General features: G+C 40.0%; 4 protein-coding genes and 1 long non-coding RNA gene across 6 annotated transcripts; 2 read left to right on the forward strand and 3 right to left on the reverse strand.

Moving 5' to 3' along the window:
• Positions 1-3152: 3152 nt before the first annotated feature.
• On the reverse strand, positions 3153-3689 carry LOC121990479 (MAPK kinase substrate protein At1g80180-like). Its single transcript, XM_042544605.1, has one exon. The coding sequence runs from the start codon at positions 3624-3626 to the stop codon at positions 3309-3311; it is 318 nt and encodes a 105-aa protein (XP_042400539.1). The 5' UTR covers positions 3627-3689; the 3' UTR covers positions 3153-3308.
• Positions 3690-12200: 8511 nt separating this feature from the next.
• LOC121988494 lies at positions 12201-24406 on the forward strand. 2 transcript variants are annotated; one of them, XM_042541950.1, is made up of 8 exons: positions 12201-12436; positions 20962-21123; positions 21206-21246; positions 21824-21887; positions 22097-22285; positions 23444-23515; positions 23646-23806; positions 23889-24406. In XM_042541950.1, exons 2-8 carry the CDS (start codon positions 20968-20970, stop codon positions 24004-24006), a joined length of 801 nt encoding a protein of 266 aa, XP_042397884.1. In that variant the 5' UTR covers positions 12201-12436; positions 20962-20967; the 3' UTR covers positions 24007-24406. The 2 variants fall into 2 exon arrangements, with proteins under 2 accessions (XP_042397884.1, XP_042397883.1); XM_042541949.1 differs by having other exon boundaries at positions 12202-12436; positions 20958-21123.
• Positions 24407-24674: 268 nt separating this feature from the next.
• LOC121988496 (probable 1-deoxy-D-xylulose-5-phosphate synthase, chloroplastic) lies at positions 24675-33108 on the reverse strand. The gene is made up of 11 exons (XM_042541951.1): positions 32950-33108; positions 32142-32320; positions 30043-30162; positions 29791-29955; positions 29538-29688; positions 28269-28537; positions 27616-27871; positions 27123-27430; positions 25924-26202; positions 25435-25719; positions 24675-25216 (listed from the first exon to the last, which is right to left on the reverse strand). Exons 2-11 carry the CDS (start codon positions 32295-32297, stop codon positions 25067-25069), a joined length of 2139 nt encoding a protein of 712 aa, XP_042397885.1. The 5' UTR covers positions 32298-32320; positions 32950-33108; the 3' UTR covers positions 24675-25066.
• A 1048-nt stretch (positions 33109-34156) lies between these two features.
• LOC121988497 (heat shock 70 kDa protein 14-like) lies at positions 34157-39803 on the reverse strand. The gene is made up of 9 exons (XM_042541952.1): positions 39661-39803; positions 38218-39413; positions 37855-38082; positions 37542-37637; positions 35408-35602; positions 35188-35334; positions 34958-35107; positions 34689-34819; positions 34157-34582 (listed from the first exon to the last, which is right to left on the reverse strand). The coding sequence occupies exons 2-9, from the start codon at positions 39385-39387 to the stop codon at positions 34402-34404; spliced, it is 2298 nt and encodes a 765-aa protein (XP_042397886.1). The 5' UTR covers positions 39388-39413; positions 39661-39803; the 3' UTR covers positions 34157-34401.
• Positions 39804-47279: 7476 nt separating this feature from the next.
• LOC121988499 lies at positions 47280-48635 on the forward strand. Its single transcript, XR_006114036.1, has 2 exons — positions 47280-48124; positions 48221-48635. It is a non-coding gene; the product is annotated as an uncharacterized LOC121988499 (long non-coding RNA).
• The last annotated feature ends 23027 nt before the right edge of the window (positions 48636-71662 follow it).

The raw sequence follows: 71662 nt of genomic DNA on the forward strand, positions 1-71662 counted from the left end.
GGACTCCAAATCATGAAATTTAGGGTGTTACAACTATAAACTCTAAACAATTTGAACTAAATTTCATGGCAACTGAAAGCTGCACGTGCTCACAAACAAAGAGGAACTACTTCATCATGTATATCTGCTCGTGCACATCTACAGCAAAGGAAATTACACAGGCTCAACTAATAGCTAATGGGAAACTACTCATGCTCACAAACAGCAAAGCAAGGAGGAACTACTTCATCATGTATTAGGAACTAATAGCAGAAGATAACTACATATCAAACCTAAACAATTCCTCCTTTATATCCTTAATGAAACTCACGGCAGATCATCAAGTACTTTGCTCCCTATATCATACTTTGGAAAAAAAACAAGAAGAATCAACTTCCAAAAGCTACTCCTACCGCAGGTAAGAAGCACTTACTTATTCTTGCAGTTCTTGGACTTACAACCAAAGGGGAGCTTCTAGGGTTCCGGAGATGTGCTTCATCAACGATCTCTTTGTATCTACTTGCTCTTCTCGACGAGGGGATCACGAAGGTATGAAGACCTTACGGAGAAAGGTGCTCGCCGGCCGCTGGAGATGAAGCTAGGGCTTCGTTTTGTTTTCGCTCGGGCAGAAACGCCGCGCGCGAGAGAGAAGGGAGGGGAAGAAATTAGGTCACGGCAATAATCCCCTTCTCCTCTTAACTTATCCTTTTATAACTCCTAATATTTCTGTTATCTAACTATCCTTTAAATTATTTCGCTATCTTTTCTAAACAGCTCGGCCCGCTTGGGTTCTTGGTCAGCCGGATTCACTTAAGGTTCAGGTCGGAGGTCGCGGGTTCGAATCTCGGCCGAATCCCTTTTATTCCTATTTATTTTCTGTTTATTAACTATTACTTAAATAAATTTCACTCTTCCTTTAATCAGCAACGCCTGCTTGGGCATTTGGTCAGCCGAGACAACTTAAGGCTTTGCTTAACCGGAAGTCTCCGATTCGAACCTCGGCTTAATTTCTTTTTTTTTTTTTGCAACTTGTTTCTTTTGGTAAAAATACCAAACGAATTCCAAAAAATACATAAAAATACTCTAAAAATTTCTAGAATATTTCTAAAGCATTTCTAAATATTTTTTAAGTGTTATTAGGACTCGGAATGAGGAAATTTGGGTCGTTACAGGATGACTATCTATTCATCCCCTCTAGTTGATATCAGGTCCCAACAATAATAGGCAAAATTGTCAAAAGTATACTAAATACTATAAAAATAAAAATTATTAAAAATAATAAAATAAATATTTAGAGTTCCGATCTGAAATTTAATTTAATGGTTACAATTCCATCCGATAATAAGGTGGCGTTTGGTTCTCTCCTAGGAATCGGAATGGGAATGAGTATCATAGTATTATGGAATGAGAATATGTATGAGCTTAGGTATCATTCCTAAAAATAATGTTTGGTTAGTTAAATATTTTCAATCGAAATGAACTTAAATTTCCTTTTTTACCCTTAGAGGAAAATAAGAGAAAAAATTAGATGGAAGATAAAGTTGAATGTGAGAGAAACATATGATGAGAGAAAAAGTGTAATGGGAAAAAATGAAGAGAGGGAAAGTGTGATGAGAGAAAATGAGGAGAGAGAGCGTGATAGGAGAGATTGAGAAGAGAAAAAGTATGATGAGAGAGAAAGAGTGATGGGAAAAAATAAAACGAGAGAAAATGTGATGAGAGAAAATGAGAGATTGAGAAGAGAAAGTATGATGAGAAAATGTGATGAGAGAAAAAGTGTAATGGGAAAAATGAAGAGAGAGAAAGTGTGATGAGAGAAAATAAGGAGAGAGAGAGTGTGATGGAAGAGAATGAAGAGAGAGAAAGTGTGATAAGGGAAAATATGGAGAGAGAGAGTATGGTAAGAGAGATTGAGGCGAGAGAAAGTATGATGAAAAAATGAGGAGAGAATGAAGAGAGAGAAAATAATGAGAGAGTGTGTGTGTGATGAGAGAGAATACAGAGAGAAAATAGTAGATAATGTGTGATATATGAAAGAGAATGAGGAGAGAGTGTGTGATGGAAGAGAATAAAGAGAGAGAAAGTGTGATGAGATAAAATATGGAGAGAGAGTATGGTAAGAGAGATTGAAAAGAGAGAAAGAATGATGAGAGAGAAAGTATGATGACAAAATGAGGAGAGAATGAAGAGAGAAAATATGAGAGAGAATACAAAGAGAAAATGGTAGAGAATGTGTGATAAGAGAGAATAAGGAGAGAGAAAGTATGTTGAGAGAGAAAATGTGATGATATAATGAGAGAGAAAGTATGATGTTAGAGAACAAGGAGAGAGTGTGAAATGAAAGAAAAATTGAACAAATATACTAAGAGTATTTTCGTCTAAAACTTAATTTTTATTCCTATTCCATCAAAACCTAATGGAGGGGTGAGTTTCATCCATACCCAAATTTTTGAATTTCATTCTAAAATCTTGATTTCATTCTCATCAACCAAACACAAGATTTGGGAATGAATCCATTCCCTCATTCCCAAACTTCTAAATCAAACGCCACCTAAATCTAAATAGCTAAATGAACTTCATTTTAAACAAAACATCATCTTATTCTCATATCCAAATATAACTTTTTAAAATTTAGAAGATCGGTTTAGATCGAACCTTTTAAATATTGCTCCCTTTTTACTAATAACAAGGGATTGAATCCACTAAGGATTTATGCCTTCTTTTATGTTTACATGAGTCATGACAAATAGCAACTGTGTTCTTTAACCTATTATCATCATCCTCACAAAGTCATCATTATTTAATGTGCATTCTTTTTAAAAAAATATTTAAAATAAATCTTCATCATTGTCCGTATTGTTATCCTTTGATTTTTTTATGAAAATAATTAGATCACTTTGCAGGTGGATTACATTCATTATAAAAAGGACAAGTGCTTGTCAAGATTTGAATGATTAAATGATTACATTTTCACAAATATTTTATCTTCCTCTTAATTTAACTTTTTCTCACAATTTTTTTTTATAAAACTTAGCTGCTACCAATTTCTATCAAGAAAGAGAATAAAAGTTATTAATTTAATGACTGTTAAAAAAAATTGATAAATTTTCTCTGTGAAATGAAAAATAAAATTAAAGTTTATAAAAAAAATAGGAGAAAAAAAAGAAAGAAGGTTCCAGTTCCACACAGTTACACTTTGCACATTGATCCAACGAAAACTGAAAACAAGAACATCGACAAAAAGAAACCCCGAGAAACTGTGACTTTAATTCATTTGCCCCCCGAATTTTATACATATTTACGGAAAGCACTCACTCTTCTGCCCCGATTCAGCGCCGCCTCGGCTTCGATCGGTGGTGGCGCCTCGCCTTGCCGAAGATGCCGCAGAGCCCGCCGCAGTGGGCGTCCGGAGACGGCGGATCCGCGGCCGCCGGCACCGCGTTGGCGCGGAAAGCCTGCCTGCCTCCGTCTCCGCCGTTGCCGCCGCGGCGGCGATCGGTGGTGGGTCCGACCGTCCGCGAGCGCCTCAGCTCCCCTCCTGCATCTTCGTCTGCGTCGGGGTCCGTGGAAAGGAACCGCTCGTCCCACACCAGCCCCGACGAGCCCGATCGCCGGAAGGTTGTGGCAGATCTCTGCAGCTCCGCCATCTTTTTCTCCTTCCTTTCTCTCCTCTCTTTCTTTCCTGTTATGACTTTTTTGGCGAGGACTCGCAGAAGAAGAGGATGAATCAAGTAGTGACGCGTCTTATCCTAATGAAAGCGACAGCTGACGACGACATTTTTAGAGGCGTAAAAATTCCTGTTCGATGATGTCCTAATTTGGCATCTTATTAATTTTAATTTTTTTTTTAAAACCCCACTGAAATATTATTATCGTCGAAACACTGGATGCTAACGAATGTGAGCCATTACTTTCAAATGGTGCTGGTTACCGTGGATGAAACTTGAAAGGACATTTTGAATTAATGAAATTATGGAGGGTTTTTTGAAAAGGCAACTAGAGTGAGTCCAGGCCCCAGGGTATTTCAAAAATTTCCTCTAATAATTTCTCACTGTTTATTCTTAATATAACAATAAATAATACCAACTCGATAGAAAATATATTATACATTAATTAAAATATAATAGAGTTATTAGTTCCACAAATTTCATTAAAAGAAATATTAAAATAGATTTTAAAAGCGGCAAGTGAGTTAAACAATTGCCGAAATTTACCAAAGAATTAGGGTGAAAGAATTAACTATATTGAATTAAACTGATAAAACAAACTATTTAGGTAGAATTATCTTTATTCAATTGGAAGAAAAAACATCGCCATTTTACAAAAAAAAAAAAAGGGCAATTGGAAAAAAGTCAATTGTGAGGATTAATTAGTGAGAAAAGGTCAAATTGCACATGGTTTTGCTTAATTTATATGTTACTTAAATTTATGCAGTAGATTTTGCGTGGACGATTTGAAGTCTTTTTAATGCAGTAGGCAAGTAGTCATCAACATTGTTTTATTATTGCCAGAAGTGCTATTTACGGCTATTAATTCTGGTATGATCAATTTGATCTGAATTGTTCTCTCAACCATTATAATAAATTAAGATGAATTCATAGAGGATGATTTATCAGTCCATCATCATTAACTGTTAAATAAAAAAAATATCCATTAATTTTCAATCCTTAAATATCCAAAAAATTTAATTTCATTGATTATCTCGTTATGATACTACAGTGATATATCATATTGTCATCTAAGTACATATGATTTGATCTTCAGTTATGATATATTTATAGAAATTTTTTTTTCAAATGAGGAGTACAACCAAAGGAAACTTGACTTCTGAACTAATCGTCATGTGTACTTACCGATTTATTCTAATAACTGATGAAAAATTTTTATAGGATCAAATTAGTCATCCTAAAACTAAAAATAGTTAATGAGATTAACTAGATTAAATATCTAAGAAATTGAAAAAGCCTTTCCTACATTATTTGGGATTGGGTCAGTATAGTTAATGAGATTAATTGAATTTAAATATATAGGGAATTGAAAAGGCTCCTCTCTACTATTTGGTATCGAGTTAGTGTAACTGAATTTAAATATCTAAGAAATTGAAAACGCCTCCCCTGCACAATTTTCTCGGCGCAACATGAATCCTTTAAGTCTATCATAAATAATAATCACACATTCATAACAAATTATTATGAGCAGAAATAAGCTCAGTTTTAGTAATGCTTGTTTATTATAAAAAAATACTTAAAATAAATAAACTTAATACTGCTAAACTCAATTATATATATAAAATTTACGATAATTTACCGTACCATATAATGAAACTTCACAAGTACCCTATTTTATAATTTATTAAAGGACACATTTTTTTTTAAAAAAAGAATCCTTAGGCCTATTTCAATCTCAAATCAAAAAAAAAATATATATATATTTTTTACTTGAAATGAACCAAACTAAAGGAAAAAAATATTAGTTATTTCATCGAGTACTTTTATCTTCTTTAAAATTTCAGATTTGTATCAAACAAATAGCACTGTATTTCTAATAACCTATCGAGTTGATCCATTTTTTTTCTTTTCTTTCACATTGAAGGTAGCGGTTTAGAGGTTTAGGAATAAGGGAATAAATTCATTTCCAAATTTTATGTTTGGTTGATAGGAATGAAATCAAGAGTTTGGAATGAAACCTAAAAATTTGGATATGGAAGAAATTCACCCTCTCCCTTGGGTTTTGATAGAATAAGAATGTGAATTAAGTTTTGGACAAAAATACTCTTAGTATATTTGTTCAATTTTTCTTTCATTTCACACTCTCTCTTTCCTAGTTATCTTTCATCATATTTTCTCTCTCCTTATTCTATCATCACACTTTCTCTCTCAACATACTTTCTCTCTTCTCATTCTCTCTCATCACACATTCTTTACCATTTTCTCTCTATATTTTCTCTCATTGCACACTCTCTCTCCGTATTTTCTCTATCTTCATTCTTTTCCATTACACTTTCTCTCCCATTACACACTCTCTCCTCATTTTTTCATCATACTTTCTTTCTCCTCAATCTCTCTTATAATTCTCTCTTCATTTTCTCTCATCACACTTTCTCTCTCTTCATTCTCTCACATCATACGCTCTCTCCTCATTTTCTCTAATCACACTTTCTCTATCCTCAATCTCTCATTTTCTCTCATCACACTTTCTCTCTCTTCATTTTTCCCATCACTCTTTCTCTTTCCTCAATCTTTCATTTTCTCTCATCATACTTTCTCTCTCTTATTTTTTTCCCATCACTCTTTCTCTCTCATCATATTTTTCTCTTCTCAATCTCTCCTATCATACACTCTCCCATCATTTTCTCTCATCATACTTTCTCTCTCTTCATTTTTTTCTCATCACACTTTCTCTCTTATCATTCTCTTTCATCATATGTTTATCTCACATTTAACTTTCCCTCCTATCTAATTTTTTTTTTCTTATTTTTCTCCAAGGGTAAAAAAGGAAATTTAGGCTCATTCCGATTGAAAATATTCAACTAACCAAACATCATTTTTAAGAATGATACCCAAGCTCATACCCATTCTCATTCCATAATACTATTGTTCCTGTCTGGAATATGAGAAGACGAACCTGTCGGTATGACGTGTCTGGAAGGTTGACCACATCCTCTTGACCCGGTGGTGAGCTGTCCTCTACGTTGACCGGATCGTCAGAGGTCCTCCTCCGGTCAACTATACCTGCATCCAGCGACCGGGTTCCCTCGGTCTCTGGTACCTCGGTGCTCGAGGCGAATCCCACAAATGTATGAGTACCCAGATAATAATAGAATAGTAATAAAATAAACAGATACCGAGTACGTACCCTGGCCCAGGGGGGCGCCCTCGGATGGATGGATGATCTAGTCGTGGTGCTGATCGAGTCATCGTGCGGCAGCATGTGCTCTGATGCGGCAGGGGTCCAAGGAGACGGCTCGCAGGTCGGCAATGGTAACAACACCTCGGCGGGAATATCACAATGGCTCATAGGCCGGCGTACAGCGCGCAAGCCAGATAGTGCAGATGACTCACAAACATGGTAATGGTGTGACGAATGAAATACCACGGCCCGATGGCCGGACATAGTCTCGGCGCAATGGCCGGAAGAAGCAAACTGAGTCCGCCGGATGGCGGCTGTCCCGTGGGGCGACGGAGGAGGCTATCCGGAGGCGTCTGCAGCGGCACTCGCAGCCACTATAGGCTGCGGTGGGTGTCGGAAGGAGCGAGGGCAGCGGCTATCGCTGGAGGCGACACCCCCTGCAGGCGTCGGCGGCAGCGATGGGAAGCTCCGGTGGCTGCTGGTAGAAGTGTCAATGCCCCCTGGAGCGCCGGCAGTGGTATCCATAGCCGCCGGAGGCGGCGTGAGGCAGTAGTGATGGCTGCCCGGGGGCGGCGGCGCGTGCTGGTGGCAACGTCGCTCACTGGCGGCCACGGGAATCGGCAGCTGTAGTCGCCGGAGGCGGAAGTAGCGCCTGTCGGAGGCGGCGGCGCGTTCTGGTGGCAACGGCGCTCGCTGACGGCGGCAGTGGTGGCGCTCCTCGTCGCCGTCCACCGGGTCTGTTGGGTGATGCCGTGAGGAGAAAGGAGGGTGGTGGTCGGAATCGCCAGGAGGAGAGGAAGGCAGTGGTGGCCGGCGCCGGCGAGAAGCGAGAAGGGGAGAAAATGCTTCTGTCCTTGCTCCGTTTGGCGGCGACGGCTCTCTCCCACGAACCCAGCCCCCCTTCCCCAATGAACCGTGATCACCCTTTAAAGCCAAAACCTAATTTGATTCCAAATGTCTAAAATGCCCTCCACTTTCCTCCTAATTCCTTCTCTGCCCCTTTCATATCCGGATCAACTATGATACGCATTCCCATTCAGATTCCTAGGAGAGAACCAAACGCCACATGAGTTTTGATCAAAATGATTAATGATACATAAAGTGTGCAAATTTGTTCTAAATTTAAATCATTATACTCTTGATGGTCCTCCAAATTTATGTTCTTATAAATTTAGGGTCATTCATGCTGCAGTGCCGTGACAATGAACTCCAACAATTTTCTAACACCGATAGTTTGAGTCACAATTACGGTGCACTGTAGGATGATTTATGTTAATTATATAATTTATCAAAATTATTTGTTTATAGTTTTGAGGACAATTTAGTCTTTTACCTTTTTTAGTTTTGGGTTTAGATATAGTCTTTTACCTTTTCAATTTAGAGTTTAGATTTTTTCTTATAATTAACTATATAAAGGTCTTGTACTCTTTATTTCTCAATCAATTTTGGATTTAATAATATAGTTAATTTTTCCTTCTCTTAATTTCTACATAGTATCAAAGTCAGGTTTTCCTCTCTGGCCTAATTTTTTTTTCTACCGTCCCCTATTATTGCTTTCTGTTGTTGCTGCCATCTCCTACTGCTGCTATTGATTTTGGTGTCGTCATCTATTTTCTGTCTTACTCCTGCTGATTTCAGCGTCGACGCTCTGTCCTACCGATTTCAGCGTTGACATTCTTTTCTGCCGATTTCGACGCCAACATTATTTTCTGTCGATTTTGGCATCAACGTCCTACGTTGCCAATTTCGGCATCGGCGTTCTTTTCTGCCAATTTCGGTGTTAACGCCCTATGTTGCCAATTTCAGCACTGACACCCTTTTCTACTGATTTCAGCACCGACATCAGTTTTTGTGGATATACACATGTGTATCATTACAGTTTGTTATTCTGAGAATTATTCATTCTGTCATCATGCCTGGTCATGCAGATGCTTCATAAAAATCTGATTTTGCTTACTCTTGTTATTCTCATTCTTTTGCTTCATTTGTTGCATCTATTCATTGTCTTTCTAGAGCCTGTATCCTATAGAGAAGCTGTTTGTAACTTTTTTGGCAGAGTACTATGACTGAAGAACTAATTGCTTTACATCAGAGTCATACATAGAATTTGGTCCCATTGCTACCAGGAAAACATGCCATTGATTCTCATTGGGTATATAAGATTAAAACTAAATTTGATGGATCTATCGAACGATACAAAGTTTGTCTTGTTTCTATAAGTTATTCTCAGAAGTATGACATGAATTATGAGGAAACATTTGCTCCTGTTGCAAAAATGATATTGTTTGTACTCTGATTGATGTTGCTTTTGTTTGTCGATGGAGAATATCTCAAATGGATGTCAAGAATGTATTTCTAAATTGTGATCTTCATGAAGAAGTTTATATGACACCTCCTCCTAGTATTTCACACCAACCTGGTGAAGTTTGCAGGCTTCGTAAAATACTTTATGGTCTCAAACAAGTACCTCGTATTTGGTTTGAGAAGTCCTATACGGTAATTACTTAGTTTGATTTTCATCCTAGCAATCATGATTCAGCATTGTTTGTCAGATATATGAGTGTAGGTCGTATTCTTTTATCATTATATGTTGACGACATGATTATTACTGGTGATGATTCTGATGGAATTGCTTCCTTGAAGTCTGAGTTGACTCATTGCTTTGCTATGAAAAACTTGGGTATACTACGCTACTTTTTGGGCATTGAGGTTGCTTATTTCCCGAAAGGTTATCTTTTATCTCAGTCAAAGTATATATCTGATCTGTTTGAGCGTGCTCATCTTATTGATAATAGAGTTGTTGATACTTCTATTGAGACTAATGCCCGATATTCTCCATCTAATGACTCACCTTTGCCGGATCCTAGTTTGTACAAAACTATTATTGGAAGCTTAGTTTATCTCACCGTGACTCGTCCAGATATTGCGTATGCTATTCATATGGTTAGTCAATTTGTCGCTGCACTAACTACAGTTCATTGGACTGCTATTCTTCGTATTCTCAGGTATCTTCGGGACACTCAATTTCAAAACCTTTTATTTCCTTCTACTTCATCTCTTGAGCTACGTGTATACTCTGATGCGGATTCGGCTGGTGATCCTACGGATCGCAAATTTACCACTAACTTCTACATTTTTCTTGATGATCCCTCATTTCTTAAAAGAGTAAAAAGCAAGATATTATTTCTAGATCTTCCACAGAAGCTGAGTATTATGTCACGACCTCAACTACTTGTGAGATAGTTTGGTTGCGTTGGTTGCTTGGGGATATGGATATCTCTCTTCATCAAGCTACTCCGTTATATTGTGATAATTAGAATGTTATTCAAATTACGTGCAATTCAGTTTTTTATGAGTGGACGAAATATACTGAAATTGATTGTCACATTACTCGCCACCATCTTCAGATTGGTACCATCACATTGCCTTTTGTTCCTTTAAAGTTACAGATTGCTGATATGTTTACCAAGACTCATTCCACTTCGCGCTTCCCATTTTTATCTGACAAACTCTCAATGCTTCTGGTTGTAGCATCGTGAGTTTGAGAGAGGATGTTAAATTATATAGTTTATATTATATAATCTATTAAAATTATTTATTTATAGGCTTGAGGATAATTTAGTCTTTTACCTTTTCAATTTTAAATTTAGATATAATCTTTTATCTTTTCAGTTTAGGATTTAGATTTTTTTTCTTATAATTAACTATATAAAGACATTATACTCTTTATTTCTCAATCAATTTTGAATTCTATAATATGATTAATTTTTCTTTCTCTTAATTTCTATAATTTCTTCCCATAAAATGAAAATAATGAAAATCTAGAACGTTGACCGCTGAATGCCAAACACAGTTACTTTAACATTATAGTTATCAAATTCACTTAAAAAATAATCACTATAGTCTTCATTGGACTCTTGATTTTGAACATATAAAAAATTTAAATTAAAATTATTTTAATTAAAAATAATTAAATTAAAAGCTTTAGCATTATAAAAAAATATTTTAATTAAATTTTTTTATAATGATTTTAATGAAAATTAACAGTTTTAGCATTATAATAGTTTTGAATATATTTATTATAATAATATTGAAAATGTATTTGATTAAGTTTAAAAAATAATTAAATTGAAAAGAATATTTTTATATAATAATATTTTATATGTACTATTTTTATTTTACATTATTACAAAGTTAATTAAAATCACTATAATAATATTAAACAATATTTTAAAAAATAAAAATAGAATAAAGTGCTATTTGGATATTTTTAAAAAACTAAAGTTGCTCGAGCATAGTTAAGCTTTACTAGGGGTGAGGAGTTACTCCGCTAAATCGATCAACCCATTTATATCAATCCGAATCGAATCAAAAAAAAAATCCGTCAGATATAAGGCCGGATGTAGGGGTTCTAATATTGTATTATCCGATCTAGTAGGACTGAATAATTTTTTATCCCAATAATCGAACCAACCCGATCCACGATCACCCTTACTTGTAGCAAATACCGTCAATAAGTTACTACACGCACGTTATAGTAGTTACTGTCGATAAGTTATACATGTTGTAACAGTTACTAGTGATTAGTTGCTATGTAATGAATAATGTCTATTATCATTTTAAAATATTTTATTTTTTTGTTATTTTTTATTTATATTTTATATTTCATTGGATATAGGATCGGATATCCAAATAACTGACAATCGTCATATATCTGATACATAATAACCATCGAATATAGGACCGGATATAAATCTTGATATTATATTATCCGATCTAGTAGATCCTAATAATCGAACTAACATGATCCACGATCACCCCTAAGCCTCTGTTTGGATAGGGTGAGGTAAGGTTCATTAATGGAAGGGGATGGAAGGGGAAGGGAGGGAAAGGAAAGGAAAGTAATATATTTATCTTACCCTTGTTTGGAAGGGAGGGAAAGTTTATGTGAGAGGAAAGGGATGGAATGAAGGTTAAATATACAAATTTACAAAAATATCCTCTTATTTTTTTAATAAATCTGCATGTGAAAAAATAAATAAGGATATAATTGTAATAATTTCTCCTTACCCTTCCTTACACCCCAATTTGGGGTGTAAGGAATTTCGCTTATTCCCGACCATGCAAGAGGAGGCTTTACCCTTCTCTTCCCTTCCCCTTCATAGCTCACTCTCTCTCAAACAAGGGTAAAAATTTATTTTACCCATGTTTATCTTTTCCTCCCCTTTACTCACCTCCTCCCAAACAGAGGGTAAGCTTTACTCCTTAGATCGCACTTTTCAGGTCGGGCTCCGAAGCACTAACGGGTCGGACCGTGACCAAATAATAACGGATCGAATATTCTGGAAAATAAAGGCTTTACTCGGCCGGCCGCGGTGTTTCAACTCCACTTCCATCTTCTTCTTCTTCGAACCACCGCCGCCTCCGGCTCCGCTCCTCCGTAGCGGCTTAAATCCGCACCGAAAATTTTCCGTTCTCTTGGACAGCTCCACAAACGGCCCCGAATGGACTATCCTCTTTGTTGATCTACAGGCGGGTAATCTTATAGGAGTGCTCCTTCCGCAACGCCAGTTCCGATCTCCTCCTCCTCCTCTTTCGTGTATCTGAGGTGGGTTGATCTGAAATCCCTTGATTTCTTCTAGATTCATACTATACTTGATTTCTTGCTTTTCCGAATGTGGATGGAATTGTTTTAGTTATAGGTTTATATAATTCTCTTCTTGTTGATAGCTTGATGGTGTTTGTGTTTGATGCATGTTTATTTATATTTTTTACTAATAAGACTTGCAAGTTTCAATTTCATGTTCAATATACGCTTGTCGGCCTTATGTAGTTGCGTATTTGGAGCTTTATTGAAATGTACAAAATAAAATTTTATTAAATATAGATATAATTTAGGATAAATATAACTGTCCTTAGAAATAGTTTACATCCACCTCATAGCGAATAACCTTATGGAAACAATATATAAATTTTACAAATTTAACCAATAAATAAATTGTAGAGTGGCATCCCTAGCTCTTCAAAGATTTTATGTGGATAATTGTTAATCTTCTTTAAGAAGGGAGATGCTTGATAGGATAATTCAACATTGTTTTCTTACATTGCTCCTTTACTGTAAGAGATGAGAAAATGGTAAGCTGAACGGTTAGGTCATTGGGGTCTCTTATTTGTGGAGGTAGACTAATTTTTATTGTGGAGTTAGCAAGAAAATGTCAGATGGTTTTGCTTATCCAAGTGCATAATATGCCCCGACTCACAATTGTGTAATCACAATGCAAGCGTAATCTGGTGAACTGTTGCATATTCAAATTGGCCATATGCAAGCTCATGGATGACATAGTCATGTATTTTGTTAAAGGGGGTGTCCTTCAGGAACAAAATTTTAACTAACAAGTTAGTTTACTATTCAGATATCAATGCTTATACAAGGTAATTGATCCTGTCCGAACCAGAAGTCAAAGGACGCTGGGGACGTGGCGCTCCCTGCTGGATCCTCGAGTGCTCCGGCGAACCTGCAACAAAACCGAGCCGGGAGGGGTGTCCCGGCGACGACCCTCCGACGCTCAAGTCAGGCGAGGAATAACAAAGAGGTGGCTTCAGAGATTCAGACCAGCGTACCTCCGGTGAAGAAATGGAGACCTTATATAGACCTCTCGAAGGAGCCTGGGCGCGCCAATCAAAGCAATCACCTGCTTTCGACCATGCCCAGGTATGGGTCTGTCAGAAGGGCATCCATAAGGCCATACCGCTACTGTATCAACCTCTCCATGATGTGACGGCGAGATCCTCCATCGTGCAATCTTGTGTACGGCATAATCATCATGCTTCTACGACATCCCATATCCCGAGCCGAACGAATAGGCCGCTCGGCTAACCTTTGAATCTCGCCTTATCCTCGCCGAACGGACCACCTGCTCGCCCTTCGGTCCCAATGGGCAGACACCCGCCGGCCATTCGGTCCTCCCCCAAGGCGAAACCCAAGCCCATGGTCAGTTATCTCGCCCGCCACCGCCTTAATCGCTGACGCGCCATTACCCGCTTAGTCGCCCTCCATCCGTCCTCAGCCGAGACCCTTGAAGTGGGTCCCCATTCTTACCGCGGATCATTTGCCTTCCTTCAAGTCTAGTCGAAGGAGGCGAGTCCGACCGACCGGACTATGTGTCCGAGCGGGCGGTCGTCGCCTTACCGCCGCTTATAATATCCCTTGAGCCGCTCGCCCTTCGCTTTGTACGGCTCTTCGTTTTTGATGTCTTGGCGCTCAACGTGGATGTTTGCTTGTCTAAATCTTCTCGAAAATCACGCAAACTTTTCATTAAGTCGAAGCACGCGCGGTATGGGCGCATTAATTGCGACCGGTGACAGAGCGCCACGTGGCTCTTCTCGCGTGGCGGTGATGATCCGTACTATGGGACGCCGATTATTTTGAAATGGACGGTTAGATGATGACCTCGCCTCTCGTGACTGCATCCGACGGACGAGGCCGACCAGCCTCGTTCGCATAAAGCCTTTCCTTTCGCATTCTCTGTTTCATCAAGGCGCCGAAAATGGCTGCCTCATTCCGGCTGTCCTAGTTCTTGCCTCTTGGTGGTTTTCGCTCGGTGATTCTCTCCGCTCATCTTCCCTCGCAGCTTCTCCTTCCTTCGTTTGGCCTTTCCTTCGCGTGGAACTCCTTTCGCCCTCGCTTGCGAACTCTTATCCGCCCTCCGCTTCCGAGTTTCTTTCGCTTCCTTCTTTCTTTTCTTGGTACTTTAGTCACGGCGAGCACTTCCGCACCCGCTGATGTTCATGGTCCCTGGTATATGACCATGGAGAGTCGGTTTGATGAAGAGGGCGCTCGGCGTTTCGGACGTACGGGATCCCGGACGACCATGAAATAGTTATGACCCGACCGACCGCCCCATAACCCGCCGATCGGTACCATTTGTTTTTTTCTCGACCAATTCCAGGGCGGCCTTAGATTTCCACCCATCCTTTTGTTTTGGAAGTTTGTAATTATTTTCGCATCCCGCTCGGCCAACTTGTGCCGAATTCCTTTAGGCTGCTGAGCGGGGTGGTCGTCCTCTTCAGGCTGCACAGTATCCCACTCGACCCCTAAATATTCCACTACTTCTTCTACCCCAAACAATCCGAGTTGAGTACTTTTATTTTCCAAAGTAGAATAGGCTTCAAATTTTTTGAGAATATGCCGACCTCCAACAAGCACTGGAATTCTTCTATATACGACTTCCCGAGCGGCCAAGATTCGTAACCAAACGGCATCAGGCCGACTCGAGAAATTCGTATAATCCAAATTTACCTTCACGCGCAAACGGTTGTCGGTCGGTGAACAAAATCGACCTTGCTTCTCAAGGGGTGTTGTACATTTTGGATTATCTCCGTTCGGAATCTCCCCACCGCACGGGTAAGGACTCTTACTCCTTCGCCTTTTTATCTAACCGATTTTAATTTTTCATCAGTGAAGTCGTGGCGCCAAGGCTCATCGATCATCCGAAATCGAAGCCGTGGAAATCGAGGCGGCTACAAAAAGAACTCACGAAGGTGGTCTCATCCCCACCGCCGGCAGACGCAGAGAGGGGGCGCATCCAACAGAAAGTTGCCCAATCCGCCTAACGAGGTCGAGGCGGATCCTGCTTCCTCCGCTCACCGAGCCGGAGTCCCCGTGCCGGATTCACCATCGAAGCTCGGCGGAACGTCAAGAGACTCCACCTTCCGCCACCCAAGAGGGCGAACCACAGCGCCGATCGAGATCGCTTCTCCGGATCGCACGCCGTCGCAGATCGGGACCTCCGGTCTCGCCCATCGCACGACCCTCCGGCTCTCCTCCACGGACTGTCGCCACGACGGTCACAAACTTCAACCATGGGAGTCCTCGCCAAGCGATCGGTGAAGAGGTGCCCGCCACCCGACCATCAAGACTACCCTTCGATTCCCATCGGAGGAATATTTATTGTCTGCCGACCGCCATCAAGCCCGTTCATGAAATAACCTCGACGGGTCCGCTCGCCAAACTTTTCGAGGACGCCCAGATTCGGGTGGCCCTCATGACGCCCAAGCAACTCGGCGATAACCATATGCAGCAAGCCACTCGGTAGGTTCGTTTTTCTTCCTGTGCCGTGCCACTGCTCGGTTCCTGATTTTGTTATTTCTCTTACAGCATTGGGCGGAGCAAATCGCCACTAGCCATCGGCTGGCCGAGTGGAGGACCTCATGGAAAAACTTCAAGTCTCGGGGTCCATCGGCCGAGCGGGAGAAACAAGCCCGTGAGGCCGAACAGAAGAAGGCCGCCGACCGGCTACAGAGGTGGCTCGACTTGAAGGCTCGGTGAAGAAGCGCGACGAAGACGTGAAGCGCCAAGATAAGAAGCGGGCGATCGATATGGACAAATGAAAGTTAAGTCCGAGCCCTAGATCGCGATCTAAGGAGCCGAAGCCCAAATAATCGCCGAACGGATGGGCGCCAATGAACGCACTAAAGCGGAGGTCGACTGAAAGTTCTCCAAGATTCACTTATTGCCTCCCGGGCGCTCCGAAAATATAAGGAGGGAGAGCCGAGTCGCCTAGCGGCTAAGAATACCTCCGCTCGGAGCGGTTCGGCGCAAAATTCGGCAATCTCTCAACTTTCGCCGAGGCGGTCAAGGTCACCATGGCGTACTTGAAGAAGGGGGGGCACCTTCCTGCCGACCGAGCATTTCCTCTTGATCTGGCGGCTATGATTGACGATATCCCGGACGCCTTTTTTAATTTTGAGGACCCGGAGTGAGGCGTCCAAGTACTTTCAGATTTCATCCGCTTTGCGGATGTAAAATTTTGACGCGCCGTTCGCATAATGTTGTTTTCCTTTGCTTGTATTTTGTTTGCCCTTCATTGCCCCTTTTTAGTTTGTTTGGTGCTTATTCGTAGAATCGCTTAAGCTCCACGTGTTTCCCACTGACCGATCGGGTTAATCAATCGACTCGTTTCCTCGAAATCGTTTAGCGCTTGGATATTCTAATTGCAGTATTGCAAACCGACGGCCGATCGGCCTTAATCAATTTAGTACTGCGAACGCTCGTTATTCGGCGTCCTTAGTTCCGTCCAAGAAGTTCGATAGGCGCGGTTCGCGATCTTTAACGACGGAGCTCGCCGGCGCGGATATTTATAGCCTATCGGCGCGGCTCTCGATCTTTAACGACGGAGCTCGTGGCGGCTCTCGATCTTTAACGACGGAGCTCGTCGGCGAGGATATTTATAGCCGCGCGGGCCTCGATCTTTAACGACGGAGCTCGTCGGTATTCCGCGCCGGTACGGCTCTCGATCTTTAACGACGGAGTTCGTCGGCGCGGATATTTATAGCCGGTCGGCTCTCGATCTTTAACGACTGAGCTCGTCGGCGGGCCGGTTGGCGCGGCTCTCGATTTTAACGACGGAGCTCGTCGGCGCGGATATTTATAGGCGGCCTCGATCTTTAACGACGGAGCTCGTCGGCGCAGATATTTATAGCCAGTCGGCGCGGCTCTCGATCTTTAACGACGGAGCTCGTCGACGCGGATATTTATAGCCGGTCGGCGCGGCTCTCGATTTTTAACGACGGAGCTCGTCGGCGCGGCTCTCGATCTTTAACGGCGGAGCTCGTCGGTCTTCCGCTCGGACGTTTATAGACGTCGGATCGTCTCCCGGTTTCCCGGTTGGAGGGTTTATAGACGCCGGCTCGTCTCCCGGTTTCCCGGCCGGAGGGTTTATAGACCCCGGACCGTCTCCCGGTTTCCCGGCCGGAGGGTTTATAGACGCCGGACCGTCTCCCGGTTTCCCGGCCGGAGGGTTTATAGACGCCGGCTCGTCTCCCGGTTTCCCGGCCGGAGGGTTTATAGACGCCGGACCGTCTCCCGGTTTCCCGGCCGGAGGGTTTATAGACGCCGGACCGTCTCCCGGTCTTTAACTGAGCTTGCATATATAAACCTCCCGGCCGAGCGGCTCGGGGGCCTTCGGATAACCAGCTTGGGAATTGAACCTCCCGTATGTGGCCGGCCTCTAAGAGCCTTTCTACTTCCGCTCGAATGATAATATTCTGCTCGGCGCTGAAATCTCTCCTCCTTTGTTATACTGGCCGAGCGTCCGGCCGGACGTGAAGCTTATGTTGGGCTATGCTAGGGGAGACACCAGGCAGCTCATGCGTCGACCAGGCGAAGACGTCATGATTCATCTGGAGGCATTTGACCACTTCTTCTTTCTGTTCGTCCTCCAGGTCGGCGGCAATAAAGGTTGTAGCCTCCGATCGGCTCGGATGGATCTGAACCTCCTCCTTTTCATCATAAATTAAAGCAGGAGGTTTCTCGGTTATGGCGTGTACCTCGATCCGTGGAGCCTTTCGCGCGACGCTGGATTCGGCTCGGACCATTTCCACATAGCATTTCCGAGCGGCTAACTGATCTCCTTGTACTTCACCGATTTTGTCCTCGACCGGGAATTTGATCTTCTGGTAGAACGTTGACACAACAGCTCGGAATTCGCTTAACGCCGGTCGCCCCAGTATCACGTTGTAGGATGAAGGGGAGTCGACCACCACAAAGTTTGTTGTCCTCGTTCTCCGGAGCGGTTCTTCCCCTAAGGAGATAGCTGGTTTGCCCAACCGGCAGAACCTCATCGCTCAGTAAACCCGCAGAGGGGTTGTCATGCGGCACTCGGCTCGATCGATTCAGAGTTGATCAAAGGCCTTCAAGACGATGTCGACCGAGATGCCGGTGTCAATGAAGATACGGTGGATGGTGTAGTTGGCTATCACCGCTGATGATAAGGGCATCATCACGCGGCACCTCAACTCCTCAAGATCCTTGGGCCCAAACCGATCTCGGTCCGCCGCTTCTTGGCCGCAACCCACCTCATGGATTCGTAGCCGCTTGCTTTTCTCGCCTGTGAATCTCCTCCCGGCCCACCGCAATAATATTGATTTCTCCCCGGGAGGTGTTGTTTCTGTTCTCCTCTTCCCGAGCGGACTGCCTAGGTCGCTCATTGGACCTTCGAGAGCGATCTTCATGCCTTGGAGGGAAACGCTGTTCGGGAGATCTTCTATATGTTCGCCGACCGGACTCTTGATGCCGCTGCCGGCGGTCGGGTGAAGGCGATCGACGAGGGCCACCCCGTCGTACGGGATGGGTGATTGAAGGCAGGCCCCGACAGTCGCGGGTGTTGTGGGAGTCAGTATTATGGAAAGAGCAAAACATTGGGGTCCATACCCTCTTTTTCTTCATCTTTGACCGCTCGGCCGCTACCTCTTGGACCACCGGGGACTTCGCATGATGTGCCCGGGATGCCTCAACTCTTGGTCCTCTTGGTCCTCTTGGTGGCTGATGGGTTGGGCCGGACGTTCGGCATGAGTTCCCTTCCGTCGGGCAGCCTCCGCCTCTTCTACATTTATATACTCATTCGTCCGGTGTAGCATGTGGTCGTAGTCTCTGGGCGGTTTGCGAATGAGCGCGCGGAAGAAGTCCCCTTCCGCGAGGCCTTGCGTGAATGCGTTTACCATTGTCTCTGAGGTGGCTATGGGGATGTCCATTAAACCACCGTATATACGCCCGGAGAGATTCTCTTGGTTCTTGTTTGATGGTGAACAGGCTGACGCTTGTCCTTTGATAACGTCGGCTGCTCGCAAAGTGATGAAGGAATGCCGTTCGGAACTCCTAGAAGCTAGTGATAGAGCCGTCCGGCAGCCTCCGAAACCACCTATGTGCAGATTCCGATAGAGTGGTGAGAAATACCCGGCACTTTACGCCATCAGAGTACTGATGCAAGGTGGCGATGCTGTTGAACTTCCCCAAATGATCATCGGGGTCGGTCGTTCCATTGTAAGCTCCGATCGGCGGTGGTGTATAGTATTTTGGTAACGGATCCCGATGTATGGCTTCAGAGAATTGTCGGTGAACCTGCTCGGGTGGTGCGTCCGCTCGGGGAGCTTTGCCCTTCCTATGATCCCGAATGGGAGGCTCATCGGATGAAGATCCTTGCTCCCCGTGGGCGGGCGCGATTTCTGGGGGAGTATTGAAGAGAGCCCGAGGGAACCCTCCTGTTGAAACATATTCCGGGCGGTCTGCTTGCGCCGAGGTTGTTTCGCTCGCCACCAGGCTTTCTCCTTTTCGCCACTATCTTGGCCGCCTCGACTATAGCGTCCAACTCTTCTTGTGAGAGTGCCACGGATGTAGTATTCCACCGCCCATTGCTTCGCCGGATGCAGTGCTCCCAGACGACGCCAAATCGATCCCGTCCAACCGAAGTCAAAGGACGGGACGTGGCGCCTCCTGGATCCTCGAGTGCTCCGAACCTGCAACAAAATCGAGCCGGAAGGGTGTCCCGACGACGGCCCTCCGACGCCAAGTCGCGAGGAATAACAAAGAGGTGGCTTGGATTCGTACCTCCGGTGAAGAAATGGAAACCTTATATAGACCTCTCAAGGAGCCCTGGGCGCCAATCAAAGCAATCACCGCTTTCGACCAGTATGTCAGAAGGGCATCCATAAGGCCATACCGCCATCGTATCAACCTCTCCATGATGTGACGGCAGGATCCTCCATCGTGCGTCATCAGACATGCCTTTGCCGACATCCCATATCCCGAGCCGAACGAATAGGCCGCTCGGCTAACCTTTGTATCCTCGCCCTTATCCTGGCCGAACGGACCACCCGTTCGGCCCTTCGGTCCCAGCCGGGCAGACACCCGCTCGGCCATTCAGTCCTCCCGCCTTGGCGTCGGAAACCCAAGCCCATGGCTGGGTTATCTCTGGCTCCGCTCGGACCTGCTCAACTGCTTGACGCGGCCATTACCCGCTTAGTCAGCCCTCCATCCGTCCTCAGGCTGGGACCCTTCAGGAAGTGGGTCCCCCATTCTTACCGCCGGATCAGTAATATACCTACTAGGTATTGTTACTGTAACCTGTATTATGTATTTCTTAATATTTGCCTTAACAATAGGCTAATGTAATTGCAGTGTATATGTTTTGCTAATTGTTGAAATAGTTTGATGATCTTTTAGCTATTGATAGAATTTCACTATCTTGTGTAATTTTCATGTGTTTTTGTTCATATTTTTAATTGACTACAATTTATTCTGGAAATATTTTGTTTTTGTGTAATATCTGACTATCAAGTATGCTTTCACACAGACAGATAAGGATGTTGAGACAGTTGACATCCCGTTGTTCTACCATCATCACACCTTTAATTTGTCATTCGGCAGAAAAAGTTCACTCACACATTCTTGGCGAAAGACCTTTGCTTATAAATTTCCCATCCCATACATTTTTACGAACTTTCCTTGACCTGCACCAGGTAAATGTTTTCTTGCTACCTTCATTTTTTTTTCAATCATTGTGTTATTGTTAAACAACTTGATTAGTGTTTTCAAATACAGTTTCACAATAAAGATGCCATTGCAAAGGAGAGGGCTAGGCTGTAAGTGAATTCTTTTTATTGTTAGTTTAAATAATGCTGCCTATGAACCATAAAAAGGATAAATTTTTTAAGTGTAAGAGGCCTAAAATTGTTGCTTCTTGTGAATGAAAAAGAGGATATGGATATTTAACTAATGATTTAATAGTACGCATAATATTCTTACATCATTAATTGAATGCAAGAAGCTCTATTGATATATGTATGTTGGTAAAAGAACTGGACTCATGAGTCCACTTGAATTCCTATATGCTTGCAAGGGGTAAGTGAAGTTAGGCACATGGTGTTCAATTTTGTTGCCTTTCAATTCCAAACCACTTCAGACTATCACTAGGTTGAAATCAACCATTTTGCTTTAGTGAGAGCTTACTCAGTTATTCAATTCAACTTGAAAGATTAATGTATTCAATTGCTAAAATGATGAAAGTTAATGTCATATTTGTGTAAAATGTGAAATTTTGTCTTATTAAAAAATTCACCCTAATGTATTTATTTGATGAACTTGATATGCACTCATCCTCTAGACTCTAGGTATTAAATAATTTTACAATATTAAAAGTGACTCCATGTCTTAGTGCAGTTCAGATGAGATAAGCAGAGGATACTTTGCTGACATGTCAGAGATACATAAAAATCATGGCAAGGTAATGACTTCCAATTTGCTTATGATGAATTCTTCTTTCCATTTGAGCTACATTTGAATCTGGTTCTGTCATGTAATGTCTTGGCTTTTAGAAAGGGAAATATTGCATAATAGACTTTGCTTTCTGGCAACAAAGAAATACCAAAATATGCAGTCAGGACATACACAAATGCTAATTTTGATCAGAGAAGATGTTGTGCTTTCTTGCAGATTGCTTTAGCAAATAAAACTATAATACCATCTTTGATTGCTGCTAAGTTTCCCAACCTGGAAATAAACTTCTCAGATGGTAGATGTGAAAAATTACCTAGTAATCCTGAGCAAAGAATAAATGATTCCAGTCAAACAGCACTTCCCTGTGTGACATTGTTATCTCTTTCATTTCGGGCAAGTTCTCAGGTATATGAAATTCTTCACTTTATTTATGTTACCTTTTCATTTCTTCCATTAAACATTGATGACATAGGAAATCTAAGATTACATAATAACTATGACTTTTGCAACATGCTAAAATTGATTTGTGTCAATTGCTGCAATTTGAGTAATTAGGAAATAATCTATGGATTTAAATACCACCCTCACATATTGACAACCAGATTGAATTGAACAACACGGATTCAACAGAAGGTAATATAACTCTACCAGGAGTTCAGGACTTGATCTTGTGCCATATAAATTCTATTGGATAATCACTTTAAAAATTTAATTTGTTAGGGAGTATATACTTGTCAAAATCAAGTTGGATTAACTGGATTTAAACAAGGTCAGTTGGTTATTTTGCCTAAGACACTATGCATGGCTTCATATATCTGATAACAAATTGGTTTTTTGCCTCCTGGGTAAAGTTAGCACTAGTCTCAGCAGGAGAGGATTGTGCAACATGTTGCATGCAAAAGGTAACATTTGTCACATTTATCTTATATATGAATGCCAGACCGTGACTTGAATCATCATCATCATCATTTTCCCTGGCTTTCAAGTTGTGTCTAAGACACTAGTAGGCTGACGTTTTGAAAACCCAGTTGGACTGACCAGTTCAACTAGTTATACTTGGAACCATCAGGAAAAATGGTCCAGTCTAATTAGTGGGAAATATCCAGTCATGGACCAAATGAAAAGCCAGGAACCGAGGTCAAAACACGGACAAACTAGCAGTGTAGCATAAATGAGAGAATATTTTTTTCTTATTGCCAACTTCTAATTTTGAACTAGGCCTTTCATAATTTTTTTTTGAAGTCAACTCTTCTTGACTTCAACATACCCAATGTTTGATTTCATTGATTTATCATATGATGGAGTCATACTTCAAAAATCATTTTCTCTTGCCATGGTTTTCCCATTCTAGATGTTCTAATTGTGAAATATACAATCTACAAGCTAGTCGTTAATGATTTGCTTATCTGGTTAATAAGATATATGGTATTTGAATACTTAATCACTCCCCACCTGTCATTCAAGATTAAGATATATATTCATGATATTTAGTCACATTTTAAGTTGTTGTGTGGAATCATTTAAGGTGAATATAATAATAAAAAATTCAGTTTGTGTTCATAGAAAATGGTTGAATCATGGAGTCTTCCTGTTTTGAATGCTTTTGGTGATGCTGGCACAGTGAAAATATACGAGGTAATCAATCCTTGCCCCAAGTTTCATTGTTCTTCAGGTTTTTATACGAACAGGCAGGAGTATCATAGTTTGTTTCGCATTGACATAATTATCAGGCTTTTCACTTCATTTATTCTTGAATCTTTTCCAGGTATCATTTATAGACTCTTGGTTATTCTCCCTGAGTCCGGTAAAGCGGCTTTTCCTCAAGATTATGCTGAAATCTAGTAATCCACAGAGGCAGATTGCTTACTCGTTTGGTGATCATTACTATTTCAGAAAGAAGCTCCAGATTCTGAATCTTCTCACAGGGTAGCCCAAATCCTCCAACTTATTGTTCTCCCAGAAATATAGAAGTGCAATCTATCATTAAATTTATCTTTGTTGCCTTCAGGTATACCTTCCTTCTTGATAGTTCAGGCTGTATCAGATGGCAAGGTTATGGATACGCTACTGAAGAGGAAATTTCATGGCTTCTATCGTGCATTTCTCTTTTGTTAGACGAGAAATGAGACTCTTCGAGTATCATCCTGAGTCTATTTTTTGATGTCCTTCGGCCTGATTTTGTATGCATACCTTAGAAGTAACGCAAGCGCCAACCAATAACGTGCACTATAACCAGCTCAATACCGTGTTGTTGTTAAGGAGATCCGATAACCTTGATCACAATTATTTATGATAGAGGCGCATTGGCAGTTGAGAAGCCCAGAGTTGTTAAATTTTTTTTGAGACATCCACATTTTGAAAACATTGAAATTTATGAGCGTCAAAAATTGCTGAAAAAAGAGACGATAGATGCTGTGATGAAGTTGAGGCTTTCCGTATTATTTTCTTTAGCAACTCTTTTGCAGACTTGGTGCAAATTTTCCCATTCCATCTTTTGCTAATGTATGTCACAGATATTCGACCTTTTATCTGAAGGGTTTCTTGGCGTGTGTTTTTGAAATTTAGTGAGAATTAGTTTAAGCATGAATACATTCAAGCAATTTGAGTCAAACATAGGGGAATTTTGGTACAACAGAAAAGTTGTTGTTTGATCTTGTGATCACGAGTTATTAGCGAAAGTAAAAAAATTAGGACACTGAATTAATGTTAACAGTTTGAACAAACTCCGTGCAAGTTATCAAGAAGTCCATATCTAGTGTTAGATTTTGTCAAATCTCAACCATTGTAAACTATATGACACGCCAAATGAAGTTCTTAAACACTGCTAATGTGACTGTACAAGAGGTACCATGATAACATACAGATAAGACCTACACGTAAAATATGGCTCCTGTTCCCGGTAGAATGCAGAATGCAGAATGCAGAATGCATTGGCTTTCCATGGTTGCTCATAGCAGTCGACGACTATCAACAGTTTACAATTGTGAACAATTAACCATACGAGCAAACAATGATCGTAGTCACCCATTTCATCATCAAATGCAGATGGCGCCGAAAGAAACAGAGAAACCCGGTATTGATAGTCTGGCAGCCTCTACCAAAATTTGGAGGTTGTGTTGTTGGCATCTTATTAGAACAAATCTCCTCCATTGCATCTGCCCACTTTGCCAGTGTTGAACAACAATTTTAATGCATCAGGCTGAAGGCTTCACGATAACGCCCTAACAGGCTTAATGCTGTTGCTGCAATGTGATGCCCAGTCAATCCAGCGATATCTAGTTGCTCCCTCGGGGATGCATGCTCGATGTAATTATCTGGCAGTAACACAGGTCGCCACTGGTAATCCAAACAAAGATGAACTCAGAGAGATGACTCAGCCAAAAGTTTCAGAAGAAATGAACTCACGAAAATTGAAAACTCTAGATTGGTTCAAATCATGCCTGATTTCATATACTGATAATAGGACGATAACACAACTAACCTCTCATACGGTTGACGATTTAAAGGCAAAATTGCAAAGTGAAAAGTATGGGAAAGATGGGAGAAAACAATACCATTACTCTTCCATCAAGCAAACCATCAAGAGCTAGGAATTGTGATACATGAGTACCAAAGCCGCCAATGGTTCCTTCCTCAACTGTTATCAAAAACTGATGGTCCTGACATAGCTCTCGTATGAGCTCAATGTCGAGTGGCTTGCAAAACCTCGCGCTAGCAACGGTTACCTCAATACCAAGACTAGCAAGCAAAGATTGGGCCTTGATGCAATTCTGAACCATCACACCATAGCCAAGTAGAGCCACATGCTTTCCCTCCACTAGGATTTCTCCCTTCCCAATCTGAAACAAGCAATTCAAAGACCATCAAGACAATGGCAAATAAATATTACAGTTATAGTCTTCACAATTTAATGGTCATCGTCTTCACGGTTTAATAGGTACACCTGTTAGTTGTTTTTCGGATAACCATTGCATTAGATTGACGCCAATAAGAAAAACCTTGAAAACTCTTTGTAGAATTCAAAATAATTTGCCGAAAGGTACCTCAAGGGGAGTTCCATTACGTAATGAACTACCATTTCCGAAAAGGGCTATCCTAGGATACCGGAAGCAAATAGGTCTATCATCGACAAGAACTGCAGTAGCTACCATGTCAACAAGTTCATCTTCATCTGATGGTGCCATTACAATCATATTTGGCAAGCATGCCATGAATGCAATATCAAAAATTCCTGATTGAGTTGGGCCTTCAGATCCAACTAGTCCAGCACTACTGATGGCAAATCTCACAGGAACTTTCTGCAAATCCACATCTTCAACGACCTACAAAAACAACATAATTTTTCACAATTATTTAATTCAAAATTGAAGGAACACATTTAGAGCACTATATTTGAAAAACCATTCCCCCTTGCATGATTCCTAGTATAGTAGTATTTATGGAAAATACACTGCCAGTTCTCAAACAAGAAGCAAAACTAAACATAAATGATTCTTAGTTTGTATCAACTTTTAAGCATGTGATGGTAATTTGGTAAATGGGTTTTATCTTCTTATGCTCAGTAGACATCTGATGAAATAATGAAATGCAATTTGTAAGAACAATTAATTGGAATTTAATATTGCTTGGATTTTACTGTGGTGTATTGCGACTACAATATTCACTCAATAAGCTAAAGTAAAATCTTGTAGACACTATAATTATGATCACATAACCATGGAAGTGAATAAATTTTTGGCCATGAAAGTGAATAGGTTATGTGACTCTTGAGTACCATAGCATTTCCTAATCTCATTATTGTGTAATGTGGCAATACAGTGATGATAACTTTCAACGATATAGTACTTTCCAAGCATCCAAATTCATATACAGATAATATACCAATGGAAAATTATAATTCCAGGGCCCAATGAACAAGAAAATAAAAAACTCTATTTTAAAGAAACAGATAAAACAACCCAAGAAAAAAGGTAGATTAGATGGTCAAAATACTCTGTGCATCGTGAATAATATAATGAGTACTGACTATTGAGTATAACAACAGGGCTCAGGAGCTGGGAGCCCTGGTAATTTAGGTCATGTTAAACGGCTAGGATGGCTCAGTAAATGAAAAACACCTTCAGAAGTTCTCTCCAAACTTATTAAGTTTGGAGAAAAGGCAGTTCAAGAAGAAAGCCCTGAATATATTTAGGTAGCAAGTCTTGTACGGGTAAACATTTAAGGACATTGATAATAATATGACCTGATCATATCCTCTCTGTAAGAATGTTGACGGAATTATGCAGAATGGCTTCATGCCTCCACAAGATAATCCTGCTGAAAAAGTAATAGCATGTTGTTCTGCCATTCCAACATCAAAGAATCTATCTGGAAATCTGGTCTGGAAAAACTTAATAGATGGATCAAGTCCAGTGCCAGCATGGACCACTACAATTGATTTGTCCCTTTCTGCTTCTGCTACTAGAGCTTCCACGAGAACGTCATTGAATGTCCTGAGGCTGCTTTTGATAGACATACAATCTGATACTAGAGAGCATGATTTTGGCGTACCTGTTTGACATCGATGTGACAGAGTACATTGATCACTTAGGAAATCTTCAGTACAGTAAGGTATACATTTCCAATTATGAATGAATATACATAAATGCATACACATTGTTACATCAAATTTGATTAGTGGCGCAGAGACCTTGCTCTGCCACATGCTACAGTAGCCAAGGATTCAATCATCTTACCCTCCTCAGTAGATTCTGAGTCCTTCTCATCCTCTGTGATGACATGTACTAGCACAGGACCAGTTGAATCTAATGATGCCACTTCATTAAGTACACAAACTAGATCATCAATATTGTGCCCGTCAACAGGTCCAATGTAGTAAAGTCCAAGTTCTTCAAAGAGAGTAGCTCCAAGAGGGCCCATCATACCACGTGTGTACTCATCAACTTTGGCTGCCAATTCATGCACTGCTTTACCGATCCGTTTTGTTATTCCCTGATATTGACAAACATGATAAAACACAATGTAATATAGGTAAAATGCAAAGAAGATAATGCATACCAAATAATAGAGCTCTAAAACATGATCACAAATATTGGAATGGTCAACAATCGAGGCAAGACACATGCAGCAGTTAAGAAAGAAAACCATTGAAGCGGTCAAGAATTGAGGCAATAAAACATATGAAAAAAAAACCCATATATCAAAGCAACTTCACCTATTTGAAGTTCTGTCAAGAAAAGTTTAAGGTAAATGAACATTAACATTTCCCAAACAGATTATACAGAACTCAGGTTCTTTCATTCCATATTTCCAATCAGAATTTAGCTAGTATCATTCAATTATCATACTGCTTAGACATAGATGTGTACTGAATTGAGAAAACATGTACCTTTGCTGCTTCTCTGAATCTCCGGAAAGATCTACTAGACTGGAGCTTGCTTAGACTACTAGAGAGAGGATTGATTGCCATTTTTGATCCATCATCAAGCTTAGGATGTAAAGAATGCCTGCTATCATTTAAAATCACTATCATGTTAGAGTCAAGATATCCAGCATTGCTCATTGCCTCATAGACCTGACCAGCCATTGTTGTCAAATTATTTATGATTGCCACAACACGATTCTTCTTTCCTTGAATATCTCTTGCAACAGCCATGCCTGGGCAAAATAAGCACTGTCAGAACAAGTTTCCTTTTTTTTAAATTTTAACCATATATCATGAGTAAAATGCACATTGGAAATGCAAACAAGGATTTTCTACTAAAACAAGGAACAATAAATAAACCTCAATATTCAATATCATTATTTTAAAAAATAATAGATATAAAAAAAAGAGTGACAAAGCTAACAAATTTTCACTTTTTTGCAGCAAACAGTGAACCATCCTACAAATTAAGGCTGATGGGAAGCAGTCATGTAAAGGGACCACCATCAATTGAACTCCAATATGAAGTAAAGCATGCTTTCAATCTAACTACAATTGAGTGTAGAAAATGAGTCAATACTTCTAACCTCCAGACAGATGAAATTAAATTTCTTGTTTTTCAGTTAAATAAATAAGTAGGACTGCATCTCATCTATCATACCTAATCTTTTACAGTTCCACTCACATCATCACAACAATCCAATCTTGATAATTACCTATAAGCGACACACATCAACAATCACTTGTCCCCCCAAAAAAATGACAAATATTTGGCAAATTTATGGTAAAAAAATATATCAAGAAACTCCTAATTTTGCAATTGATCATCATGATAATTATTTAGAATCCGCTATATGAATATTACTTCATTTATCTCTATAAAAGACTATATAATGGGTAACATTCAATAGAGCACTTTTAGCTTAATTTTACAATTGTCAAATCATAAAGTGCACTGTAGGTTATTCAATATGCCCATCTTATTTTGGGACTAAAATGTCCTTTACATATAATACAAGGAATCCTTTTTCGAGAACCACAAAAATACAAGAAAAATAGATAGTGACAGACCAATTCTTCAAAACATGGTATATCAATCTAGCATTGACTACAGAATTAAAGGTGGTATTTATGTAATATTGTCAAGCAATTATCTCCTGGATATCTATTTATCATCTCATGAATTCAAAAGGCCAAAACAAAATATTGAATGAAAAAAAATGAAGAAAGTACCAAGCCCAGCAGATATGCTATTGCATCCATGCCCAGCTCCAAATGCATCATAGTCACTCTCTGCTCGAGAAGTGAAACCAGAGAGACCTTTTCTTTGCTTAAGTGTATGCATAAGAGCCCGCCTCCCTGTCAGAATCTTATGTGCATATGTCTGTATTTGATGGAAAAAAATATTTAAAATAAAGAATCTAGCATGGTAAATAGGGCCTTTGAAATTGGCATCCGTTTTAGTTAACAAGGAAATACAAAGTACCTGTTCACCATCATCCCAGAGTATCTTGTCCATCGGTGCATGAAAAACATGATGTATAGCCACTGTCAACTCCACCACAGAAAGACTTGCCTTATAAGGTTTATGGGCATTTGACATAATGAAAGAAATCTCAGAACGAATTTCACTAGCCAATTGTTTTAGTTCCTGTATCGGGTCACTTATCAACTCTCCCACAGACATTTGCAATTTGCAGCAAAGGTCAAAAAGATAATGATTGTAAAGATAAGATACCTTGCAGGACAGATTCTTCAACTGTATTGGTGTATCAACCATGTCTAAAATAGGAGTTGGATCTTTTTCCCAGAAGAACTCACCGAGGTCTGGTAGTGCAGCTACTTGGCTGCACAAGCTCTGAGAACAAGTAACTTCTCTAGATGAATTACTCAATAGAAGTCAAGAAAAAAAAACTAAACAGAATCTAAACACAATTACTAAGTGAAATAGAAAAAGTGACACAATATAAAGATATGCATTGAATTTAAGTGTTATGGATGTTATCTAGCATCCATTACTAGTGAACCTACAATCATCACAAGTAACAAGAAATGAGCATATGCAGCTCATGGTTTAAAGTGCCGTGCCGAAATGGTCGAAACGGGCGAAACGTCTCGTTCCGCTTGGCGACCGGCACGGGCACGACCCCGACACCAGACCCCACGACAGGTGCGACATATTGCGCCAGCCCATGGTCACAGCAGAGGGGTCGCTCAACCTGCAACAGTAGCGGAGGGATCGCATAAGCCTTCCGTTGCCGCCGTGAAGGCATCGTGCGACCCTGCGGTCGCTGCAGAGGGGTCGCACAGCCAACGTGGTCGCGCCGAAGGAGTCACGCAATCCCCGCGGCCATGGCTGGTCGCGCAACCCCGCGACAACCCAAAAGTCGGGCTCGCGAGTGGTGTCGGATTTCAGATTTTTTTAAATTAAACTTAGGTTAATTATTTTAATCAACTCCTAGCTATGATGGAGATAATCTAAAGAGATTTTATTAAACCCTAATAAAATTATCTAATTAATTTTATATTTCATTTATTTTAATTTAAAAATTATAATAAAATTTTTATTTATTTATTTATTTATCTATTTTCATATCTTTTCCTTTTTAAAAAAGATTATTTTTTAAATAATTATGTTAAATATTTTAGTTTTTAATTAATATATTTTATATTTAAAAATACCGAAACTATATCGGCACGGCACGATACGATACCGAAACCGTATCGTTCCAGTCTAAGACCGAAACCTCGGCACGGGTCGAAATTTTAAACTTTTGCAGCTTAATAAAACTCATTGCTTGTCATTTTGATGAGTAAACTGAGCACTGATACCATGTTCAAATAACTTTACTTTCACTGTTCATTTTTACCCCAAGATAGTGTATAAGTACATTACTTCTTACAAGAGATACCTAAATTAATGCCTACCACTATAAGAGGATAACATAGGAAATTTTCCAATAGTACACTTGCCATAGAATGGCACACTCCTTAGGTTAACTTGGCTTATTTGGTTGACAAATAACAGGAAAATTAGTTGAGAGTATGAAGAGATAGAATGACACACTCCTTAGATGAACTTGCTTATTTGATCAACAAACAACAAGAAAATTATTTGAGGGTATGGAAAGCAAAAGTTCATATATGATATCTAGCATCTGCTAATCTGAGTTCATGCATTCCATCCTCTTGTTCTTTGAGGGAAGATAAATAATTCGTAACTGGCAGCAAAGTGAACAAAGATGGGGACCAAACAGAAGAAAAAGGATGTTTTTGATTTGTAGTTATGAGTTCCCTTTCATTTTCCTATCTTTGGTTGAGCAGTAGACAGCTATTGGAATTCCGGTCTTTCTTATTTTCAGTTCCTTCTCTTCAGTTACTGAAGTAGAAGTTTGAATGCTGAATGTGCATAGGGATTGTCTTAGTTAGCTCTCTTCCCTGCTCATCCTATCTTTTATAATGCACACTGCAAAATTTTTTAAATGCAACTCTAGGGAATATCAGTTCTATCTAATCCCACCCAACATAATATGCGCATGCCTGAAATTTCAACTTTGCATCACATACAAATGTTCATTTTAAATGAGATTATTTTAAATTCATCTACTGGAAAGAAAAAACTAACAAATTGGTTGTGCAATATTATCATATATGCATTTTTTTTCCCTTTGCCTAGATGTAAAGCATGTCGGAATATGGTACTAATTTGCTGAAAAAGTGAAGAAATAAAATTCTAGCCAGTATATGCATTCCAGACAGGCCATATATAAAGATACCTAACAACAGAACTAATACAATACTTTAAGCCGCAGAACATGCATGAAATAGAACCTTAACCTTTTGGGGATATGTAGTAACAGAATTTTGGTTCATAATGAATTCCAATGTGAAAGGTTGCGTAGAGCTGAAGAGGTCAGTTTTTGACTGAAACCTTGATTCGCCATGGAAGAATGACCTATGTCCAAATAGGCACTGACAGGAGGAAGACGCCATTTGACAAACAAAACAAGTAGAATCTGCAACCATGGAATTGAACAGATTAAAACTACTGTTTTTAGGAGAAAAAAAGATTTCCTAACCTAAGACCACGAAAAAAATAATTCAATATAGGCATATAAAAACAATGCAGTCGTTCTCAAAAAAAATGAAAGAGAAAAAAAATCCTAAGCCAAATTAATTTAGGAAAACAAACATTGAGGAGTCAACAATAACAAACATAATTCATAGACATTGAAGCGCCACTTATTGGTTCAACACAGCCAAAACGTGAATAGACTCGAACAATTTACTGAAAAATGAACCATACACTATAAACATCAAATGATGGTAAATGCTCGCTCTCTCAATCAATCCTCGAACTAAGTTCAATGGAAGGATAAAATCCATCAAGCCGGCCCCAAATAATTTGGACGAACAAGGCGAGATGATGACGATGATAATGATTCACTCTATCTGTGAACAGGGCCATCAAATCTGAAATCAAAACCTCTCATAAACCCACCATAAAAGGCTCAAAAACAAAACTTGGGCGCTAAATCTGTCTGAATCAACGACTTACTACGCCGAACCAAAATTAGGACTAAGAAATAAGAATTTAATCACAAGAAATTCGGAGATAAACAAAGCCCTAAAATGGAAGATTTACCTCCTCTATCGGGTGCAAAACCAACAAGTAGAAGAATCTAAGCGAGTAATCACTTCGAAATCACATCGATGAGCACGGAGAAGCAGCGGCAAGGGAACTAGGGAAGAGGCAGGCGACGAAAGAAGGTCCCTGAGAAGCAATAATAAAGCGCAACGAAGACGTGTCAACTTTATGGTGAAAGGAATAGCCGGCTTTATAAAGCACCACCACTCGCCCCCCTCGCAGAAAATTTGACCTTGAGATCTATTTCCTCCGTCGATCGTTGATTGGACGGTCTAGATAGCTCATCGGGCCGGCTCCGGATAGTAAAATGGGGAGGAGAAATCTTTACTTTCCCCCCTGAATTATAATTAAATTACGAGGGCGAAGTCTGTTTAACGGTTCGCTTCATGGCCAATGGAATCTTCGGCTGCGCGACGAGACAAGCCGACCGGCGTCTCGTGTTTGGACCTGTGACGTAACCGGTCTGGTCCGGTCAGGAGATTAAGTTCGACAAATTAATCTTTAAAATATTTGCAAATTGCATGCTAAAGCTAACTTAACCGGACAAATATCGATTTTATTACGCTATTAATCGTTGTTTGATAGAAATGGTGTTTGGATCTGAGTGGACGGAATCCGAGTCGGTTCGTAAATTTGCAGATTCCAAAAAATTAAAAAATAAATAAATAATATGTATTCCACTAATTTTTTTTATTACGTCCTACTCCACTATTTCATATACAATTATCCAATCATCCGTCAATATTATTATTTCCCAATGTGTATACTCCACCATTTCATATATAATTATCTAACCATCCTCCAATATTATTATTTCCACGGCCACAAAACTCTCTAACATAATAATCAAAGATTAATTCTCATAACTAACAACACCAAGAAAATCGTTAAAATAACGGATCAACCTTTTCAATATTATTATTTTCTAACTAAATCTTTCATCTAAATTTTAAATGATCTAAATAATTTTGGAGGAAAAAAAAATAATTCGATGCATAAAATTTCCGTCATATAAGATCTCAGGAAAATATCCATTAGGTAATCTTATCCTACTTGAAAACCCGTCCTACTCCACTGTGCTAAATAGTTTGGGAAAATAGTTGAATAATTGTACTCATCCCTTTGATTATTTGGCTTTTGCACCAAAAAAACAAGGGCAGAAATTTGCAGTGGTTTTAGCAGAGAAAGAATTTCATCCTATTTGTTTAGAGGAAAGCATCTTTCAACTATTTATTTAGATGAAGACTGGACAGGTCACAAATTTAGTGTAGAGTATGGTTGACTACACTGCTAAATTCCAGGAGATGCAAAAAAACTCCCATATACGTTTCTGTGAGATCTCCAGATGCATTGACTTATCATCTCCACTCGATCCTTTTGCTGAATATCGATTACAAGCAAACACTATAAGATGAAAAAGTTGTTTTACGCCTATGGGGAACTGTCTGACTAGTCGGTGTCCATTGGCTCAGCATCCGTGGCCGGAGATACTTGACTGCCCTCATGAGCCATGGACTCCACCGGTCCATCCTCTCCTTGGTTCTGCAACTCGGATGCTTGAGATTGATCACCCGGGGTCTGACCTTTTGGTGAAGCTGGTTGCGGCTTAGTCATTATCGGTTTGCAAAACCTGCCGATAAAAGACCATATGGGAGAGACTAAATTAACATCCGAAACCCAGTCTAATTCAACTTGATGGCAATAAGGTGATGGATGTTTAAATGGTTAGTTTATACTCGTCCAAAGCTTCTGTCTTTCTTTTGATATCGCCAGAGAGGAGAACTGGATTGGCGTATTTGGGCAAGGCATCCTGTTGCTGCTGCTTCTCGCGCAGCCAAGCTTCTGCTTCGCAACACTCACTAACCACCTGCAGAAGAAATAAGAAATTATGCGTTGACATGCCAAGAGAATCTAAAGTAAACTAAATTTCATTGTCCATCAGACAATAATAACCACGAAGCATATACTGGAAAAGAAACACTCAGTAAAGTGACTTAGCAATTACCTTCTGCTTCTCTGCAAGTTCAATGTGGTCCAACTTGGAATCGTTAGACAAAGCTGCGGCTCTGAAACTATTGATGCAATAATCAAGTTGATCGATTGCTGGAGTCCTTTCTGTCCACTCGCTGTACCGCTCCTCAATTGGGGTACCTTGCTGCGCTCAGGACAAACACCGTCAGCTTAACGAATTGTTTAAACACTGAATGACAAGTAGGTTAAATGCAAATATTTTACCTTTCGAAGTTCCTCAAGTTTAGCAACATAAACACCCATAGTTTCGTCTTCACCATCTTCATAAAGCCAATCCTCAACTTCCTGAAGCTTTGCAATAAGCTCATCTTTCTCTGATGTTGTTACAAATGCCTCGTACTTATCGTGAAGCTGAAGTTAATATACTCTTAGAATCACAGTGAAGTTATATCCTACTGTAGTAGAGTAGGATAGAATGAATTACCTTGTTCCGCATGTCATACACATATGCCTCCACAGCATTTTTCCTGTCTTTTGTTTCTTCCATCACTCTATCTTGAAGAGCCATTTCAAACTCCTTTTTGATGGCCTTCTGCAATTCATCAGATGACAGTGCACCATAGACTGTCTCAACGGCAGGAATATTTGTTTTCTTGGCTTTCTTTTTAGAATATTCAACCTGGGATATGAAGTATTAATGAAATTTGAAAAGGCAGAAACACAAAATAAATACTGAATTATGATACTCTGCCATGAAGAGGTTAATTAAGTAAAGCTTAACAATATCACTTTTACGCACAAAACAAGCACAACCTAAGAAAGCATGATTGAAGCGTAGAAATATTTTGTTATTTTGATTTGGAAAGCAAGCATCGAGAACCATTTATTCACATCATAATCTTGTGATTGACCTAGCCAATCAACGATGTAAGGTAATCAAGAATTCACATAAATCAGACAATTGCTTCAGCATACCCAGAGAAAATGGACACCAACAAGTAAAAGAAAAAAAAAATTAAGAAGAGAAATTAATCAGAAATAACTAAAAATGTAACATAAGACCAATTTTTCCAACCTATCAACTTTCTCCAACATTATTGTGACAGTTGTTGTATAGTTTCATGTTTTCTCATATCGGACATGATGGTCATATCTCTAACTCAATCTCAGATGTCCTAAATTAGAACTGGCTACTAAACTCATTCCAACTCAGACCAATCAAGCAACCTACCCATCCATCTCAATTTCCTACTGGGAAGGTAACCCAACATCATTATGCAATTAGAACTAGTTGCCCAAAATTGGTTTGGAGTCACATCAACAAGGTTCACCCTTAACAAAACCACCATTAAGCATGCCCAACTGAAGTGATCCAAAGCCATGATGTAAGAACAAGACTACGCTTGTCCAAGCAACCACTGCTAACAACAACACAATTAAGGTTGCAGCCTATCTGGCATCAAATGCAATGACCAACCAAGATTTAATTGCCCTCTTCCGCCATATAATGGATTACAAATGTGATAATAAATATCAGATCAGCCACTGAGACTAAAAATTGCTAGCCACCCTATTTTGCAATTATAGGAACTTTGATTCCCATATTCTGGTGAACCACTTTTTTTCTCTCCTTAATCATTAAATTATGATCTCATTAGACCATTCATGTCATACCCTTGCTGGTCACCCATCTTCAACCTCAGAGCCACATGACTAGGCCCAACTTTGTGACTGACACAATCCACCATTGACACTTAAAATGTTAAACCCTCCAATAGAGGTGGCAACTTATTTGAGGATCTTGGCTTGTAGCATTTTTTTGTGTGGCAAGGGTTTTGATATGGCATATCGAAAAAAGTGTTATTACCAGCATCCAGACCAAACAGGAAGGTAGCCTGCTTAAGCGCCAAACTAATCACCATATAAATGAGAAATTGAGAATTATCAAACATTTTTTGTCAGTTTCCATGTGTAAGGCCTTTCCTTTGACTCCGATACCCCATTCTCAACCCTACCGGATGTTTTTGCATCCTCCATATTTACATCCGCTTAAGTTTTTGAGGAATCAATTGCTCCGTTGTCAATAACCATTTGTGCGGATTCCATAGGTGGTTCTGCCGAGACTAGGATTTCAACTTCCTCCTCCCATTGTAGATCCAAGATCAATCATGGTAAAGCCCCCAGGTACTCAAGTAATAGACTTGCATCAATGTGCAAGGGTTCGAGTTGCGGCTGCGGCAAATAACCTTTTCACTTAGGGGACCGCTCAATACCTGATTTACCTTCATCTCACTGTGAGGCAGGCGATGAGGGGCGATTGGCATGACCGTTATCATGTTTTTTTACATCAAGATCAATCATGGTAAGGCTCCTAGGGAGTAGCTGAGTTGGTACCAAGTGGTAGACTTGCATCAGTAGGCAAAAGTTTGAGTCGCGGCTGTGGAAAATAACCCTTTTACTTAGAAGGCCACTCAGGAGGTGATTTACCTCCCTTCATCTCACCGTGGGGCCGGCAATGAGGAGCGCTTGGGGTGAGTGTTATCACATTTTTTTCATCAAGATCAATCATGGTAAGGATAAGGTAAACGAAATAATAAAATTTAAATCAATGCACTTACAGTGGCTGAGTCAATTGAAACAATTCCATGCAGATTTAAGCGTACTTTCGCTTTCACCTTAGCACGCTCCCTAGCGCTTAACTGGAATGGCCCAATCTGCAAATAAGGTTTAAAATTGTCGATAGCAGCAAAGCTTTAAAGATCTGCCATAATTGTAGTGGCATTATACAAGGCTAGCAGTATCACATATCCAGGAGAATGAAAAGAATGAAATTAGAAGAATTTTTTAGGACTCTAACTCGAAGTAATAACTGCAGTTGATAATGCAACATTCACTGCATTTTTGTAATATCATGCCAAACAGAATGATTACCGTGACAGTGCTGATCTTTGCAGGAATTTGTGAATCGCCTGCGTCTGCATATACAACATCAACAGAAAATGTACCAGACCGAAAGAATGTAAGAGATTTGACACTAGGAATCGGGTTCCCTTTTGGAAAAACAGCTGTAGAGTGCTGGTTTTCTGTTCCACCACTCCCTGAGTCAGTTGCTGTTTCTTTCCACAATAAGGCTATCGAGAAAGGGAAACTATCATGAACCTGTATAAAATCAAATTTAAGAAGTCTGTAAGTACATATCAACAAAGACAATAACAGTGAGCAGAAAAAAGTTAGTTAGAATTTTAAAAAATGTAACTTCATAAATGAAAATGAAGATGCAAAAAGATTTAGCACCTGAAATTCCCGCACTTTGAACGTGGGACTTAGAATGGCACATTCAAGGGCACAACCACGGGCGACACACTCACTTGCGTTCATGGTACGCCTAGGCTCTTTGCCAAAGAAATCTGTCAAAATCTTGATAATAGCTGGAATACGCGATCCTGATCCAACAACTTCAACAGAATGAATATTCTCCTGACCCAACCTCGCTTCAGCAAGGGCTTTCTCCAAAGGTCCTTTAACCCGCTCCAAGATGGGAAGGCTTATCTGCTCAAACTCTTCTCTCTTCATAAAACCCCTCACGTCCTTTTCATCCATCAGACACTCAATATTCATTGGAGCCTCAGGGTTTGCGCCGAGAACCTTCTTTAGCTTCTCACATGCAGCTCGGAGCCTGATACAGGCCCTGGCATTCTGATACACGTCAATTTTGTATTCATCCTTGAACTTAGCAGCAAAATACTTAAAAATAGCTTCATCAAAATCTCTCCCACCGAGAGACTGATCATAAGAATGAGCCAATATCTTCAGTTGCCCCTTCTTGTAACTAGCAATGCACACCTGCATGCTTGCATGTCCCGCATCAACAAAAGCCACATTAATTTGATCATTCTCCGGCAAGTCTGTCTTATAGATACCATAGGCCAACGCAGTAGCAGTTGTCTCATGGAACAAACGTAGAGGATGCAAGCCAGCTATTGTAGAAGCATCCAACATCGCTCTCCTCTGAAGATCATTGAAGTAGACCGGAATCCCAATGCAACAATCAACGACTGCCGCATTTAGATTCTTCTCTGCAATGCTCTTCAGGTTGGACAGAATCATCGCAAGAACTTGGGTCGGAGTAAATGTCCTCAGTTCACCTAGGTAGTTTGCATGGATCAATAGAGACTCATCTGGTCCTTCAGTTACCTTAAACGGGAAGGACTGGATATCCCTCTGTACCGCAGGATCCGAAAACTTCCGACCTAAAAGACGCTTGATCTGCGAGACCGAATTCTTAGGGTTCATAGTAGACGATGCTGCACCTGCAGTCCCAATAAAACGCTGCTTCTCGCCGAAGCAGACAATGGCAGGGGTCTCACGCTTTGATTCATCATTCAGTACCACATCGATGCCGCGTTGCCTTGCCACCGCAACAATGCAGCTCTCGTTCCCAACGTCAAATCCCACGACGCTCATTTTGGCTGCCAAATATGCTCAGAAATCTGCAATCAAAGAAGCAACTCTCAGTCAGACGGATCCCAAAAGTTCGATGAAGACACATTTATGCTTAAGAAAAATAGATCTTAAACAATAAGGCACTACTCTAATAATCTAGCTTTAGCTCCAATCAAGCAACACGACCTAAAGTTTTGACCTACCAGAGATTGGTCCAACAATCTAACAAAATCACAGAGAAGAGCTAAGTAATTAAGGATTTGTGCACGGAGATAAGCTGGATTTGGATCGTACCAAGAGTAAACCTCGAAGCAGGTGCAAAGTGGCTGCTACGCCTTATTGGATCAAGATTCACCACCTTCTCGTCGTCGCCGGAGCAGATGAATTTTCCCTCGCAATGAAGCGGAGGCGCTTTTTCTAGAACCATCGTCTCCACGACGATTGGCAGTATATGGATCACAGGAAGGCTATGGTTTCCGATTTCTAGCCGTCGATCGAGACACGTCCCTCTTGATCGGCAGTCAGGATTGGCGAGTTAACGAGTCCCCGAGTTTCGCAACGGTCGGCCAAGCACGCCAACACGTGGCGAAGAAGGTGGGACCGGACCGGAGTGTTCGAGAACCGTCACTTTGCTGAATCAGCGCTGCTACTTGTACTCGTTCACGAAGCACCAGCATCTACCTGCTCTCTGACTGGAGACAAGGTAGATGGTTTGGCGTGGCCCATGTGAGAACGGAAGAACTTTTGTTTTAACTTAAACGTGAGCAGTAGGGCTGTAAACAAACCGAGCTGAGCCAAGCCAAGTTTAAAATGAACCAAGCTTTTGAATTGAGTGTTCAAGCTTGGATTGATTTATTTTTTATGAGCTTGAACTTGTTTAAAGCTTGGCTTGAGCTTGGTTCATTTAGATGTTGATCCTGTCCGAATCGCTGAATCAACTGACGCTGGACACGTGGCGCTCTCCTAGTTGCTGACGTAGATCTCCGACCTGTCGTACGGCGCTCCGGCGAACCTGCAAAGAAGTCGCGCCGGGAAGGGGTTCCCGGCGACGACCCTCCGACGCTCAAGTCAGGCAAGTGGACAGCAAAGAAGTGGCTCCGAATATCAGAGAATGCCTACTTTTGGCGAAGTGTGAGGTTCCTTATATAGAGCTGGGAAGGGGCTCACGCACACATGCCAAGGCGAATATGTGTCCTCAGCCCATACCTCTATATGGACTTGTCAGAAAAGCTTACCTGACACCATACTGCTACAGTCCGAGCACATCTTCGATGGGACAGCGGAACCCTCTGTCATAAGATTCTGCGTATGACCTACTCGTCGAACACACCCGCTGTCAGAAGATGTTCCCTTGTCCTTTTCTCCTTTTACTACATGCCGAGCGTCCGGCCGGTCGGCCGCTCCCTCGCGTCAGGCTGGTCGTATGTGCTGGCTCGCCTTAATCTGATTCCCGGTCGTGCGCTCTGTGGATTGTTCGCAGTGTTGCTACTTTATGTCTTCGGCCGAGCGGGCTACCCGCTCGACCATACGACTCTGTTCAACATGAGCGTCGGAACCCCGACTCCCCGCCGGGGTGTCTTTGCTTCCGTTTAGACTTCCACTCTTGTCCGGTCGGAACCCCGGCTACCCGATCGACCCACTCTTGTCCGGTCGACCATTTAACTTTTTGACTTCCACGTGGCGTTAACTCCCAGGAACGAGGGTCCCCTGTTCTTACCGCCGGATCACTTGACTTCCACGTGACGTTGACTCCTAGGAACGAGGGCCCCCTGTTCTTACCGCCGAATCACTTGCTTCCCCTTCAAGTCTAGTCGAAGGAGGCGATTAGTCAGACTGACTGGACCATCAGTTGAGCCGAGCGGAAACTCCATCCGCTCGGAAGCAAAGGGGGCAGCTAAAACGCCAGTCAACGCCAACATTTCCCAGCATCTCTTCGAAGTTTCCGCCAATCTCCATCATTAAGGTCGAGCACGCGCTCATTAAATGCTTTCCAGTGGCTGAATGCCACGTGGCGGTGCTGCCGTCATTGTACGGCGACGGCGTGGTATTCTGACGGGATCGAGGCAGTTCGAAATGAACGGTGCGATGCGTGCTCCGATTCTCGCGACTTGGATCCAACGGTGGAGGCCGCTCGGACTCCACCCTATAAAGCCTTCTCTTCTTTCCTTCGCCTCACTTTTGCTGTCGCATGCCTCCCGCTTCTACCTTCTCAGCGCTCCGGCGATCTAGCTCCTTTGTGCTCCGACGATCCCCGGCGTTTTTCCTTTGATCCTCATTCTTCTCTGTAAGGCTCTTTCCATGCTCTTTCTTTGGTTCTCGTGGTTCTTGTGCGTATTTCGTGTTTCTTTCGCGAGTTTTGATTCTCGGGACACTGTTCCATTGCCATCTTCTTCCGTCTATCCTCTTTCATTTTCTTTTGATTTCGTCCGTTCAGACAATGACCCATTCCTCTCAACCCGATGAACAAACCCTCGGGCCATGGTATACTACCATGGAGTCGTGCTTCGATCGGCGCGAAGTCGATCTTTTGATAGATAATTTTGAGATTCCTTCCGACCTCGAACTTATCTTACCCACTCCCTCCGCTCGGCCACACAAACCGCCGCGCGGAGCCTTTTGTGTTTTCCGCGACCAGTTTACAGCCGGTCTGCGATTTCCAATCCATCCCTTCTTTGTAGAAGTTTGCAACTTTTTCGGCATTCCGCTCAGAAGCCTAGTCCCCAATACCTTCCGCCTCCTATGCGGCGTTGTCGTCCTATTCAAGATCCATAACATTCCCCTCCGACCGGAGGTCTTCTATTACTTCTATTACCCTAAACAGTCCGAGCCGGGCACTTACATGTTTCAGGCTCGGCCCGGCTTAGTTTTCTTCAATAAACTTCCTTCTTCCAATAAGCATTGGAAAGAATTCTACTTCTATATTCACCTTCCCGGGCGGGCTACCTTCCGAACCCAATGGCAGGTCGGCAATCCTCTCTCCCCAGAAATCAAAAGATTCAAGACCCGGTCGGATTATCTTCACGCCGCCAACATGCTTGCCGGTCTGCGGGTTGACATCAACAAATTCCTTCCAGAAGGGGTTATGTACATATTCGGTATGAGTCCGATCAGAACACCCCTCCCGAGCGGTTTCGGTAAGAATTTTACTTGTACACTTGCCTTGCTTGCTAACTGATTTTTTCCTCTTTCCTTTGCAGTGAATATTGTCATGGAGTCGGTGATGACTGGTATTCTAAAGAGGAAAGCAGCGGCGCTCGAAGCCGCGGCGACCAAAGAAATGGAGACGCTCGGCATTGAGCCGATCGGCTCGCATGAAGGGGAGAGCGGGACTCATGAAGAGTCGGTCGCTCAGGCCTCTCAACAGAATGTGGCAAGAGGAGCCACCCCCAGTGGAGGACCAACTGTCCAAGAGGAAGGCTCCGCTCGGGAGGAAGAGCAACCTCGACAAAAGAGGCGCCGAGTGGAGACTCCCCTCTGATCGGCTACGTCCGCGGTCCAGCCATCCGAGCGGGTCACTGCAACCGCTCGCGGCAAGGCTCCGCAGGTCGAGGCGATTTCGTCCGATCGGACACCATCGCATTTGGACGCGTCAGCGGACCCTCTTGAGGCTGTTCCGGTCAGCGTCCTTCCGCCTGCTTCTCGCCGAGTCCAGCGTTCAACAATTTTATCCCAATTTTCGGCGCCGGCCTCCGATCCCCTTCTATCCTCCGCTCGGACGACCCCCGATCACGGCCGCACTGTTAGGGTCACCCTGCATCTCCCCACCGAGGAGATTTTACCTGAGTCCGAGCGGCCCACTGCGCCTGAGCACACGATCACCCTGAAGGGGCCCCTAGCAGAGATGTGGGCCGACGCTCGGGCGCGCGTTGCGATGATCGCCCTTCGCAATTTGGCCAACAGCCACATGCAAGAGGCCACGGGGGTAAGTTAGAAAACGAAGTTTTTTATGCATCCTTTCCGATCGGCCACTAACAATTTCTTTTTTCTTTTTTGTCAGAGATGGGTGGAGGAGATAGCTGTCTCCAACCGCCTGGCGCTGGTGGACGAAGAATTGAGGCTACTGAAGGCTGCAGGCGGTCCGTCCGGCTCCCAAGGCCCTTCATACACCGATCTGCAGAAGGAGCTGAAGAAAGCCCAAGACTTGTTGGCGGCCGAGCAGAAGAAGACAGCCGATCAGGCTCATACCATGGCCGAGCTCGAGTGTGTGAATAAATCTCTAGATCGCAAGATAAGCCTGGCGACTGAGCGGAAGAACACGGCTATCTCCGATCTGGAGAAAAAGAATGTCGAGGCTCGGGGCTTGGAGCAGAAAGTTACAGAGTTGATGGACCAACTGGCCAATGAGAAGGTTGCCCGAACGGATGAGGTGGCGAAGCTCGAGGCTGCTTTACAAGAACACCAGGCAGCAGCCGATGCTTCCCGAGCGGCCCTTAAAGAATATCAAGACGTCGAGCCAAGCCGGGTCGCCGCTCTGAGACAAAATTACATCCGTTCGGCCGAATTTTCGGAGAAGGTTAGTGAGCGGATGTACACGACCTTTGAACTTGCCATGACTGCGATGACAGAATATTTGAAGTCCCAAGGGCAACTTCCTGAATCGACCGTCATCCCGGATAAGGACCAGGCGACCCTTCTCAACAACATCCCGACGACTCTTTATGATTATTTAGAATAGAAGCTTAAATGTAATATGGCCGATCGGCCAAAGACTATCCTTTTTTTTGTAATTTGGCCGCTCGACTTTAGTTTCTTTAATATAATATCCTTTTGCTTGCTTTGTCCTTTTGCTAGTCAATATGTGTGTTATCCGTTCGCCTCTTATCACACCCCTCTTGTGTTAGAAAGGGATGTTAACGAAGTATTTTGCGTAACTTTTCCGCTCGGCTGAATATGTCCTGCTTCGACAGAAGAGGTTGTTCGCTGGATGTTGATGAAGTACCTTTGGGTACTAGGCCGAACGGAACGTACAGGCGGTCGAACGGTATTAACGGCACGTACCTTTGGGTACTTGTTCACTAAGTCCTCTTTATTGCCTTCGTCCGGCCGGAGGGTTTATAGACACCGATTCGTCTCTCGATTTTTAACGTCGGAGTTCGACGGTCTTCCGCTCGGAGGATTTATAGTCGCCGGCTCGACTCAATTTTTAACGTCGGAGCTCGACGGTCTTCCGCTCGGAGGATTTATAGTCGCCGGCTCGACTCTCGATTTTTAATGTCGGAGCTCGACGGTCTTCCGCTCGGAGGATTTATAGTCGTTGGCTCGACTCTCGATTTTTAACGTCGGAGCTCGACGGTCTTCCGCTCGGAGGATTTATAGTCGCTGGCTCGACTCTCGATTTTTAACGTCGGAGCTCGACGGTCTTCCGCTCGGCAGGGGTTAACCGCTCTATTGAAACTTCTTTTCTTCGGGCCGCCTGGGCTTCCTCCACATTGATGTATTCGTTGGCCCGGTGCAACATATGATCGTAGTCTCGGGGCGCCTTCAGAATGATCGATCGGAAGAAGTCACCGTCCACGAGGCCTTGCGTGAACGCGTTCATCATCGTTTCTGAGGTGGCTGTTGAAATATCCATGGCCACTCGGTTGAACCGTTGGATGTACGCTCTGAGCAGCTCTCTGGGCTCTTGCTTGATGGCGAACAGGCTGACACTTGTCTTCTGATAACGCCGACTGCTTGCAAAGTGGTGGAGGAAGGCCGTGCGGAAGTCTTTGAAACTTGTGATGGATCCGTCCGGCAACCTCCAAAACCACCGTTGAACCGATCCCGAGAGGGTGGTAAGGAAAACCCGACACTTCACTCCATCTGTGTATTGATGAAGGGTAGCGGTGTTGTCGAACTTATCCAAATGATCGTCCGGGTCGGTGGTTCCGTTGTATTCACCGATCGCCGGGGGCACATAGTGCTTTGGCAGAGGGTCTCGCAGAATGGCCTCCGAGAATTGCCAATTGATCCGCTTGGGAGAAGTGTCCGCTCGGGAGAAGCGTCCGCTCAGGGGGCCTTGCCTTTTCTGTTGTCTCGTATTGGCACTTCGTCTGATGAAGATCCTCAATCCCGATTAGCTGCTGTGGCTTCCGAAGGCGTGCGGAATAGGGCCCAATGAAATGGAACTGTGGACTGAGGTGCTTCTGCTCGGCCCCTGATACTGAAGTCGCTTGCTGCTCAATCCGCTCGGCTTGCGACTTCTGCCTCTGTTGTTCCACAAGCTTAGCTGCTCTTGTCTTGACCAGAGCGTCGAGCTCTTCTGTGGAGAGCATCACCGAGTGCGGTCGTCCAGCTTCGTCCATTGCTTCTGATCGGATGCAGGAGCGTTCCCACATACGGCGCCAAATTGATCCTGTCCGAATCACTGAATCAACGGACGCTGGGCACGTGGCGCTCTCCTGGTTACTGACGTAGATCTTCGACCGGTCGTACGACGCCAAATTGATCCTGTCCGAATCGCTGAATCAACGGACGCTGGGCACGTGGAGCTCTCTTGGTTGCTGACGTAGATCTCCGACCGGTCGTACGGCGCTCCGGCGAACCTGCAAAGAAGTCGGGCCAGGAAGGGGTTCCCGGCGATGACCCTCCGACGCTCAAGTCAGGCAAGTGGACAGCAAAGAAGTGGCTCCGAATATCAGAGAATGCCTACCTTCGGCGAAGTGTGAGGCTCCTTATATAGAGCTGGGAAGGGGCTCACGCACACATGCCAAGGCGAATACGTGTCCTCAGCCCATACCTCTGTATGGACTTGTCAGAAAAGCTTACCTGACACCATACTGCTACAGTCCGAGCACATCTTCGATGGGACAGCGGAACCCTCTGTCATAAGATTCTGCGTATGGCCTACTCGTCGAACACACCCGCTGTCAGAAGATGTTCCCTTGTCCTTTTCTCCTTTTACTACATGCCGAGCGTCCAGCCGGTCGGCCGCTCCCTCGCGTCAGGCTGGTCGTATGTGCTGGCTCGCCTTAATCTGATTCCCGGTCGTGCGCTCTGTGGATTGTTCGCAGTGTTGCTACTTTATGTCTTCGACCGAGCGGGCTACCCGCTCGGCCATACGACTCTGTTCAACATGAGCGTCGGAACCCCGGCTCCCCGCCGGGGTGTCTTTGCTTCCGTTTAGACTTCCACTCTTGTCCGGTCGGAACCCCGGCTACCCGATCGACCCACTCTTGTCCGGTCGGCCATTTAACCTTTTGACTTCCACGTGGCCTTGACTCCCAAGAACGAGGGTCCCCTGGTCTTACCGCCGGATCACTTGACTTCCACGTGGCGTTGACTCCCAGGAACGAGGGTCCCCTGTTCTTACCGCCGGATCAGATGTTATCAAGCTCTCAATTCAAGCTTGGCTTGAACTTGGTTCATTTAGATGTTATCAAGCTCTCAATTTAAGTTTGTTTGATTGTTTGAAACTTTTAGTTGTTTGATTGGTTAGTGAGCTTGATAATTTAAATTTATTTATTTATTTTATTTTATTATTTATTTAGCATATTGAAAAGAGTTTTATTAATGAATATGATTCATGAATATTGTTCACGAATATTGTTCACGAACGTTAACGAGCTGAACATATATATGTTCAAGTTTATTTGTTTAGTTTAACGAGTTGTTCAAACTTGTTTGTTTAATTAATCTTATGTATATTGAACGAACATAAACATGCTCTTACCAAGTCGAACATCAAACTTGTTCACGAATACTTGGTTCATTTACCGTCCTAGTGAGGAGGGCAGTGAGAATGTAGTGGAATTGTGGAGGATCAGGTTCCATTTTATGGAATAAGACGGGCGTTTATGTAATATTACAATTTTATTGGCTCCGCAGTCCACATAGAAAAACTTAAACATAAATTTGTATATTTTAAAGGAGGATTACAAGGTAGAAGAAAACAGATCCGTATACCAATTCCCACAATAAAATGATCAAACTATGAAAACACAGTGAATTATTTCATCGTCAAAGAATGTTTTAATGTATACTACATATCTCGAGCAGTAGCACAATTATGAACCTCAATGAACAAGATAAGTAACGAGCAGAGCCAGAAGCATCAGCACATAAGCTATGCCTTGATCGATCGCCATGCCATCGCTGCTCATGGGCGCTGGAGCCTCCGCCTGTCCCCGCGCAAGCTTCGCGAGGCTCGAAAAGAAAAAGAAGAAGAAGAAGACGAAGAAGCCGCCGGCACGAACAGAGGCCATCTTTGATCTCTGAAGCAAGTAGAAGTGATACTTGCAGATTGAATAAATTTCTTCGCCGAGTGCATTTATATAGAGTTTGGAGAGGAATGCTGGTCGTCGACGGCATCGGAAAGCCGGCGGCTTGTTTCAGTTGGTTTCTTGCAGGGAAAAGGAGAGATGAGGACGACGTTTCTTGGAATTTGAGAAGTTGGTCAGAGGTCAACGTTGAGGGTTTTGGTTTGGATTTGTTTAGACGGCACGTGGTTCGTCTCTAGATGAATTGTGGTGGAGTCCAGTCGAAGAAGGTTCGTGGAACTTTGACCGTTCGGCTGGACATCATCTCTGACCGTGTGGAAATGTTTCGAAGCGTGGGAAATGGAAATTGCGTGGATTGCTCTTGTGACGAGTTTTTTAATTTGACCAAATTTCTGGAAGCAAATTTTATTTTGCTCTTTATATTTACCTATAATCTTTCATGTGAATTTTAAGGCACAATTTGAACAAATCCCAATTTATTCGGGAAAGCCCGAGCACGAGCAGAAACGAAGCTGAGCAGGAGAGGAATCGAAGAAAGGGAGAACAGCAGCAAGAACAAGGTACTTGATTCGCTACTTAGCTTTAACAGTTTCCTAATGACGATTGCTTTGTCCCCGGAGTCTCGATGCTATGGTTCTTCGCTTAATCCGCTCTAGAGTTACGGGAAACAGGCATAGATCAAGCGTTGTGTCGCCTAGGGTTTTGCTTCGTCCATGACTTCGCAGTGAGTGATACGCTGATCTTCTACACGGATACGCTATTCTTATCCTTCCTGTAGTGGTTCTTTTGATAGTTCCATTGACGATTGAAGCAACATGGACATAGTTATAGCGCTACTGATGGTTCTGTCAAACTAGCTCGCGTTTGGCCTGTCAGGAGTGAACGCATTTCTTCACTGTTATCATCTTTTTCAAAGAAAAAAAAAAACTCAGCATTTTACTGAACTGCGTACGTTTGCTGAACTGCGTTGTAAGTTTCAATGTTACCCATTTCGTGTACCTAAGTACCGTAATTTCCAAAACGCATAGCACATTATGTCCCTCTTTTATCAACAATGGACTGTTTGGTTAATGAGACGGTTACAAACAATCGAGTGCCCTAGTCAATTTTTAAATTTGATATGCTAGATTTGTGATCTGTGGTCAATTGCTCATCATCATCATCATCATCATACTACACTAAATTTTCTATACTTTGGCATAATCATTACACCGCTCGTTATGCTAATTTCAAAAACTCACAATTCTTTATTTAGGCTATGCAATTCATGTATGAGAGTATGATTATACTCAGTATGATGTAAGAAGTGCATAAATTTGATTTGGAGTGTTTCTGAGGTGCCCAAGGATATCAACGAATTTTAGCCTTAGAAGTCTCAGAATCATTTCAAACCAAGACCATTACACTCTTGAAAGCCTTCTGAATGTAACTATGTTCTCAGACCTAGACTTCACTATTTAAATTGTGAGATGTTAGTTTTTGAAATCTTCACAACCTTAAGATAATTTAGTACAAGCTCATTAAAAGGCCGAAGCCTGACATACTTACTCATCATCACCAAAAATCTCTTAGAACTTCCTTAGTTCATAGTTTTAAAATTCTGAATACTATAGAACCATCAACGAGTTTTGCGGAATCTCAGAATCACTTCAAATCAGAACCATCACATTCCTGGGAGCCTCTTGAGTGTAACCATACTCTTGTACCTAGATTCCACAGTTTAAATTGAGAGATGTGAATTTTTGAAATATTCACAACTTTAAAACAATTTTACATAAGCTGATTAAAGGGCTTAGGCTTGTTATACTTACTCACCAACATCACCAAAGGGTTCATATGACTCTCCTGATTCAGACCATGTCAAAAATTTAAAATTTTGAACAATGTGCGGTATCAACGAGTCTTGGCTAAAACTCGTCAATGGCCTTATGAACCTTAGAATCACTTAAAATCATAACTATTACACTCATGAGAGCCTCCATTGTGTAACCATGCTCTCAAACCTATATTCGACAATCTAAATTGAGAGATATGAATTTTTAAAATATTCACAACCTTAAAACAATTTAGCACAAGGTTCTAAAATTCGCTAGGCGCTAGTCGGGCGGCAGACCAGCGCCTAGCGCTTAGGCCGCCTAGGCGGGGACTAGGCGCCGCTAGGCGGATTCCTCGGTATCCCTTGTTTCATGTGGACTGTGGACAATGTCATATGCAACTCTAAATATTGTCTTAAACAATTTCATAGCAATGAAGATCTAACTATGTATGCTGAAATAAATACATACTTTCCAATACCAAAAAATGAAAAACTATAAAAGAAAACTAATAGTTTGGTGCAAAGGAAATATACTAGGCTTAGTAAATATGAGTAAAAGAAACAGTTAAACAATAGAACATGCAGTAAGTTATCATAATCATATAGGAATCAGTAGAACATTGGAAAATATCAAAATAGTAGCAATAGTTCAATTCAAGATTACAATGCATTGTGAACTAGTAACCACTAAGCAAAATATAATTGTTAAATAACATAAATCATGTCTTAACAAAATGAGTTCAAAATTACACAACTAATAATATCTCATAGACTCATATTTATTCTGCTTCTTCTTCTCCATAATTTTTAATAACTTGTTCTTCATCGGACACAAACTCAATATCATTATTGTGATCCTCATCTTCTTCTTCGGATTCAAAATCATCTTCATGAAGTTCTCTCACTCTAGAGCTTCTTCGGGGTTGTAGATTTTCATCTGCTCCACTTGCTTCATCAACCATTTGCCAAGTGAGCCCGGAACCTAGTTCAACTTCATCATCTTCCCCACCATCCACAATCCAACCTTGTGCATTTGAAGCATCTTTTGCAAGAAGGACATCAACATTTCTTTCTTTTTCTCTTTTTTGTTTGTTCAACAATCTAGCATTAAATTGGACAAATACTAGATTGTTCAACCTGTTGGCATCCAACCTATTTCTTTTCTTTGTGTGAATCTAAAAAAAACAGAGAAAGTAAATACTATAGTTAGTACCTGAATATAGAGTATAGACGTTAAAAATTATAACTAATTTAATTAAAGAGTAGGCTGAAAGTTTAAAACTTACTCCTTCAAATGTACTCCAATTTCTTTCACACCCAGATGAACTTATAATTAATGAAAGTATCCTCAATGCCACCCTTAGCAAGTTAGGTGTGTGAGCACCGTATGTACTCCACCATGCACATGGATCAAATGTATCATTATTTTTTTCACATGCTTTTGATGCCAATGTTTTTCCAAATAACCCAGTCTTATTTCTATATTTTGGAAATTCCTTGTTAATAATTGTATCTTGTAGATCTAACTCATTGGCATGCAAAGTTTCCATGCATTCAAAAATCCCCATCGCGACCTCCTCATAAAGAGCAATAGAACTATCTTTGTAGTAAAAATAAGGATTCAACAAAAATGCAGTGGTATGCAATGATGTATCAAGTCTATCCTTCATTTTTGACTCAATAATGACTATGATAGGCTGATAATTTGATTCCACGTTATTCAGAGCCACCTTGATATCTTCTTTAGCTTGAAGAAGCTCCCCATATAGAAATCCCATTGATGGCTTTCTATCTCCATCTACCAATCGAAGAACTCTTACCAAAGGAGCAAATATTTTCAAACAAAGTGTCACACCATTCCAAAAACTCATGCTCATCACTGTAGAGTAAGCCAATTTTCCTTTGTTTGTTTTTGACCATTTACATTTCTCCCACATATCACTTGTAAACATGCCCCTTAAAATAGCTTTTGTTTCAATCAAACTTTGCAATGTGAGGAAATTTGATGCAAACCTGGTAACTCCTGGTCGGACTATGTCTCTCTTCTTCGTGAAACTTCTCATCAATGATAAAGTCTTATGGTGTGCATAGATGAAAATGGTAAAAGCCTTGGATTGCTCAATCACTTTTTTATATCGTGGAAGTTTGCCAATACTTTCAAGCATGAGATTAATAGTGTGAGTTGCACATGAACTCCAAAAGATCCCGGGTCGTTTTTCTCTCATCAATTTAGCTGCAGCCATATTGTTGGTGGCATTGTCTGTAACAATCTGAACAATATTCTGAGCTCCTACTTGTTCAACACACTTGTCAACATACTCAAAAATAAGTTCAGCTGCATGCGCCTCCTCTGAAGACTCCTTAGACTCTAAAAATGTAGTACCCTCCTTGCAATTAACACATAAATTTAAGATGCTTCTTCTTTTTCTATCACTCCATGCATCTGTCATGATCGAGCATCCATTCTTTGCCCATTCTTCTTCATGTTTCTTCAGCAATTGTTTTGTTCTTTCAACTTCGGCTTTCAATAGTGGCTCCCTAAGTTGATATTGAGTTGGAGGCTTGAATCCTGGTCCAAATTGACCCACTGCCTTCATTAGTTGCTTGAAGCTATCATTATCGACAGCATTAAATGAGATTCCATTTTCATAAACCCATCTCCCAACATATTGTTGAACTTGTTGAGTTCTCTCTTTGAAAAGAACCTCATTTATATTTTTTTGGCGAAGCGCTTTACTTCCACTAGAGCCTGCATTTTCTGGAGCAATTGCCGATGCATATCTATCCATGGGGCCAAGTGGAAGAGGTTTTTTAACTCCATCCATCCTTTCAATTTCAAGACCTTCTTCTTCATCTAGGGAAATAGCCACCTCTGCTCTACAACTTTGTTCTTCCATTATTTTGTTCTTCTTTTTGTTCCTCCCTTCTAAAATAGTCTGTTTGCACTTATTTTTGTCTTCTTGAGATGCTTTACGACAACCCGATACATTTCCAGGTATATTTCCAATGTGTTCCTTTATCCTATACACTCCTCCTGACATTGCTTTTCCACATAACTTACATTTAATTTTGTCGAGGTTCTTAGGATCAATCAATATCCCAAACTCCCATCCGATGTCATTTGATTTTCTTCTAAGAATTCCGGATTCGGGTTGAGTGACAGATGCTGTCGAAGATGAATTGCTTGCCATTGATAACAGATAATCTGAAGGAAAAACAATTACATATAACAAGACATAATATGATAATAAAATTTAATTATACCATACAAATATACAATACAAAATAATGAAAATATGAAATATAACATTAAGTCATTAATAAGTCTGAGAATATTTTTTTATATATCTTAATGATACAACTCCGGATCAGCTCCAAGCCAATGAAACGGGACTGCAAGTTGAGATGTACGTCCCGAACCAAGAGGAGCATGAAGGAGACTTGCACATACCAGCTGAGCCGATAACGAAAACAGAGGTCAAGCAAGTTCAACGTGTTGTGCAAGCATTGACATCTCATATCTTGGAAGGGCAGGCTATGGAGTTACAGTCGATGCCATGCCGAATGATCAACTTCATACAAGTCGACCCTAAATTGGGCCAATCAGCTGCGGAATAATGGAATATCATGATGCAACATGTTCCTAGTCAAATACCATACTAGAATGATGGGAAAACACACCATTTTGGTTGGAATTGGTGTGTCATTTAATGCCACCTACATTTTGGACGAATTCCCAAGTGGAGAACAGCTAGAAGGAGTTTGCATGAAGACTTGCATTCATTATCTTCTCTTTCCATGCCTTGGAAACTACCATTTTCAGTTCTATATAATGTCTTGAGTAGATATCAAAGAGGGCAGCAAACATTCTATTTTGAGAGAGTTTTCCTCCTTGTTGTTCTTCAGCAACTCTGTAGGGATTACGGGTGAGCACTTGTAATTTCTCAGCACTCTTATAATATCGGTTCTTGGTTCTGTTATAACTATTGGGTCGATATTCTCCATTTTCTCATAATATTGGTTCTTGATTCTCTATAATCAACGGGTCAATATTCCATCCCTCGAAACCTCCTTTGGACGATCCCGGAACTGAGTTCCAAATCTTATTGTTGCTGGGTCTCGCGACATTGTTCGTCGAGGTTCGCATCACTTAATCTAATTAATAAAATTTATTAGATATTTGTTTAAATAAATTTAATTTTAAATATATTTTTTATATTATTAAATCTGTTATATACTTATATATAAATTAATAATATTTATTAGAATTTTTTAAATTTTAATTTAATTTTCATATTTTTAAAACAAATTGATATAAATTAATAATATTTATTAGAGTTTTTAAAATTTTAATATAATTTTAATAATTAATATTTATAAATCCGATTAATATACATTTATAATATATAAAATTTATAAATATGATTTATATAAATTAATAATACTTATTAAAAATTTTAATATAATTTTAATATGTATAAATCCGATTAATATAAATTTATAATATATAAAATTTATAATTTATAAATAATTAAATCATATTTTATTAATTTATTAATATGTATTATATGTTTTTTAATTTTTAATTTTTTTATATTTTTAAATCTGATAAAGTGATAAATGATAATATTTATTATAATTTTTTAAATATGTTAATATATAAATTAATATTTAATATTATTTATTTAAAAAATTAAATATATTATTTATATATTTAATTATTTACATATGATTATATAAATTAATAATGGTTATTAGAATTTTATATATAATTTTATATATTTAAATTTGTTTTATACAAATTAATAATATTTATTATAAAAAAGATAAATTTTAAATATATTTAATTGGGATTTTAATTTTATTAGGGTTTATGAACTCAACCTTATTATTATTATTAAAATTATCTCTGTTAGGAGTTAGGAATTGTTTTAATTTATTAAATCTAAAAAAAATAAAAAAAAGAAAAAAACGCTACAAACAAGTCTCTGTCGCGAGTTTCGCTACTCGCGCGATGGCACGGACGCCACGGGCCGCCACCGGCGGCTCGCGGGAGGGCTCCGGCGCTGCCGAAAGCTTCGTCGGACGAGTCCGATGCGTCCGGCGAAGTCCAGCGTTACTTCCACCGGCGCCGGTAGCGTCGCGCGGAAAGCTTTTGGCACAGCCAGAAGCATCGCGACTCTACCGACGTTGCTCGAAGCAACGCCGGACTTCGCCGGACGCATACGGCTCGTTCCGCGAAGCTTCCGGTAGCGTCTGACACCTGCGATGCGTCCGGTGTTGCCGCGACGAAGATTTGAGAAACAAAAAAGGTGCGATGAACAAAAATGAACAGAATCAAAAACTTACCGGAAGCAACGCGATCAGGGAGTGATCAGGGAAGATGAACAGTCGGCGAAGAGTCGGGGCGATGAAACAAACGAATGCCTACAAATACCTAAAAATCGGGTTTAACATGCCTTAAAAAGCTTGGCCCGCCGAGCCCGCCGAACCCGCCGAAGCCCGCGGAGGACCGCCGCGGACCGCCTAGGCGGCCCAGCTGCCTAGGGCTAGGCGGCGCCTAGGCAGCCGCCTAGGGCGCAATTTCGAACATTGATTTAGCACAAGTTCATTAAAGGGTCTAGGTTTATCATAATTACTCATCAACACCACCAAAGAGTTCCTAAAACTCTCCTAGTTCAAATCATGCCAAGATTTTGAAATTTTAGACACTACAGGTCAGCGAATTTTGGCCAAATAATTATCTTAAGTTCGAGAAGATTTCAAAAAACTCGCATCTCTCAATTTAGGTTGTGAAATCTAAGTATTAGCATATAGTTACACTTAGAAAGTTTTCAAGAGTTTAATGGTCCAATTTTGGCTAAAACTCGTTGATGACCCGACAATAACAATAACCAAGCCATATCCGAGTAGGTGGGGTCGGCTATATAGACCATTCTACATCGTTGAGCTTTATCCCTTACTATATCATCATCTATATTTAAATAAATTTTATTTTATTTTATCATTGCTAACCAAATTTTTTTGATCTTCCTCGTTTTATGTGTATATTTGTCGTAGTTTTATATCATCTAACTGGAATATTTATTGGTCATCTAAGTACATATTGATACTATCTTAAACATATCTCCCAAAGTTTTTCCTCAATAGATACAATCCCTACTTTCTCTCTGTTGCTCTAATTTATTATCTTGTCTATTTTTGTATGTCCATGTATCCACATTAATATTCTTATCTCTACAATTCTCATCTTCTACTGATGACCCTATAATGTTCTGAATTTTAAAATTTTGACATTGTCTGAAATAAGTGAGTTCTAGAACCCTTTGGTAGTATTAATGAGAAAGTATGACCGATTTAGGCTCTTTAATAAGCTCATGTCAAATTATCTCAAGGATGTAAAGATTTCAAAAACTCATATCTCTTGATTTAGGTTATAGAGTCTAGTTCTGAGAGCATGGTTATACTCAGGAGGCTCCTAGGAGTGTAATGATCCTAGTTTGAAGTGATTTTGAGATTTCTTAGGTCAAAACTCACTAATGGCCTTAGGCACCTTAGAAACACTTAAACCAAGTTCATTGCATTATCCTGAGTGTAACTATGATGTCATACATGAATTTCATAGCCTAAATAGAAAGTTACGATCGAGTTTTTGAAATTGGCACAGCGAGCTATGTAATGGTACTGCTAGAGCACATAAAGTTTAGCAGTCGATTGCTGATCACAAATAATTTAGAAATCAATTGGTGCATTCGATTATCTATAACAGTCGACTGCTAGTGAATGAGCAGTTGGACTAATAAAGAAGGGACATAAATGTTGGATCATAAAGTTTGCTAGAGAAGGGGGGGTGAATAGTGATTGTCGAAAATTCGTTATCGAGTAAGCAGCGGAAATAGAAAATATTAATTAAACACAATGCTAACAAAAGCCAATTTTACTTGGTTCGGAGCCTTCGTCGACTCCTACTCTAAGGCCTAGGTCCCGCGGACCTATCAATGGGTAATCTACTAAAAAACCTCTTCCGATAATCCCGGAAGAGAGAATCGAGTACAAGAGAAGTTAGATCAAGTGCAACACACTGCACTTGTCCTTTTATAGTAATTAAGTATAAACATAAATATTACCAACACTTTTTAGGAATTGGAATGAGGCACTTTGTGTTGATGTCTGTCTGCCGGGCGCGATCGGAACTTCTTGGAGCAGTCGTCGGGCTTAGCAGCTTCACAGTAGAGTCGTAGCAGGAACTAGAAGCAATCGGAAGCTTCAATACACGTGTAGTAGCTCGTATGTACTTGATGTATAAGTGCCTACTCGAGACTACCTTATAAAGGGCTTGGAGGGTGTCTCCCATAAGCATGGAAGGTGCCTCCAATAAGACAAATCCTATCCCGAGAAAATCGGCACTTATCTGCGACCAATTCCAAAAATCATCTTGCGGAAGACGCCTTCTATGAATAGTACCTAGATGCCTTCCATAGCCATGGAGGCAGTGGTGGATCCAGAAAAAAAAGGAAGAGGGTGCTCAAAGAAGAGAGCTGGAGCTTGTCTTCCTTCTCGCTGCCCCTCGGACTGCAGCATACTGGTGGAATTTTTCGGGAGCAAGGGGGTGCTCAAGCACACCCCCGCTCCCCCCTAGATCCACCACTATTGGAGGGCGCCTTTGGGCACTGCTCACCCGAAGGTAGACTTGCTTTCTTGCTTGCCCTGCACAAAATGTATTAGTCCAAATATCCTGCAAGACAAGTGTTAGCACAAATAATAAATAGTAGTAATTAGACTATGTCTCCTCGAGACCATAATCTAGTCTAGGTCTCAGTATAAGGATCCCAAATGAACCTAAACTGGACCGACGTCTACTGTCCCTCAACTAGGACACGTCCTCACAGTCACTCTTCTCCAGTGACTTACCTTTTGCCAGACATCCGGTCAGCCTGTCGACCAGTCTGGACTTCGTGCCAGCTATTCCGTTGGCCCGTCGACCTAGCTGGGCTTTGTGCCAGCTATCCGGTTGACTCGTCGACCTAGCTGGACTTCGTGTCAGCTATCCGGTCGGCCCATCGACCTAGCTGGACTTCGTACCAACTATCCGGTCGACCCATTGACCTAGTTGGATTTTTCCTGCACACTCAGTCAGATCGTTAGATCATAACAAACCTAACTTAACTTACTTTGTCATTCATTAAAATCTGAGTTAGACCGTTAGTGCTAATCGCATCAACAATCTCCTCCTTTTTGATGCAATGACAACCTGGGTTAAGTTAGTGAAAAATATGCAAAAAATAACTAGACCAAATGAGATGATTTTGATTTAGTCTGAGTTTGATGTTTTGTCTAGTATTTTGCTAACTTAATCTAGCTAACCTTCCTCCTTTGACATTCATAAAAAATAATAAGCATAGATAAGTTTGGGAAAATTTGCTAAGTAAAGGAAGAAATTTTTTAACAATTTCAGGTTTACTGAGAGAAGTTAAACTTACAAAAATAAGTTAATAAGTTGTTCAACAAATAAAGATTTTCAATAAAGAAGTTTAATAAAAAAAATTTAAATATGTCTTAAATCTTCATGTCAGAATAAAGTGGAAATAATTTTCAGAGTCTACTAACTTCGCATAATTTTCAAAATTTACTATCTTTTCATTAAATTTCTAAAAGATATAAAATTTGAAAAATGCTAGAACCGTGCTAGAAGATTAAATAAACAACAAAAAAAATTTGGAAAACATTTTGAAAATTGAATTTTGAAAACATTTTAATATAATTTTCAAAACACTTTGAAAAACATTTTCGAAAATTGAATTTTGAAAAAGATATAAGGGATGTTTTCAAAAATATTTTTTTTTTAAATTTAAGGTTTTCAAAAATAAGATGATAAAATTTTAAGTAAGAAAACCTTTTGAAAACTATGTCAAGACGTTTTCAGAAATTAAGACATTTGTCAAAATGATTTTTAAAACCTATCTTTAAAACTTTTAAGACTAAGGGGGTGTTTGGTTGATGAGTTTGGGAATGAGGGAATGAAATGATAATAAAAGATAGTGTTTGGATTGTGGGTTTGGGAATGATATTTTGGGAATGATTACTAGATTTATGGGAATCAACCAAACTCATATAACTTGATGGGTTTCATTTCCATTCCTATTTCCATTCCACCCTACTATCAAACCTATACCCATAGTGATTCCCATCATTTAACCAAACATCCCTTAAAAAAGTAAAAAGTTTAAAGATAGCAGTTCAGTAACCCCTAAAAAATGGAAGTAGGTTTCAAAAATAATTTTGTAAAATATTTAAAGAAAAATGCAAGCAGTTTGTAAAATGTTAATACTCCCCTTGAAATTGACAGTATATTAAAAGAAAATAATTAGAAAGTGTCCTTAATTGTCTAACCATTAGTTACTTACTGACTACCAAAAGATAACAGTTTTCACTTAGTTAGTCAAGTTAAGTTAATTTATTCAGTTGATGTTTGAGTAAGCTGAAAAACTTAACTTGATTTTTTTTAGTTTGGCTTTTAACGCCCAGACTTGTATTGATGCACTGATATAAGCATTTTAAGTCCAAGCAATCTGCCTATGTATCTCACCCCTTTCTAAGTTCAGCAATACACAAACAAGGTAGCCCTAATATGTTGGTGAGATGCTCAAAATTAAATCCATAGGAGCATGCATTCTAAGGATTTGATCTAGACTAAGGCTAAAATTGATTTTGAAAATTCTAAAAATAGGAAATTTGGAGAAATATATAAAAAGTTTTACCCTAAAATTTTGAAAAAAAAAATTGAAAGCAATTATGAAAATAAAAGTCCTAGTCTATTAAGCACATTCCTAATTGTCGACGTATGTTATTAAATTCGCATTCAGTGAGGGGTTTAGTGAATATGTCAGCTAAGTTAGATTTGGACTCAATGTATTTGAGTTCAATATCCACCTTTAGTGACATGATCCCTGACAAAGTGGTATCTAATTTCAATGTGTTTAGTTCTTGAATGATGCACATGATTTTTTGTTAAATTAATTGAACTAACATTATCAATTAGTACTTTTATATTTGTAAAGTTTAAATTAAAATCCTTTAAAGTGTACATCATCCATAATAATTGTGTGACACATTCTCCTATAGCTATATATTCTAACTCAATAGTAGATAAGGTAACACAGTGTTGTTTTCTACTAAACCAACTGACAAGTGATGGACCAAGTAATTGACATTCACCACTTGTACTTTTACGGTCTAATTTACAGCCAGCGTATCTGAGTTAGAATAGCTTATGAGTTCAAAATTGGTTGTTCTAAGATACCAAATTCCTACATTTTTCCTTTGAGATATCTAAAAATTCTTTTAACTTGAGTCAAATGTGATTCTTTAACACAAGTTTGGTATCTAGCACACATATTAACTATAAATAAAATATCAGGTCGACTTGCAGTTAAGTATAATAGGTTACTTATGACATTTCTATAGTATTTTAAGTCAATAGGTTTTCCATTTGGATCATTATCTAAGGTTGTATTAGTTGCCATAGGTGTCTTTACTTAATGTTTTCCATTCCAAATTTTTTAAATAATTCGTTAATATATTTTTGTTAATAAATATAATTGCCCTTATTTGTTTGTTTAATTTGTAGTCCTAAAAAGTAAGTTAGTTTACCTACTAGGCTCATTTCAAATTCTTGTTCTATTAGAGTTATAAATTCTTGTAAAAATATTGGTTGACTCAAAGATTATATCGTCTACATAAACTTAGGCTATAAAAATATCTTGTTTGATTATTTGACAAATAAGGTTGGGTCAATTTATCCTTGGTTGAATCCTTTGGAAATTAGGTAGGAGGTTAATCTTTCATACCATGCCCTAGGTGCTTGTTTAAGTCCATATGAGGCTTTCTTAAGTTTAAATACATGATCAGGATGATCTAAATTCTCAAACCTAGGTGGCTGACCTACATAAACTTCTTCTTTGATGAACCCATTTAAAAATACAGATTTTGCATCCATTTGATAAAGTTTAAATCCTTTATGGGTTGCATAGCTAAGTAACATTTTAATGGATTCAAGTCTGGTTATTGGAACATATGTTTCATCATAGTCAAATCTCTCTATTTGACTAAATCCCTTAGCAACTAGTCTAACCTTGTTTCTAATAATTTTCCCAATTTTACGTAGTTTGTTTCCGAATACTCATTTTATTTCTATTATCTTTTTGTTTTTGGGTAGTGGTGTTAAGTCCTAGACTGTGTTTCTCTCAAATTGGGCTAGCTCTTCTTGCATGGTCATAATCCAGTTTGGGTTAAGTAAGGATTCAGCTATTATTTTGGGGGTTCAATCTTTGAAATTAGAGATATTTGACTTAAGTTCTTGAAGGATGACCTAGTCTGAACCCTTAGATATAGGTCACCGATTATTTGGTCAATTGGATGATCTGGGTTGACTCTTAGGGTTCTGGGAGGTTTATTCACTTAAAGCTTATCTTCTTCTTCATGAATTAGGTTTTCATTGGCTCCCTCTTGAGTAGTGTTACCTTGAACAAAATCAATTGGTTGAATTTGGTTTGTTCTATGTTTTGGTTGGTCTCATCAAATTTCACATTTGAGGTTTCTTCAATTTTCAATGTAACTTTATTATATATTCTATAACCTCTATTGTTTAATGAATATCCTATAAATATTTCATTTTCTATTTTTGAGATAAATTTTCCTAAGTGTTCTCTTGTATTTAGTATGTAGACTGGACATCCAAATACTTTAAAATATTTAATATTAGGTTGTTTATTATAATATAATTCAAATAGGGTTTTATTGTGAGTTTTATTTATTGTAGTTCGGTTTTATACATAACAGGCTATACTAACAGCTTCTGCCCAAAAATATTTTGGTAAGTTATATTCATTTATCATTGCCCTAAAGCCTTCAAGTAGAGTTCTGTTTTTTCTTTCTACTATTCCATTTTGTTGAGGTGTTTTAGGACATGAAAATTCGTGATGGTAACCGTTTTCAAGGCAAAATTGGTTAAAATTGTGATTTTTAAATTCACCTCCGTTGTCTGTTATGATTCTTTTAATTTTTAGGTCTTTTCATTTTCAACTTGTTTGTAAAAATTAGTGAAGATTTCAAACGTTTCATCTTTACTTTTTAAGAATTTTACTCAGGTGAATCTAGACTAGTCATCTATTATTACTAGGCAATATAGACTTCCATTTATTGATTTGCCCCCATGGGAATCAAATAAGTCTAAGTGTAATAGTTCTAGTATTGAATTTGTTTGAAGTTGATCAGTTGGTTTGTGAGTAGATTTTATTTGTTTTCCTTGTTGACAAGCATTATAGATTATTGAGTCTAAATTGAGTAATTTTGGTAAGCGTCTAACTAATCCATTTAACTTACTTATATTTCTAAAGTTGGTGTGTGACATTCTCTTCTTTTTGTGTTAAGTAACACTTAAGTGAAGAAGTGGTTAGATTAATTGCATAGATATTGTCTTTTCTGATCCCTTTCAAACTTATAGTAGGGTTATCTAAGTGTTTAATCAAACATTCAGAGGATAAAAACCTAACCTTATATCCAGAATTACACAATTGACTAATACTAAGAAGGTTGTATTTGAGATTTTCAACAAGTAATACTTTCTTAATAATAAAATTAGTTTTGAGTTCAATATTACCTATCCCAATTACCTTGAGTTTGTTATTTTTTCCAAAGGCAACTGTTCCTAGGCTTTTGTAGGTTAGTTGAGTGAATTTGGTGTGTTCCTCAGTCATGTGTTTGGAGCAACTACTATCCAAAATCCACTTGGATTCCTACAACAAGTAAGAATTAAGATCAGTTTGAATGTTTAAGTTCTTAGGTTAAGTTTTAGTTAAATTAAATTTTTTTAGTTAATTTTTTAAAGTTAATTATTTTAAGTTAATTATTTTTAAGTTATTTTTTTTTAAAAAAATTAAGTTAATTTTTAAGTTAAAATTTAATTTAATTAAATTTGAATTTTATTCAATTTTGTTTAAATTTAATTTTATTTGACTTGAATTTAATTTGAGTTTAATTTAATTTAATTTGATTTATTTTAATTTAATTTAATGTCCTTAGTCATCTCACCCGATTTATGTTTTCAATTAGGAAATCTTATAATTTTTGTGAGATGAGTTAAATTAAATTTCAGGGTTTGGTTTAACTTTGTATTAGATTTAGGTTTAGTTTTGGGCTTAACAAACAGACATTCTTTAGATAAACTTCTAGGTTATGGTGAGTCATCTAGACATCATTAGAGTAACCATGTATTCGAGGTTTTCAAATAGTCTCATCCACTGAATTTAGTACAAAACCTTGGTCTAACTAGTTAGGATCCGTGAGGGGTAGCTTTAGTTAGTTCACTCAGCCGCATGCACCAGGTCAAAGTCATATCTTCCTAGACATGCATAGACGGAGCTTCCCTAACCTACTATCATCCAAAACTTCACCAGTACCGTAGGTCAAGTTAAACTTTTGTCCCTTTTTAAGCTAATCCTAATTACCGTGTCGGGTATGTTATTTTTGGAGGTGCCAACTAGTTTGGAGTCTCCCCCTGAATTATTGATTTGGATTAAATTTTAGTTCTGGGTTTAGGTCAATTACTTTTATATTGTAATGAACTTGATGATAGTTTGAGTTTCATTTGGTTCTATATTTATTTCTATTATTTGATTTTGGTTTAGTTGATTTAGTTTTATATTTTGGATGGTTATTTGATTTTACATGATATATTTTATTTTTAGTTATGTAGTATTAGTTCAATCCTACTTGCGTGGTTAGACACGCTTTTGGAATCCAAACTTTAGTTTGAGTTTTGTTTTGAGTTACAAGTGACATAAATGATTTATTTGTTGAACTGGACTTGTATCCAAGCCCAGATTTGTTGTATACTGCTTTTTGATTATTTAATATTACATCCAAATTTTTTGACCTAGTTGTGAAATTTTCTAACAACCCTTTAAGTTTGTTAATTTTAATTTTTAGTATTGAATTTTTCTCCTAAGTTTTATGACTTGATTTGGATTAGATTTTTCAACTTGTTCCTTGAGGCGTTGATTTTGTTGGATCGAGATGCGTTAGAAGGGGGGGGAGGGGTGAATAGCTCTCGTGACTTTCACTTTTCATATTCAGAAAACTTTAGAAGTAAACGCGACGGAATAATAAAGCACAACACAAAGAGACACCAAGATTTACTTGGTTCGGAGTCTGGGGCGACTCTTATTCCAAGGCCCATGCTCGTTGAGCGTTTACTTTAGGCAACAACTATAATCTCGCAAAAAGTACAAGAGATTATTACAATTTAATCGTACTAAAAGATTATACCGACAACAAAGAATTGAAGTTTCGCAGTTTCGGGTCGTTGGGGTCTTGTTGTAGCTCAGCCGGATCGTCTCGTTAGCAGCGTGCTGAAGAAAGATTGCTTGGAATGTGTTGATACAAGCTGCTGGTCGAGACTGCCTTATAAAGGCTGTTGAGATCGCCTTCAAGCCCCTTGAGGGCGCCTCCATCACCGCCGGATCCGTAGTGTGGATCAACTCCGAAACAGTCTTTGTCTATCCACTTGAGGGCGCCTCTAACCTCCTGGAGGGCGCCTTCAATGTCGTCCGAGGCACCTCAGCACTCCATGAGGGTGCCTCCAGCTTCGCTGAGCGCACTCCTCAGCCTTTGCACCCAAGGCGCCTCCAAGCTCCATGGAGGGTGCCTCGGTACTGTTCATCCGAGGCAAAGCTTGCTCCTTTGTCCCTGCAAGATATGTTAGTCCTAAAAATACCCTGCAACACAAAGTTAGCACATAATAATATCATGAATATAAAAGTATGACAGTCATCGGACTGTCCGGCTCTGACTTCGGATTTCTGACCTAAAAATCTTAGGTCGAACTGACGCCTATTGTTCCCTCTTCGAAGAACGCGTCCTCATCTACTCCACTCAGGAGAGTATACATGTTGCCAGACCGGTCTTCTAGACCGACTGAACTTTTGCTCAGCGTCCGAAGCTTCCGGTTTTCATGTTGGACGCCCGCTCCATGACCCGCCCATACTTCCACCTGGTTCGCGACACATGGATTTCAACTTAGGGTTACCGGCCCCTAGGATTTTTGCCCGAAGCTTCGACCAGCCAAGACTTCCTGCCTAGGGTTACCGCCCCCTAGGACCTAGGGTTACCACCCCCTAGGGTTTTCCCTTTACCTAACTATAGCTAGGACTTTTCTTCACCTAGGGTTACCACTCCCTAGGACCTAGGGTTACCACCCCCTGGGGTTTTCCACCTGCCTAACCACAACTAAGATTTTTGCCTAAGTAAACTTAGGACTTTCCTGCTATCTCAATCAAACATATCGGATAACAAAACAACTTAACTTTGAACCCTTTAACATAATCAAAACATAGGTTCGATCGTCAGATGATTCGCGCACCAACAATCTCCCCCTTTTTTATTATGACAACACAATTCAAAGTTAAGTAAAAAATATAACAACCAATAAATAAAGAAATTTTAAACATGTGCATGAATGTAATTTGCTTTTTTATTTGTTCAATCTTAATTTGCTTAACTGTTTCTTAACTTTGACTTTTCTCTCCCCCTTTGACATAAATAAAAAAGAAAGAGTAGAGAGAAAAAAAAAATAGAAAAATATTCTATGTAATTCTAAGCTCCTCTGAAGAGTAGTACTTAGCTAAATTTAACTTTGAAAATACTTAACTAATTATGCTTTGAAAGATATTTAATTTTTTCAACAAAAACTTAGATAAATAAACTTAGTTCAATTTTCAGTTTTAAAATGGTTGTGTTGATAAAACACTTTGCTAAATAGCTAAGTTTAGAAAACATTTTAAGTCAATTTAATATTTAGTTTTAAAAATTACTTAGTTAAAAACTTAGCTGAAAGGGAGTTTAATAAACACTTAGGTTTGAAAAAAAAAATTAGTTAAAATTTTGCTTTGAAAACACTTTTATCACAGTCTTAGCTAAATTTTTGAAGATAATTGTTTTGTCAAGTATTTAGCCTTAAAAAGACTTGCTTTAAAAAGATTTTGAGAATTTTAATACTTAGCTTCAAATGTAAAGGTTTTGAAGAAGGACTTACTTAAAGGTACTCAAGTTAAAACGGATTTTGATAAAAACTCAATTAAGTACTTATATTAAAAGGATTTTCATAAAAAACTTAGTTAAGCACTTAGCTTAAAGGGTTTTTTTTTTCATAAAAGCATAATTAAGTACTTAACTTGAAAAATATGTAGTCTTTAAAAATATTTAGCTAATAAAATGATTTCTTTGAAAAATATTTCAAAAAAACTTTATCAAGTACTTAGCTTTTTGAAATGATTTTTAAGAAAAACTTAGTTAAATATATTGAAACTTAATAAAAAACTTTTTCAAAAAATTATTTTTCTAGATACAAAAATATTTGAACTTGATAAAATATTTGATGTTTATTTTTAAAAAAAATTGAATTCCTTAAAAAAATTTTAACTTAAAAAACTTGACTCTCTTCGCTCCCTCTTAATTAATGCTTTAGAAATTTTGAGGATCCTAGAGTCCAAGCATGTATTTAAAAAGGAATAGAAGTTATTATTTTCTTAATTTTTCATCTCACCCATTCTAGGTTATTAAACATGTTCAGCTTATAAGTGAGTGTGAGACGAAATTAACTTTATTTCAATTTTAGCAAAAAAAATATTGATATTTAAAATATTTGAAATTAAGATAAGTTTGAATTTTTTTTTTGTGAGTTTGAATTTCAAATGAGTAAACATTTAAAGTTTTGATGATTTTGAAAATATAATAAAAATTAATTCAGTTTGAAATTATAATTTGAAAATATGATTTGAAAATTAATTAAGATTTTGAAAATTAAGACTTTGAATTAAATATAATTTGAAAATTGATTAAGATTTTAAAATTTTAATAATTAATAATTTAAAATTTAATTATGATTTAAAAATTAAAATTTTGTAAATAATGATTTTGAATTTTAAAATTATAAAAAAAGAATTAATACTTTGATTGAAATTAATTATGACGTCAACCTTAATAATAATTAACTTTTTGAAAAAAAATTAATTATGATTTCAAATTAATTATAGAATTAAATAGGATTTTGAAATTAATTAAAATTAATTGAAGAATTAAATAATATTTTAAAATTAATTATTATTTTTAAAATTAATTATAGAATTAACTAGGATTTTGAAATTAATTAATTGATTAACTATTTTAGCCCTAGGTTCATCTCACCCTTTTCTAAATTATCAATTAGGAAACCTTTTGTAGTTTTATGAGATGGTTATCTTTTAATTTATATTATGTCTAAGGATTAATTAACATTTGAGTTAGACTTAGGTTGTTCAATTAGTCAATTAAATATACATTTCAAGGATCGACTCCTAGGCTGTGGCGAGACACTAGGTCTTCTTGGGTATGGAATCATCCACTACTTCTAGACAGAGCCTTTCAAAAAAATTATATATTTAATTTTCTTTTTGAAACTCCTAGAACTATCCAATCAAGTGTAAATTACGTCTAGGTCCTTAATCTATCATAATCTAAGCATACATATTATAAAGAAAAGAAAATAATAATCATAAAAAAATTCTAATTATTTATAAAGATAGTTTTTCTATTGGCTCTCCCTGATCATAGCATCGATGTGGTCTATTAAGGTAATGTATCTGATCCTTGGGGACCCAATACTATCCAAGTCCAACTTGATTAATCAAGTTAGACTTGGGTGTCCATGCTTGGACTACCTTCTTATTTGGTATGTTAACAAGTGATAGATATGAACTGTATTTCCTTTTAGTCTTATATCCTAGTCCAGATCTATTGTATACGATATTCTGTTTTCCAAGAATCAAATCAAGATTCTTGGAACCCAACGTGAACCGCTCCAATGTGTCTTTAAGTTCTTTTACTTGAGTTTTCAAATTGGAATTTTCTTTCTCAAGTTGTTGGACTTGAGTTGAGCTTCCAATTTAAATTGGCTTAACCAAAGAACTCGAGTTAGTCACTTCCTTAAGGGATGTTACCTCCTTTTGGAGTGACTTGACCCGGACGTTGGATTTAGCTAATCTCTTTAACAAATAAGAAACTAAAATTTCTAAATTAATACCAAAAATAAGAAGCTTACAGTGGGGTTAGGTCATTCGGAAACAAATACGGATCCGTGGCTTCGCTTGGACTCGGTTTCTGATTCGCTCTCTGTTTCGGACTCGAACTCAGACTCGGTTTCGATAATATTTGCTTGTACTGGTAGAGAGAGAAAGCTTGCTTGTTCTTCTTCGTTGGATTCAGATTCGTCTGATGACTCAGACCATGTTGCCTTCAACACCTTCCTTCTTTGTTGCCTTTGGTTTGGACAATCTGGCTTGTAGTGCCCCTTCTGGTTATAGCCGTAGCAAGTAACTTCAGTCTTGACCTTCGTGTCCGTTTGAGTCGCCTTTTTCTTTTTCTTGCACATCTTCTGGACCAGTTTCACGAGCTCGGCGGTAATTTCGTCGTCATCATCGTCTGAGTCTGGTTCTTCTTCTGACTCTGGTTCGGTTCTGCGTCTTGCTTTTGGTTCGTGCGCTCTGCTTGTACCTGCAATCAAAGTTATACCCTTCTCGGTCGATTGAGTGTTAATTTGTTCATGCAATTCAAATTCAGCAAACAATTCGTCTAGTTTAATTAAAGATAGATCCTTAGATACCTTGTAAACATCTACCATGGATGCCCACAAGGTATTCCTCGGAAAGACATTTAGGGTGTACCTTAGGATGTCGCGGTTCTCCACTTTTTGTCTGATTGCATGGAGTCTGTTGAACGGATCTTGTATATGAGCATGAAGCTAGCTAGCCATCTCACCTTCCTGTATTTTAATATTATATAATTTATTAAGTAGTAAGTCACGCTTACTTACCTTTGTGTTGGGCGTGCCCTCGTGCAACTCGATCAGCTTTTGCCATAATTCTTTGGCGCTCGAGAATGGGCCGACGCGGTTCAGCTCCTCTTTGGTTAGGCCGTACTGAAGTGTACAGGTTGCTCTGGCGTTTGCTTCTACCTTCTTTATCAGAGTTGCATCCCAGTTCTCGCACGATATCAATTTGTCGGCGTCGCCAGTTGGAAGTTCAAGACCGATTTTGACGATAATCCAGACTTCGAAATGTGTTTGAAGGTACGACTTCATTCAACCCTTCCAGTAGCCAAAGTCTTCTCCTGTGAAGAGCGGAGGTCGGGCTGTACTGTAGCCTTCTTGAAGAGGCATAGAAACTTGCATAAGGAAAACAACAAAAAGAAACTTGTCCCAGGACTTGATCCTGGATTAGTAGTGCGGGTTAAGAGAAAAACTAACACACGGTCTCTAGTAGTGTTGCACCAACTTTGAGAAAAATTTAATTACGAAAAAAATCGGAGGGCGGCAAGGATACCGATTCCGATCAACTCCGAAAAACTAAAAATCACCACTAAAAATGTGATTGATTGGTGGTTGCACCAAATCGAAGCGACCCCGCTCTGATACCAATTGTTAGATCGAGATGCGCTAGAGAGGGGGGGGGGGGGAATAACGCTCGTGACTTTCACTTTTCGTAATCGGAAAACTTTAGAAGTAAACGCAGCGAAATAATAAAGCACAACACAAAGAGACACCAAGATTTACTTGGTTCGGAGCCTGGGGCGACTCCTATTCCAAGGCCCACGCTCGTTGAGTGTTTACTTTGGGCAACAACTATAATCTCACAAAAAGTACAAGAGATTATTACAATTTAATCGTACTAAAAGACTATACCGACAACAAAGAATTGAAGTTTCGCAGTTTCGGGTCGGCGGGGTCTTGTTGTAGCTCAGCCGAATCGTCTCGTTAGTAGTGTGCTGAAGAAAGATTGCTTGGAATGTGTTGATACATGCTACTGGTCGAGACTGCCTTATAAAGGCTGTTGAGAGCACCTTCAAGCCCCTTAAGGGCGCCTCCATCACCGCCGGATCCGTAGCGTGGATCAACTCTGAAATAGTCTGTCTATCCACTTGAGGGCGCCTTCAACCTCTTGGAGGGTGCCTTCAATGTCGTTCGAGGCACCTCAGCACTCCATGAGAGTGCCTCCAGCTTCGCTGAGCGCACTCCTCAACCTTTGCACCCGAGGCGCCTCCAAGCTCCATGGAGGGTGCCTCGGGTACTGTTCATCTGAGGCAAAGCTTGCTCCTTTGTCCCTGCAAGATATGTTAGTTTCAAAAATACCCTGCAACACAAAGTTAGCACATAATAGTAACATGAATATAAAAGTTTGACAGTCACCAGACTGTCCTATTCTGATTTCGGATTTCCGACCCAGAACCCTTGGTCGAGCCGATGTCTACTGTTCCCTCTTCGGGGAATGCGTCCTCACCTACTCCACTCAGGAGAGTATACCTATTGCCAGACCGATCCTCCAGACTGACTGAACTTTTGCTCAGCGTTCGAAGCTTCCGGTCTTCATGCTGGACATCCGCTCCACGACCCGCCTAGACTTCCACCTGGTTCGCGACACCAGGATTTCAACCTAGGGTTACCGCCCCCTAGGATTTTTGCCCGAAGCTCCGATCCGCCAAGACTTCCCGCCTAGGGTTACCACCCCCTAGGACCTAGGGTTACCACCCCCTAGGGTTTTCCCTTTGCCTAACCGCAGCTAGGACTTTTCTTCACCTAGGGTTACCACCCCCTAGGACCTAGGGTTACCACCCCCTAGGGTTTTCCCTTTGCCTAACCGCAGCTAGGACTTTTCTTCACCTAGGGTTACCACCCCCTAGGACCTAGGGTTACCACCCCTTAGGGTTTTCCACCTACCTAACCGCAGCTAGGACTTTTGTCTAAGTAAACTTAAGACTTTCCTGCAATCTCAATCAAACATATCAGATAACAAAATAGCTTAACTTTGAACCCTTTAACATAATTAAAACACAGGTTCAATCGTCGGATGCTTCCCGCACCAACAGATTTTCCTCAAGTAGCATCTTATTTTGATTTTCTTGTTCAGTTAATTTTCTATTTAAGCATGAAATGACTTTAAAAAACTTTTTGCTTAAATTAAAACATACCTCATCGGAATCTTCGGAAATGAGTACGGACTCGTGGCTCGATTAAGGTTCGGACCCGTCTTTCGATTCGTCCTCTGATTCTGATTCGCGGGCAATAAGCGCAAGGTAGCTTCGGTGCTTCTGCTCTTCGGCTTCCAATTCCTCTGAAGACGATTCGTCCCACGTTGCTTTGAGTGCCTTCTTTTTGGTTGTCTTGATTTTGTCGTTCTTCAACTTTGGGCACTCGTTCTTGTAGTGACCCTTCTTGTTGCATCCGAAGCAGGTCACATTCTTTGGTTCGGTTGTGGAGCTGATCTTTTGCAGGTCATTTCTGCTGAAGTTCTTCTTTCTCCTGGTGAACATTTTTCTTACCAAATTCACCAAGTGTTATTCATCTTCTGAGTCTTGGTTAGACTCACTTTCAGATTCAGGCTTGGTTCTTAACTTTTCCTTGGAGAAACCTGCAAAAAGAGCAACACCTTTCTCAGTTCTGGCGTTAGTTTATTTGTGTAGCTCAAGTTTACAAAATAGTTCATCTAACTTTAATTTTGAAAGATCTTCAAAATTTTGTAGGCATCCACGATGGATGCTCACAATGCATTCCGAGGAAATACGTTTAAAGCATACCTTATTAGGTCGTGGTTCTCCATTTGGTGGACGATGGTGTGAAGCCCGTTGAGGATGTCCTTCATCCTCACGTGGAGTTGACTTGTCGATTTTGCTTCCTGCATTTTTTTATTAAATAACTTATTTAAATAAAGATCTCTTTTAGTTATCTTAGAGTCGCTGGTTCCTTTGTGAAGTTCGATGAGCTTGTCTCATAGTTCCTTCGCATTTTCGTGTGGACCCACTCGATTCAGCTCTTCCTTCGTTAGTCCGCATTGTAGTGTGTTGAGGGCTTTGAAGTCCGCCTGAGCTTTCTTCTTCATCTCCAGATTCCACTGTTCAGGGTCCATCAATTTTCCGGAGTTGTCGACAGGAGCCTTGTAGCCTCTGGTGATGCTGAACCACTGGTCGAAGTATGTCTTTAGATAGACCTTCATTCGCTTCTTCTAGTACGGGAAGTCATCACCGTTGAACAGGGGAGGACGGGCGGTGTTGAATCCCTCGATTTGAGTCATAACTCTTGCACACAAAGAAACAAGGAGGAGGATCCCAAGACTTGGTCTTGGATTTAGCAGTGTGGGAGAAAAATAAAAAATTTAAGACTGAATTGGTGTTGCACCAGTTTAGTTTAATTTACTATGAA

Source organism: Zingiber officinale, chromosome 6B (assembly GCF_018446385.1).
Source record: "Zingiber officinale cultivar Zhangliang chromosome 6B, Zo_v1.1, whole genome shotgun sequence".
Lineage (NCBI taxonomy): Eukaryota > Viridiplantae > Streptophyta > Magnoliopsida > Zingiberales > Zingiberaceae > Zingiber > Zingiber officinale.

Coding starts and splice junctions, on each gene's coding strand:
- LOC121990479 (XM_042544605.1), bottom strand. CDS start 3,626: ATGGCGGAGCTGCAGAGATCTGCCACAACCTTCCGGCGATCGGGCTCG.
- LOC121988494 (XM_042541950.1), top strand. CDS start 20,968: ATGTTGAGACAGTTGACATCCCGTTGTTCTACCATCATCACACCTTTA. Junction 21,124..21,205: donor CTTTCCTTGACCTGCACCAG/GTAAATGTTTTC, acceptor TTTCAAATACAG/TTTCACAATAAAGATGCCAT. Junction 23,516..23,645: donor GCACAGTGAAAATATACGAG/GTAATCAATCCT, acceptor AATCTTTTCCAG/GTATCATTTATAGACTCTTG.
- LOC121988496 (XM_042541951.1), bottom strand. CDS start 32,297: ATGGCGTCTTCCTCCTGTCAGTGCCTATTTGGACATAGGTCATTCTTC. Junction 27,872..28,268: donor GATTCAGAGAAGCAGCAAAG/GTACATGTTTTC, acceptor TGTCAATATCAG/GGAATAACAAAACGGATCGG. Junction 25,720..25,923: donor GTAATGGAACTCCCCTTGAG/GTACCTTTCGGC, acceptor TGCTTGTTTCAG/ATTGGGAAGGGAGAAATCCT.
- LOC121988497 (XM_042541952.1), bottom strand. CDS start 39,387: ATGAGCGTCGTGGGATTTGACGTTGGGAACGAGAGCTGCATTGTTGCG. Junction 35,603..37,541: donor TTTCAATTGACTCAGCCACT/GTAAGTGCATTG, acceptor TTCATATCCCAG/GTTGAATATTCTAAAAAGAA. Junction 35,108..35,187: donor AACTTGAGGAACTTCGAAAG/GTAAAATATTTG, acceptor TCCTGAGCGCAG/CAAGGTACCCCAATTGAGGA.